Genomic DNA, 72,089 nt, shown 5'->3' on the forward strand with positions numbered 1-72,089 from the left:
TCTCTCCATGTAGCAGTTAGCTGCCCTCCTCCTAGCTGCCCTCCTCCCAGCCTCTCTCCATGAAGCAGTTAGCTGCCCTCCTCCTAGCTGCCCTCCTCCCAGCCTCTCTCCATGCAGCAGTTAGCTGGTCTCCTCCTAGCTGCCCTCCTCCCAGCCTCTCTCCATGCAGCAGTTAGCTGCCATCCTCCTAGCTGCCCTCCTCCTAGCTGCCCTCCTCCCAGCCTCTCTCCATGCAGCAGTTAGCTGGTCTCCTCCTAGCTGCCCTCCTCCCAGCCTCTCTCCATGCAGCAGTTAGCTGCCCCCATCCTAGCTGCCCTCCTCCCAGCCTCTCTCCATGCAGCAGTTAGCTGCCCTCCTCCTAGCTGCCCCCCTCCCAGCCTCTCTCCATGCAGCAGTTAGCTGGCCCCCTCCCAGCCTCTCTCCATGCAGCAGTTAGCTGCCCTCCTCCTAGCTGCCCTCCTCCCAGCCTCTCTCCATGCAGCAGTTAGCTGCCCCCCTCCTAGCTGCCCTCCTCCCAGCCTCTCTCCATGTAGCAGTTAGCTGGTCTCCTCCTAGCTGCCCTCCTCCCAGCCTCTCTCCATGAAGCAGTTAGCTGGTCTCCTCCTAGCTGCCCTCCTCCCAGCCTCTCTCCATGTAGCAGTTAGCTGGTCTCCTCCTAGCTGCCCTCCTCCCAGCCTCTCTCCATGCAGCAGTTAGCTGGTCTCCTCCTAGCTGCCCTCCTCCCAGCCTCTCTCCATGCAGCAGTTAGCTGGTCTCCTCCTAGCTGCCCTCCTCCCAGCCTCTCTCCATGCAGCAGTTAGCTGGTCTCCTCCTAGCTGCCCTCCTCCCAGCCTCTCTCCATGAAGCAGTTAGCTGCCCTCCTCCTAGCTGCCCTCCTCCCAGCCTCTCTCCATGAAGCAGTTAGCTGCCCTCCTCCTAGCTGCCCTCCTCCCAGCCTCTCTCCATGCAGCAGTTAGCTGCCCTCCTCCTAGCTGCCCTCCTCCCAGCCTCTCTCCATGCAGCAGTTAGCTGCCCTCCTCCTAGCTGCCCTCCTCCCAGCCTCTCTCCATGAAGCAGTTAGCTGGTCTCCTCCAAGCTGCCCCCCTCCCAGCCTCTCTCCATGAAGCAGTTAGCTGCCCTCCTCCTAGCTGCCCTCCTCCCAGCCTCTCTCCATGCAGCAGTTAGCTGCCCTCCTCCTAGCTGCCCTCCTCCCAGCCTCTCTCCATGCAGCAGTTAGCTGGTCTCCTCCTAGATGCCCTCCTCCAAGCCTCTCTCCATGCAGCAGTTAGCTGCCATCCTCCTAGCTGAGTGGCTTCAAGTGTTATTCAGGTCCAAAGAGGGAGAGATGGATGTGAAATGGTGTGGTGGACGTAATAAACAGAAATAGGTGGACTATTTTGTTTTACTCACACCAGGGGCTCTCTCACCAGGGGCTCTGTGTACTGGGGGAAATACCTTCTCTCACCAGGGGCTCTGTGTACTGGGGGAAAGACCTTCTCTCACCAGGGGCTCTGTGTACTGGGGGAAAGACCTTCTCTCACCAGGGGCTCTGTGTACTGGGGGAAAGACCTTCTCTCACCAGGGGCTCTGTGTACTGGGGGAAATACCTTCTCTCACCAGGGGCTCTGTGTACTGGGGGAAAGACCTTCTCTCACCAGGGGCTCTGTGTACTGGGGGAAAGACCTTCTCTCACCAGGGGCTCTGTGTACTGGGGGAAGACCTTCTCTCACCAGGGGCTCTGTGTACTGGGGGAAAGACCTTCTCTCACCAGGGGCTCTGTGTACTGGGGGAAGACCTTCTCTCACCAGGGGCTCTGTGTACTGGGGGAAAGACCTTCTCTCACCAGGGGCTCTGTGTACTGGGGGAAAGACCTTCTCTCACCAGGGGCTCTGTGTACTGGGGGAAGATCTTCTCTCACCAGGGGCTCTGTGTACTGGGGGAAAGACCTGCTCTCACCAGGGGCTCTGTGTACTGGGGGAAGACCTTCTCTCACCACTGTATGCTGGGGGAAAGCAAACGCTGACACTGTCCTGCCAGCACCGTCTTCACACTCCACTGTAAGCAAATTCCCTTAAAAGCAGATCAGAGTCTGATAAAAACCACCAGGCAGCCCACCCTGAACAGTGCACACACACACACTGAACTCAGCCATGTTTCACAAAGCTCCACACTTATCGAGATAAGAGAGTGTGCTGGTCATTTAAGGCTGAGGGTGGGTTGCATTAGGCTGGGGGTGGACTTGAAGAAGAGAATGTCTTGTACTGTCTCAGAATTCTTTCCAGCCCCAGTGACAGCCTTGCTCCTCGTCTACAGGGCCAACTGTCCACTTAAACCTTCCGTTTCGTCGCAGCCTCCACTGCCACAGCCCAGGCTCCCTGCACTAAAAGGGGCTTTAGCTGAGTTTTGGCTGGTCCCAGGCAACCTTTAGTCAACTCCTGGACGTATAAATAAGAACAATATCAGATAAGTCTCGCAGGAAGTCTATAAACATTTACATTTTCTTTCAAGTGCTGTTTATGGATATTTTATCTCCTATCTGGGAAGTTAAGAACATGGTGAAAAGAGGCGCAGGCAGGAAGATCTGGGGCGGACAGTGAATCAAAAGGCGGCGGGCCTGACAGCGACCCCGGCCCGTTGACCATAATAGGTGCTGAGTGGGCCTGGTGGAGTGGCTGCAGACCCACTCTCTGTCTGGTCCACAGGAATGCCTGAAGAGTTATGGGACGGTACCACGGCTGAGGAGAGGGGGGTGGAGTGTGGGATAGATAAAGAGTTGAGCTACCAAACGTATGTCTCTTATGACAGGAAACCGACAGCAACCAGAGCAGGGTTCAGGCTGGGAGAAAGGAGAGAGGGAGGAGGGGCTTAGAGGTTTCTCTATGGGTTCTGTCGAGGCAAGGGGACCGTCTCCTCTCCAGACAGAAAGTCAATAGTAAACTACTAAAAGGGTCTGCTCTATATTAGGAGAACAAAGCTGCCTCGATACATAAAGTGCAGTCGTCGTATTCATAATCCAAATATAAAAGTTGGTAACTTTTTTGTTTCCGTATGAAGTTCGATCAAGCTTTGTACTGTAACTCCTTATCAGGATGATAAGCCAACAACCATCACCAACACAAATATAACACATATACTACACGGCCAAAAGTATGTGGATACCTGCTCGTCTAAAATCTCATTTCAAAATCATGGGTATTAATATGGAGTTGGTCCCCCCTTTGCTGCTATAACAGCCTCCACTCTTCTGGGAAGGCTTTCCACTACATGTTGGAACATTGCTGCAGGGACTTGCTTCCATTCAGCCACAAGAGCATTAGTGAGGTTGGGCACTGATGTTGGGCGACTAGGCCTGGCTTGCAGTCGATGTTCCAATTCATCCCAAAGGTGTTCGATAGGGTTGAGGTCAGGGCTCTGTGCAGGCCATTAAAGTTCTTCCACACTGATTTTGACAAACCATTTCGGTATGGACCTCACTTTGTGCATGGGGGCATTGTCATGCTGAAACAGGAAAGGGCCTTCCTCAAACTGTTGCCACAAAGTTGGAAGCACAGAATCGTCTAGAATGTCATTGTATGCTGTAGCGTTAAGATTTCCCTTCACTGGAACTAAGGGGCCTAGCCCGAACCATGAAAAACAGCCCCAGACCATTATTCCTCCTCCATCAAACTTTACAATTGGCACTATGCATTGGGGCGGGTAGCGTTCTTCTGGACCTTTTTTTCATTTTCCCAAAAAAAATATTGGGTCAGTGAAACTGAAACAGTTCATCCCCTGAATGGCTGGAGGCAGCAAACAATGAACTAGCTATGATTTACAACCTGATAGCAAAATGTATTAGACTATTAATCATGCATTGACTGCATCCATTTAATTCTGCCAACAATGCCTTCCTCTACATAATGGATTTTTCAGTCAAATATAACCTATCTTTTAAACCTTTTATAAAGTTGGTTTTGAAGCATAAACTGCGAATTTGATATTTTACAGCGATTTTATGATTATCTGTTTGTTTCATTTCTGCAAAGTAGTTCAAATGGTGTCAGTTCTAGTTTAATGTGGTTCAGGTATATGTAAGTCTGTGAGACTTCCCTGTGGGTTCTATAATGCTCTTAAATACAGCTGAGGCCCATTGTCAAGGACAGTAACAGTGATACAACACACTGAGAAAACAGCAGCCGACAATGGAGAGTTCAGACTCCAGACTGATACACACTCTTCTGCTGGATAATAACCACTAATGTAAAGTGAGAGGACTCAGACTGCTTCTGGTTTAGCAGCCAGAGACATACAGTAGACTGCCATAGCAGACTCAGAATAGCTTATATCCTCTAAACCTTCAATTAGCAAAATAAATAAGGCTTTTCAACCAGGTAGGCTATAGTCAAACCTAATGCTCGTCTTACCCCATGTTGTGGCAACACCTACATTTGTAAATTGGCCTTTCTGTGGAGAGAAGGGGGTGAGGGTGGAGTGTTTGGGGAAGCAACCCCATCAGGAAAGAGAGTGTTTACGGTTCTTAATTGCTTTGGCGAGTGAAGAGACTAGCCTTGGGTTGGGACGCACGTAAATTCAACTGCCTCAGGTCAGTATTTAACAAGTAACATTTTCCCATCGGTCTACTACTGACCGCATGACACCCCAGTAGTGGGACACCTTGGCGGCCTGATCCTGGAGAATCATGGGTAGTGGGTAGTCATGGAATGTGAAAGAGGACCTTGTAACAAGGAAGGAATGCAATCTCTGTCACCTGGCAACCTGAAATGGAGCCCCACCAATAGCCTGGCAACGTAGAATTACTCAACAATGTACAGTCTGGAGTTCTGAACCAGCGGCTCAATACTGTTCCTGGGCTGATCCTGACCAGATGACTCATATGTGTGAACAATGTGGTCGGTACCATTTTGTCAAGGCAGGTTTTTTTGTATCTGCAATTAGATGCAAAAAAAAGGGGCAAATAAAAAACATTATTCAAGCTGCCAAAGATGATAATGAAGATGTTGATTAATGCAGCTTGGCTTTTAAAATAATCAACCTCTGAGTGTGTGGTGCATTTGACATTACCCTTTAATTTAAGGGGTTTTGACTCAAGACGCTTTGTTTTTGCAGCTTCATTGCAGAGCCCGTCCCCCTTTTTCTTTGCCCCTTTTGGGGCCTTTTTTTCCACCACCATATGGTGCAGGCCTTGTGGAAATAATCCACTAAAAACAACAGGCAGGCCTGCACTTAACCATTTCTTTTTTAACGCCACAAAATAATGAATCGCTCCCTTGTCTAGCATTCTGCAAATGATCCAGGATAATTTCTTGTTCTCAAACTAATTAGATTAGTTCAGTGGGGTTCAGGGTTATTGCAATAAGTTGCAGAGGAATGAGGGGTAGATGACGGCGTAATCAGCCACCAGCGTTCCACCTTTCCTTGCTTAATGAGAAGGTTCACACCACCCTTCTAGAACTCTAATGGCACTTTTCTTTCAGAAGACCTAATTTCAACCACAACCTCATGTGGGGTACAAGTCAGTGTTCTTGCTGCAGATCATAATTACCTCACTTGGTAATGTTAGACACCGCTGCGAAGTGACAGAGCGAAAAAGACGGCCGACCAGAGTTTCAATTCTACTCAGCAATCAAAGAGATCATTATCTTGCTCTGCGTAATGATAAGCATCTTTTTGATGCACTACATGTTCCAAGTTACACAGGTATGATTTCCATCCTGTTCTGTGACAGAGGCGGTCAAAAAGACAGTACGCCTTGAAACAAGAACAATGGACATTCAGAGCTCAGTTACCTTGCACTGTGTAGAAAAAAGACTATACCTAACATTATTTTTGTATTACTTGAAGGACAAATGGATTGAAATGGGGCACCATATACTTTAGGTTGAAGAGAAAGCTGTGGACATGAGAGAGCTACAGTAACTGGCTGACATGGCCTGAAAACACCCGGCCCGCTGTGCCATAGAGTAGCAAATATCTATACAGACACTGGAAAACCATGAAAAACGTTCTCGTCTTTAGACTTTTAAATAAGCACTTATAGAATTATTTCACACAGCGCGTCCTTCAACCACGTTGGCACACCATATATCACTGAGGCTTGTTCCTGTTGAAGCATTGCACTGACGACTCACTATTTTCTTTATATAATTCACAAGGATTACAAAAATCAAGGCTGCATTTAATGAGCCTAGTATTTCTGCTTAGCTCCAACAAAACTGTTATCAGAAAAGGGGCGAATAAGTTAAAACAACAGCTCATTTCTCAAGTTAAGGGCATATCTTCTTTATATGAAACTTTTGTCTGTGTGAGTCCAGAATAGCTCCAAATAAAATGAGTCTGGTTAAGGAGCGTGGTAGGGTATTCACACTATTGGTCATGTAAAACTTCAGTCAGTATTCGTGTAATTAATATAACATTAATATATAATATATGGGGGATTGGAAATGATGCAGACAATTACATTGATGGAAGCTACAATCTATCTGCAATATTAAAGCTGATCTACCCCCTAAAAATAAAATTACAAAAATGATTAGCCTACTAAAACATATCACTATCTGTACTTGTATATCTAAAAAGTAACAGGCCTCAGCTCAGACATTTATCTGGATGATGACTTCACACTCAGATACTCTGAATGGGCTTAGATGACCTGTCAAACAACATCCTCTATCCAACTCCCCCACACCTGATGTCTCACATTTAGGTCACGTATATTAGACATACATCTAGATGCAATATTATAATAATATAATTGAAGACATGTAGCAGATGCCTTTATCCTAAGCGACTTACAGTGCATTCATTTTGCGGATGGTCCCGGGAATCGAACCCACTATCCTGGCGTTGCAAGCGCAATGCCAGACTAAATGAGCTACAAACCAATCACTTTATACAAGCATTTACCAAGGTACGAGTAGGATGGGTTTGTATAGTTCGTGTCAATAAAATGTAAATAAGTATTCAAAATAGGCTAACTGTAATTTCTTTGGGCCTATGTTTCTATGGCTGAGTTTAGTATGAGAATGAAACTCGAAATACATGGATCAAATTAATGCATGTTTCATTGGTTGTTAACAATAGCTCAGCTGTCTCTATAAAACACACTCCCTACCTCCCAGCACCAAGTGAAAGCTTTGACCTAAGCGCATTATAACACTGGCTCCTGTAACAGAGGTAATGGTGTTTCTCAAGTACAGACAGATTTTCAGTTTTGAGTAGTCTGTATGGAACAGATAGCATATGTTAAACATTAAACAAATCTGCTGAAATAGCAAGACCGTCATGAGAAAACCTTTGTGCAGCGTTTCTGCAGAGTTAACAAAGAAAATGTATCGTAATAGCTACTCATTTTCACCTGTTTGATATGCGTATCCAGACAGAGAGAGAATTTTCTACTATGGCACACTTTTTGAGATACGCCATTTAAGTTCAGCCACTGTTCAGAAGGCCAAACCCTCAACTATGTGTTCACTTTCCAAACTTAATGAGATTATTGGATTTCTACGCTCATTGCTTTTGCATTATTACTCTTAAGACTAATGTCTGCGAGTACAATAGTGCAATGCACAGAAAATAACATAATACTTGATTTGGAAATAAACAGCCTAAATGGCTGAGTATTTCTTGCGACAAAAACCAAAGACTGTAATTATTGAACAATTACCGTAAATGTTGCCATACTGTAGTATACTTATCAAGAGTGATAAGGTGCCATTCGATGGCAATGCAAGCATTGGCTAATGACAGGCACAAGGACACACTGTTGAATGAAAGACAAATTGAGCTGTTAAGAAAAATGACAGGTGTTGGTTCACATCTAATTAGGCTCATCTCCATAATGAATTCTTCCTCTTCTGGTTCACGGCAAAGGCAAAGCAGCACTCATGTTTCATCAGTCAATACCATTAACTATTGTTATAGGCTATATACTGCCAGAAAATATATCCAACCTACACATCAAAATAACATGAAACTTTGTGTCTAAGTATGTGAAATTACCTTAAGGTATGAGTCCTGTTTCATCTGTCAATTCCATGAAATACTGTTATCTATATGTACTGCCAGTAACTTTCTCCAACCTACCCTGCAAAATAACCTGAACTTTGTTTCTTAGTATGAATACATGTTAGGTATGAGTAAGCTATAACAACACTGTAGAAATCTACTTTATACTGTAGCAACAACCTCCTGGAACATTTAGTAAAGGATGAGATCATGACGATACAAACAATCAGCTGAAAAACAATCAGCTGAACCATATAGACAAGAGCAGAGTGAACGGAGAACGTTAGACGACTAGGGAACCATGAGCATGTGTGTGGCCCATGGAGAAAAACAGTGATGGTCCAAATATTAAGTCAATATAGACAACATTAAGTCAATATATAGACAACATTATGTCAATATATAGACAACATTAAGTCAAAATAGACAACATTAAGTCCATATAGACAATATAAAGTCAAAATAGACAACATTAAGTCCATATAGACAACATTAAGTCCATATAGACAATATAAAGTCAAAATAGACAACATTCCACATAATAAGCTAAAATAATACAAATGGTAGTGACTTCAACACCAGATCAAAATGCTGGAATATACCACAGCTAAGAACATAAAACTGTTTAAAATGAAAGAGCCGAACAATACAACTCCACTACAATGAGGATCATGCTACAGTACTATAAAACATATTTTGAGAATCCTGCCTGGGACTCCGTTTCCGAAATGATTAAAATACAACATCACAATCCTAAACATTTTGGGCCCATTCACTTTGGGCCTCCTCTAACTTGCCACGATTTCAAGTTACGTGAAAATAAAACGCCATTCACAATATTTCTAAGCCTAATCGATGTATTATTCAAGCCACAGATAGCAGGACCTAGAACAATAGAGAGCATACATACCTCTGCCGAGCATTGGGTTAGCGCATTATCAGCACAGATTCCACAGGGAGCCAGATATCAGAGTAGGAACAACATCCAGAGTCCTTGCCCTGGTTTTTGACTGAGGTATCCTTTATTCCACGTCCATGCCGGATATGCATTTATTCCATTGTTTTTTCTTTGGTCTTGCTGTTGTTATTGTTGTTGCTGTTGTTGTTGGCAGGGTCTTTCTCAGATTACTAAAGGTTGCTCTCTTCTTCCACCTGTGTCTTCAGAGGAGATGACAGGTAATAGCAGTCCTGGGTTCCAGCGCAGCAGACGTCACAATGCTTCTCTCTCTGCAATCACACACCGTTCAAAAAAAAGGAAAACACATGTAAAAATCAAGGAAGCACAAACAAGCTAAATCAACACCATATATTATTTAAAGCCTGCATGTATCTAAAAATGTATCCCACAAATACACATCAAACATGCAAGTAGACCTCAAAAGTATTTATATTTTTTTTTAAAGCTTGGAAGTTTAAACAAGTTAAAAAGTTATAAAAGTTAGGAAGATCGTACTGACCGACATCTTGCATTACATGTGATTTCGAGAGAAAGAACAATGATCAGTAAAAACACAATTAACAACGTGGTCATTACAAATCAGAGTCAGTCCTGTGCCGTGTAAGCAGCAAGCAGCAGGCATCATCAAACTGCCAGTCTGTCGGCCTCATGAATGAATAGGAGCTCTAACGGGACGACAGGCCCTCTGGCAATCCAAATTGGAAACAGGAAAACAAACATTCTCGAGGAACACTATTTTCCCCCCTCTTCTCGACGAGTCATCCTGTCCAACCTGTCTGAGACAATGTAATGGCCTATGCCCATTACAGCCGCCCTAGACCACACAGACGCAGAGAGGAACACTAAACCACAATGAGAGAAGAAGGAAAAACACTGAATAATAATGGAGGAAAGACAGAACACACACTGATAGACAGACACTTAGAAACGTGCTAACACATCATGAACTGAGAGGCAAAACTGACTTGTCAGTGTTCCAGAGAGGAGAGGGAGCGGACCACGTTTTTAGCAGACTCTGCTCCTAATCAATGGGTATATCTGTCTCTGGGTGATGAGTAGGGGATTTCTACGCTGGCTAGCCCCAATGTGTGCTATGGAAATCCTAAGACACACTAAATAGACACACACTCTCTTTCTAAGTATAGTTTAGAAAAGAGGTGAGGGTCCTTGTGTGGCTCGGGCAAATAAAGGGAAATTCCTGACCTAAACCTATAAGAAATGTCTACCCAACACAGATAGCAGGACTCTTGATTTATCCCTAATATAAAACAGAAAGTGTCTAGGCCTACATCATTACACCTTCGTAAACCACACCTCAAGCCACTGCTGCATACAGAGCCCAGTGCAAGCCTTGCCTGACAACTCACCCTGAATTTAATTCTGCTGCTCTATCGATCACTACATAAATTCAGTCTGAAACTGCCATCCTAGAAGTCGTTTGTGTGACTTCAAAATTGGTTAATTGCTATCTGGGATCCTTGGGACGTCCCTACCCTAAACCCTAACCTTAGCTCCTACCCTTACTCTAACCTTAACCATAACCCTTATCTAACCCTCACCCTAACCTTAACCCTGCATTTCCCAAACTGGGTCCTCGGGACCCCAAGGGGTGCACGTTTTGGTTTTTGCCCTAACACTACACAGCTGATTCAAATCATCAAAACTTGATAATTAGTTGATTGGCAAATCCAGACTCATGGTGGAGAAGAAATGTAAGTTGGCCAGAGCCATGTGGATGGGTAGCCAGGTAAGTACAAGCCACCCCCATCCATATGGCTGGAGAGGGCACATTGAAGAGCTTTTCCATTGGGGAAACCTTTATCTGTAGCTAAAATACTGACTTGCGTTAACATGTGAACACATCGAAGAGCCCTATTAGCCTATAGAACAAACCCTACTTTCTAGTCTTTTAAGAGGTTGTTGTTCAGAATATATGGAATTTGGAGAAAATAAATCTGTTAAATACAACGGTTGTGTGAAAAACATGAACTGTCACGTCTTGGATCAGCAACTGACAGTGGGAAGGACTTTTTAAAACAAATAAAATGAGAAAAGGTAGCTGTATCAACAACTATTTGCTTACACATACTCCTACCCTGGTTCAATTTTCCCACAAATCTGGAAAACAAACTATTTGCTTGCCAGGGTGAATCTAAGGCGTTATTAAACGTTTTTAAGGCTACCAATTACTGCTGTCTGTCCTCTCTAAGTAAACTTTAGAATTACATCAGATGGTTTAAGAAAATGGAAAGTTTCCTGCTTCTCCTGGTTGCATGTATCAAACCACCAGGGAAGGTGTCTAGCCACATGCAAAAGCATTAAAACGTTTTTAACCCTAAAAGCAGCAACATATTTTTAGCTTAAAAGCACCAAATTAGTAATGATTCCAAAGAGCCACTGTCTGTCAAGCAGTAACACTTTTTTATCTTATTAACCTTTTCTAACACAAGTAAATGGTTTAAATTCTCCAAAATAAGATTTTTTTTTAAGGGTTTCGAAATTATAACAAAATTGACCTTTGTTAGCACTTTTAGGGTTAAAGAGACAGAAGGCCGTTGTGTTCCATAGGCATATATGTGAGTAGGCCTTTATTCATCGACAATCTATGTTTCCTTTATTTAAGTGCATGGACATAAGGGGAGTAACCTACACAACCTATTCAAAGGTCAAAAATGACTATACAGATGTTATACAGTATGTCTGATTTTTAGTTTCAATATGTTTTCATTGAGATACAACCGCCTCCAGAAAAAGCAGAAACCTTGCTGAATGGCAATGAAGGATTCCTGGGTCGACAAAACAAATCTAAATCTTCATCAATAAATGTATCACAATTGTACCTAATTTCTGTAATAGCCTACGTGTCATATTACATTGTCATCTTCAATGTCTACAATTTTACAGGGAGCCATGCACAGTTTGTATCTGCTCTTGGTTTCTCATGTCCTTTAGGATTCAAGACATAACCAGTTTTTATATTATACATAACTTTTTTTTCTTTCGTGAGGCCTCAAAAGATGTACTTTTTCATTAATAATTCATTATTAAGCAGCACCTACATGGGGAATCTGGTACAAAGACACACCGCAAAGTGAGAGGCTGGCCTCACAGTGATTTGAAAAAATCGCCCTAAAAGTAGTTGTGCAAACTCTAAAGCCATGTATAACAAATGCAAACCCCCCACTGTTGCTTTCTCATACCAACGAAACCCAAATTCATCTGTCAGCCGTAAAGTTCCTAACTATACAAGAGTTGATCTATTGCATACCCCCCTCCAAAGAACTCACAGATGGGAAGCCATTTACATTTCAAATATACCTAGCACAATTCAGCAGTCACTTCAAACAGCTCTTATCAAACTAACAATGTGGATCTTTCTCTCACTTTTGAAAGAAGCCCTCCCTGTATAGAGTACAACAGGATAATCATGATAAGTCATTTTATTTTCCATAATCCTCTAATAAAAGCTAAATAAAAATCTTCTTAGAAAATTAGGCTAGAGTGGCTGCTTACATCAAATTGATTTTTGTGACAAAACATTGTACAGTGTAAACCTAATTAATTAACGGTTTACCAAGTGCTTCACGTGTCAGATTTAATACATACTAGGCTACAGTGAGGACAAAGTTTACTTTGAGAAATGGATTTTTGCGACCAGACGTTTTGATGCATATTATTTGTAATAAATACTATTTATGCATGTGTGTGTTAACACTATTAAGGCAGAAATAATTGGTCTATAAGACAGGTGGACAAATAACTAAACTATTGTTAAACAGTGAGACTGTTGTTGAGACTATGTTTTAGCTTAACCTCTCTCCCCTCTGAATGATGAAAAGCATTTATTTGCTTTGGCCACATCATTAACAAACTTTCACTGACAAGAAAGAGGGCTTTCATAGACAGAAGGTGTATCATTTCCAGACCCATGTTGGCGTGTAGGAAGGTTTGTTTCACAGTTTACAGGAAAGAGTATGAGTCCTCTACTGGAACCAACAGGGGAATTTTGTGTCATAACAATGTAACTACAAACAAGAGCCTAAGTGAAGTTGAAAATCTGGTGATTTAGAGTTGTGCTCATAGATTATCTTACCAACTGAAAAATAGTAAGTTTAGATAGACAGAAACATAGTCTAAATGTTAAACGTTATGCTTTTGAAAAAGTCTAGAGGGGGTTATTTGCAACAATGTACATGGTTATAATGTAACTATCAAGCTCATACACACTGAGAGTATGAAACTTTTTTTACACAACCAGTAACACAGCTGTACATGCCTCTGAAAGTAGCCCTTTACGCCATGAGTAGAGGAGTAGCTGACCAAAATATCTCACCTCCTCATAAAAGCAATGGAGCAGGTATAAGTAATAAGGCAGAATTATATTATCTTTATAACACTTGTAGCAAAACATAATGAAAAGCTATGTTGAGTTTCTGCAAAGTGAACTGCTTCATCAGGATGCCCAGTCATACTGCTCTAAACTTTCTGAATCTCCACAGACACACACACATTGCACCTCTTTGCCATCTCCTTTGAGATATAGCCTAATCCCCTCCACATGGAAAATAATATTTAAGACTTTTGAGAAATTACTCACTTTTTTTTTTACATTTTAGGAGGAATGAACAAGTGATTGGTCATTGATAAAGTTACCAGCACTTTGTTACATTTCTTGTTTTGTAACAAAGTTACAACATGACTTGAACATTCTAAAAACCAAAACTTAGAACTTCGAACGGTTACGAATAAAATGTGGAAAGTTGAGAAAATAGGCTACTGGTGAAATCTTTTGGATGTGCATTTTAACAAACTGTGCTTCATTGTACTTAGTTGAAATATTCTCCAGACCCAAGTCTGTTGCCATGCCTACGCATTCTCTTATCTTTGAGGAACATCACAGTTTACGGAAAGTTTTATAAGTTGAGTGGAAAACTTAATTCAGTTATCGACATGAATGAATCATTAAACTTCACAATACACTTCAAAATAGATACAAGGTTTCAGAAGCCGAATAAATTACATTGTAACTTAACATAATCTGTACCATGCGCTCTAATACGAACAATGAAAACAGAAACACGCGATGCGCCAAATAAAATCCTCATCTTATCAGTGTGTTTGTGTGACTTAGATCACAGATATTCTGAAGACGATAACTCTATTCTGTCTCCAACACCTATCTAGAATGCGTCGCGCCTTTACAATAATTAAACGAATGCTAAAACATCTGAAATCTAATTAATCAATGAAATTGGAAGGAAAAAGTAAGCCACAAACCTACTGATCGGAACTCATGTTATTCTCCCTTGTCTCAATATTTACACCCTCTATTACGGCTACTGCTTCTACCAAGTAGCCCAATTCAATTTCTCACGCGTTTGACCCAACAAAACCTAAATGCCATGTGAAATCCGAGAAGCCCTGCTGTTTTTTTTTTTTTTTACAGCAAAGTAGCTCACAACTGATTCACGAAATCCCTTAGTTCTTACATAACATTCTCTAAAAGCGATCCGCATTCTGGAACTACTGTAATTTCACATTGTTCGCCTCCGTACTCGTAACGTGCATTGATTCGCTTTGTCCTTACCTGTTGATTAAATTGCAATAGTCTTTGCAGTCTGAAAGATGGTGGAGCTTTGGCGTAAGCCATGAACCGTCTTTGTGCTGTTTGTTTGTTGATCTCGGGGTAGCCTACTATTTCTTTTTTTGTTAGAGGGGATATAAGATTTCGAATCTCGCCTGTGCAAGTGGAATCAGGGTGACTGTGTATAATATTTAAAACGCCCGAGTCTGGATGGAAAAGGAGGGTTAGTTTGCAGTGATCTCAGTTCTTTATCAGAAATGTTATCGCTTGACAGGACCTCAGACTCCAAGCATTACGTCAGTTTCAAGACACCAACACTATTAATATCAAGAAGCCCTTGCGGAGGAAAGCGCCACCCTAGACCAGTCGTTCTTAAAGGGACAGATGCATCCCCTGATTCTCACTACCAAGCTATAACGCAATAATAACAAGTGAACAGTTTATCCACTTAATCTTAATATTTGAAATTACCTCATATTACTCTTATATGATCCCTATATTGATATGTGGTTGGCTTAGTGTCGATTTAGTGTGAATATACGTATATTTTTTAAAAAATCTTTTTAAGGTCTGATGCAAAATATTATTTTCATTAGACTTAGGTTTTTCTGAGTTATGTTATGGGTATATTTTATTGCTATGAAAGTTGGAAATCATGACATAAAGTTGCAAAACTTTACTCTTCTGTGTATGATAGACATTATTTTCCTTAGTCCAAAAATCATCACAATTACAACAAACCACAATATTGCGGTTATTCAGATGTCCAAGGCTAAGCGTAGATTATATAAATATTTCCAGACTGAAATTAAGACTTATACACTATGATAACCCAATTGATTTGATCCTTTAATCTCGCAATGGCCTTACTCATGTCAGGGATAATATTAGGTTGTGCTGAGTTAATCTATTCTATGAAGTTTTATTCACCATTTCGTTTAAATGTAGGGTATCAAAAATATCCTACTGGCTGCTCTATATTGGACCCTCCATTCTCATAATGTTAGCACTATTATAAGTGAAGAGTTTATATTCTACCAAGGTTTAAGGCGCTACAAATGGGACTTTTTCTTCAAAGAATAAGTAGCTCTAGCATGTTGTGTAAGCTTCTACATGCACACAAAAAGCCACACTTCATTAAAAACTCATGATCAATCAATCTAATTTGTTCCAGTGGACAGGGTTTTCATATCACCATAAATGCCATACTAACCTGAGGACTCCAGCATCTCTAGCAGCTTAATAGATCATAAGTAATGCTTTATTACAAAGGAGATACGAAACAGTGTAAGGATGGGAGATCTGTCTAAATGTTTACTACAAATGTAAAATGCACTTTATTACACTGGAATTCACTTTTTTACATTGAAATTCACTTTTTTACATTGAAATTCACCTTTTTACACTTTTCCTCTCAGTGAAAAGCATAATAGAGCACATTTGATAACAAAGAAGTAATATCATTTAGACATCCATAAAGTTCATTTTGTTTATAGATTGAGAATACAAAACTGGAATGTGTACTAAGTTGCTGACGAAAGATACAAGGGACATTTTGAGATAAATTATATGTGAATAACAACAATAATAATAATAATAATAATAACATGTTTTAAATATATTTACAAACACACTCTATAAAAGTTTAAAAAGTGCATTTTACTCTTTGAGAAATGCAACAAGCTTGTTTAAAAACAAGACATGTATGAGTTTGGTTAGTAGCTCAAATGGCAAAAGAGAATGCAAACACCATATTCATATTTTATAAGATAGTCTCTAGCAAACGATTGACCATCCACATTATCAGAACTAAAGCATAATGCATCAGAACACCCAAATTGACTTAAAAAGTTACACTCTTAATTCCTTCAAACAAGTTGAAATATTACATCTGTTATTAAGGACTCACTCTGAACCAATATACCTGTAAGCCTGCGGAAAGAAATAAAGAATAGATTTACACTGAATTTTAAAGCACAACAGTCCTCCCTCACAAGCTGTTGCTTTGTTTCACCACAGAGTGAGCAGTGCCTGGCAAAAGCACTCCCAGGCATCGTTCAGGTTTTATTTAACACAAGCAGTTTTGAGGGAAAATCAGTTTTTAAACCGCAATTTGAAACGTTGAGCTTTTACCAAAGTAAGTAAAGTGTACTGTTTGTGTGTGTGTGTGTGTGTGTTTGTGTGTGTATGTAAGAATGTGTGGGTGAGAATGTGTGGGGTATTTGTGTGTAGAATCTTTGCCTGTGTATGTACTTACGTGCAAACTCTTTTCAAAGTTTGTTCAATGTGTTTACAAAAGGGGATTAAAATTCAATCTTCTCATTGTGTGGTTTCGATTGTTCACATTGAAGCTGAAATATGGGTTTTCTAGGTTAGGAAACAATGGATGAGTTATGCTGAAGAAATCACACAGCAGACTTTGCCTGACTCTTTCTACAGGCTTTCCATATTCCACTCTTTTTTCCCTCCTCGGTTAAGACAGGGAATATGAGATGTGAGGACCCTTTCATATCAAGCAGTATTTATCGTCAGTTCACACTGTACGCTCATATTTTTGTTGTTTTTTGGGGTGGAAATTCATGAAGAAGGAACTTTTTAAAAACAGGCATCTAGTTGTGTTAATTTTTTTATACAAAAGTAAGATGGTCTAGTGTCAAAGGACAATGAAAAGTATGTTACTGTCGCCTCATGCTTCCACAATACCATGCTACTTATTATTTCATCCCATATACTGCACTCACACTCTTAACATTTAACAGTTTAATTCTATACATGTACTTTGCAACAGCCCTAAAGAGACCAAGACATAAGAAAAACAAGACATTTCTGATTTGTTATTATCGTCAACCAAATAGATGTCAAAGTATGTACATATACTGTATTTTGTACAGTTGCCTAATTATAATTTGGGTTATTATGTTATGTGAGTCAAACAGATTCTGCGATGCAATACTTAGCTAGTCCACTGTCACCTATTCCTGCCTGATAGTGTTGCGGTCATAGAAATATAATCCATCCATTATGCCATCGTTGACTTGAATGAGGAGGCCCGTTCTATGGATTCTATTTCTATGGTTGCAGTATTATCTTTCATCTGGTTATGCTGACTGACTCTTGACATCATGGTGCAGTAATATTTAGAACTGGTAATGGGTGAGTGACCTTGTACCAAACAGCTTTTCATGGCCTCATACTGTGATTCTATAACCTCATATATAAAAGCACAACATAGCCTATATATATTATTATTATATTATTTATATTATTATTATTATTATTATTAATATTATTATTATTATTATTATTATTATTATTATTATTATTATTATTATTATTATTATTATTATTATTATTATTATATCTACTGACTTCTATTTCCATACTGTTTTAAGCCTTCACTATACCAGTCTGGATCCATATATCTGCTACTGTCATTACATTTCATTTTATACAACTTTGGCCAAACTGTGTCTTATTACCAGTATTCCATTTTCAAGCTGTTTTACTTCTTTGCACTATTACACAGTAAGCAGCTGATATTTTGCTGGTACAGTATGGACCTCTACCATTTCCTTATTCTGTCACTCTCACTTCCTGTTTGCAAAGCATTGTTTCATGATGGTTACACGTGCTCATGGGTATGATTTTGTTTGCCCTCAATATCAGAGCAGTGTGATTGGTGTTCTCCCTCTTTTGTTTTGCTTCCTTATTCGATTGAAACTACAACCCAGCAGTGCTGGAAAAAGTACCCAATTGTCATACTTGAGTAAAAGTAAAGATACCTTCATGGAAAATGACTCAAGTAAAAGTGAAGTGACCCAGTAAAATACTACTTGAGTACAAGTCTAAAAGTATTTGGCTTTAAATATACTTAAGTATCATAAGTAAATGTAATTGCTAAAATATACTTAAGTATGAAAAGTAAAAGCATAAATCATTTCAAATTCATTATATTAAGCAAACCATACAGCACCATTTTTATTTTTTATTTATTTTATTTAAGGCTAGCCAGGGGCACACTCCAACACTCAGACATCATTTACAAACAAAACGTGTGTTTAGTGAGTCCGCCAGATCAGAGGCAGTAGGGATGACCAGGGATGTTCTCTTGATAAGTACGTTAATTGGACCATTTTCCTGTCCTGCTAAACATTCAAAATGTAAGGAGTACTTTTGGGTGTCATGGAAAATGTATGGAGTAAAACGTACATTATTTTCTTTAGGAATGTAGTAGAGTAATAATAAAAGTTGTAAAAAATAGAAATAGTAAAGTAAAGTACCGATACCCCCAAAAACGACTTAAGTAGTACTTCAAAGTACTTTTACTTAAGTACTTTACACCACTGCAACCCAGCCAGCCGAACTTGAGCCATATTTTCACTCAAATGCATAAAACGTTTTCTGAAAACCCCAGGCCTTCTGTTACCATTTAGTTGGATAATTAGATGAGTAAAGAAATGGAACCATCATGCTGTTCAGTTGGGACAAAGTTGTCCTTTGTGGGGATTTTTACAAAAGAAGCGCTAATCGTAGCTCAGCCCTGAATCCAGAACAGAACAGCAGGAGAACAAAAGGTAATATGTAATTATACTAGAGCTAAGCCCTGTAATCTCAGCCAGGGGAGAGGACATGGCAGAGAAGGATACCAGCAGCAGACCTCCTGAGCTGGGCTGACACCTGGATAGCTAAACACTGCCTGAACGTATTGATCACTGTTCTCTCACCGAGTGTGTGTGTCTGTGTATTTGTATGTGTGTGTGTGAGTGTGTGTGTGTGCGTGTCACAGAGGGACCATTCTCACGTAGTTATGAAATATAATGTAAAATATAAGCAATGAGGGGGCCTTCCTTGTGTTGTTAATCATTGCCTGTTAAAATTTTGGGGCTTAAAACGGATGCGCCGATAGATTACATGGAAATTAGTCGTCTTTCTTTGTTTAAACACTTTCGTTCTGTTTTGGGAGGTAGGGTCAACATCCGTTATGTGTTGGGACAGTATGGCTACACTGAAGGATTAGGGACAATTATGGCTTCTCAACGAGGAGAAATGTGGAGGACAGTGAAACGTAATGAGAGCTTGGGGCTGACTGTCTTTTACACACCTATTAGCCTGTGAGACAGGGCATTAGCACTAAGAGTTTCTGAGACAAGCTGTTAGGCATCACAGTCGCCGTAGAGGCCAACCCATGGAGGAAGAAGTAGAAAGTTACTAAGAGTGAAACTTGAGTGAGAGACAGAAAATTGGCTCCATGGCAAAACCTGAAGTCTGGACTGGCAAGGACTGGGTGGATGTAGCCTATACAATGCACAAATACTTACAATTCATTCACATACAGTACATGGGGCTTTCAGTGTATTTTCCTGTAGTGTAACTGTAATGATACTGTAAACATAGTGATTGTAGGAATGGAACTGATAAAAAAATCAAGCCTTTCCTCGAAAACTGCAGTCGCAATGACAAATAAAGAAAAATGGACGAAGTATTTGGAATGCCATTAGAACGGTTGGGCAGGATTTTCAGTGAATCCACTATCTAAACATTTTAAGTGCATTTCCTGCAAGCGGTGGAAATGTATACACAGAACAAATTTGATCCATAAATGGACAGTTTTCAAATTTAATGTTTGCTTCATCCATGCAGTTCCATAAATGGAATTCGCTGAGTGGAACTACAGAACAAAGTGAAAACTTTTGTCTGGAAGAACTCCTCAAAGTGTTATTCCTACATTACTTTTCACTCGGAAGCATGAGGGAAACCATTTGAAAATGAGGGCCGAAGGCAATTTTATACCTGAGTACGTTTTGTCCTCAACATTTTAAAACGTAAAATGACTATACCGTTTATTTTTCTCCAAAACCAAAACAGTGTGATTTGAGTTATTCACCTTCATGGCATCACAGAGACAAACAGAGCCACCGTGTGTTTAAGAGGAAGACTCAGCAGTCATGTTTTTTCCAAATCTGAGAAGAACTGCTCTCATGAAAGAGAAGATCAAATGAGCGCAAGGCTAAAGTCAGCCATGTGGAGTCACTGCCCAGACAGACAGGAACACAGCCAGCATCTCATCAGCAGGGCGGACACAGGACACTGAGTCCTCGCTTGCTCACTAACTCCATCCACACCCTACAGAGAGAGAGAGAGGGGGGGGGGGGGAGAGAGAGAGAGAGAGAGAGAGAGATGGGCACACATGACTGTAGGTCGCTTTGGATAAAAGCGTCTGCTAAATGGCATATTATTATTATTATTATTATAGATGGAGAGAGAGAGAGAGAGAGAGATGGAGAGAGAGGGCACATGCAGATGCCCTTGTGGCACGCTTCATTCCTGCTACCGTCCTCTTCAACTCAGAAGGGTAAAAAGGGAAAACACGTGATCTTAGATCCAAAAGGCCTTTCACAGATTGGCGCAACAGTGCCACTGCTGAGGCTGGGTCAGAGACAGACACAGACAGGAAGTTCTAGTGGTTAGGATTTCGTGGAGAACTGACATCCTCCCAAAATACTCTGGTTTTAACCGAGTCTGAGGCCCTTTTAAAGGTTGTGGAACAGTCTACATAGAGGCCTCATAAGAATCAGGCTGTGTACCAAATGGCACCCTATTCCTTACATAGTGCATTATTTTTGACCAGGGTGAAAAGTAGTACACTATATAGGGAATAGGTTGCCATTTGAGACACCATCTCAGAGTTACAGTGAAATGTCAAATAATTCCCTATAATGGATTACATTTATCCCAATGAAAAACAAAAACAAATGACTAGGTTATTATTACAGTGTAAATAAAATTTCACCATGTCATTTATTACTAAATACTTAATACCTACAGTCATTTGTGTACCGTGAAATAAGTGCTACTGGAATTAAATATAGGATAGTATTAGTATCACATTCTGAGATGAGACACACAGCTGTTTTAACCTGTGGTGCTGAGGACATAGATCAGGGTAGTATGTCTGCTCAAATAAAATCCACTGTTCATTAGTTTATAGCAGTTAAAAAACAATAGTACACATCATTAAGCTGCATTCTCTGTCTCTTCACATTATTAACTGCGCTGCCTGAAGTGATTCTCATTCTCTTAATGATGAGAGAGAGAGAGAGAGAGAGAGATGGAGAGAGAGGGAGAAAGAGAGAGGGGGGAGAGAGGGAAGAGTAAGAGAGAGAGGGAGGGAGGGAGAGAAGGGGGGGAGAGAGAGGGAGGGATAAAGAGATAGAGGGAGAGAGAGAGAGAGAGAGAGAGAGAGAGAGAGAGAGAGAGAGAGAGAGAGAGAGAGAGAGAGAGAGGGAGAGAGAGAGAGAGAGAGAGAGAGAGAGGGGGAGAGAGAGGGAAGAAGAGAGAGGGAGGGAGGGAGGGAGGGAGGGAGGGAGGGAGGGAGGGAGGGAGAAAGAAAGTGGGAGAGAGGGGGAGAGAGAGAGAGAGAGAGAGAGAGAGAGAGAGAGAGAGAGAGAGAGAGAGAGAGAGAGAGAGAGAGAGAGAGAGAGAGAGAGTGAAAGAGAGAGGGAGAGGGAGATCAGCTAGGTGTTACAAAGTAATCCTCATGGCAGGCCTCGTCTGTGACTTCTCCCATGAGTCTCTCTGCTCCGAGAGAGCTGTCCTCGCATAAACCCAGGTGACATCAGCCAAGCATAGGTCTCTCTCTCTCTCTCTCTCTCTCTCTCTCTCTCTCTCTCTCTCTCTCTCTCTCTCTCTCTCTATGTCTATCTCTATTTCTCCACCCCCTCTCCCTTTCTCTCTCTGCTGCTCACCTCAGTCAGTTTCACCAGACGGGTCCAGGAGACCATGACCTTTCCAGAGTGGTGCCATCAATCCATCAGACACACACACGCGCACACGCACACACACTCAGCAGGAAAAAGAGACACTAAAACGTTTCCAGTACACCTTGATAGAGTGTGCCGCAGTGAGGAGATAGCTGGAGATAGGGAGTTAGTTTGCTCAATTTTAAACAACAGACGCTTGCAAAATGAGATTTCTGTGAATCTCACTGAGCTAAAAGAGGGGTCCAATAGAGATTTATATTATTTACCAATATCATATATTTGATGTTGAGATTATAGATGTTGACTCACAAAAAATGCAATCTGTTACTTGCAATATATTTTCCATGTGTTTCCATTCCAACACCCCATCCCTTCAACATACCATCCTTTCAACACACCATGAAAAAGAAGTACATGAAGTGCAACATGTCTTCCAATTCTATGTGGTCAGCACTGATTCTGATCAAAAAGCCCAATAACACAGATCATATTTTTTTCCACAGTGTATAACTATATGAAACTCATAACTATGAAACTAATAACTACCTGGGCGGCAGGTAGCCTGGCGGTTAAGAGCGTTGTGCCAGTAACCGAAAGCCGACTAGGTGAAAAATCTGTCGATGTGCCCTTGAGCAAGGCACTTAACCCTAATTGCTCCTGTAAGTCGCTTTGGATAAGAGCGTCTGCTAAATAAGAAATAAAAATATATACTGTATATATGAAGTGAGATAGTGTCCTTGGTGTGTCCCCCAAATGGCACCCTATTCTCTGTGTAGACCCTATTCTCTGTGTAGTGCCCATAGGACTCTGGCCAAAAGTAGTGCACTATATAGGGAATAGGGTGCCATTTGGGATGCAGACCTTGTTAACAAGCCATATTGTGCATTGACCAGCTGGACTGTACCAGGGAGTAGGTAGAAGCTGGTGCTCACTGCTTACACCCCGCCGCTTTAACAGTGCTAAAAGGTATCACGTATCCCCATTTCTCCACAGACTGCTGCTCTTTATCCCCTTCCTGTTAACCATAAACCTCCCCTGAGGTTTAATAATTCCTCACCTTGTTGGCTGGTATAGGTAGCAGGTGAAAACCCAGCTTGAGTATGTATGTGTCTGTGCAATGTTACACTCACTTAGGATACACACAATTACACACACACGCGTGCACACGCAACACACACACACACACGCATTCAGGAACTAAAAGTGCATGGCTTTAGGACAGATATGAGCAGGTGACACCTCATATATCAAAATGTTAATGATGTAGGTGTGTTAATGTGAAATATGACCAGGAGTAATTGTACATCTCCCCGCTTGTCTCCCCTGTTAATCATGTTTATGCAAACAGGTTCTCATAATTCAACTGATAATACACCAGAGTAAGATTAGAAAACAGATTAGCAGAATTTTACTGAGATAAATGAATTGACCCACAGTCCTTTTCTTACCCTCATGACTGTGTATGTGTGTGTGTGTACTTCATGTGTGTGTGTATGTTGTGTGTGAGTGTGCTCTATGTGTGTGTGCTTTGTGTGTGTACTTAATGTGTGTATACGTTGCGTGTGTGTGTGCGTGTGTGTGTGTATGTGCGCATGCATGTGTGTACTCCTAAGTCAATGTGAGGTTCATGGAATCAGCAGTGGTGATAAAATAAATGCTAATGATGAAACACTGACAGTCCAGGACAGGGAAAGCTCCTCAGTTCATTCTGGCTCCATACCAAGCACGATAAAAAAAAAACACTCCAGTATGTTTGTTGAAATGGTGTGTCCTCACGGCCCCACTGAAGCAACAACACACGTCAAATTACATAAAGGACAGATCACAGAATTGAATATCAAAACATCACAAATAACTACTAGTCGTGCTTTCATTTGATTCTGCTTTCTTACAGGATAGTCTGGAGGAGCATTGAGAGGTAAAAGAGTTTGGACATGTTCTATTCCACTTCTATGGATTCTGGCAACTGTTTAAGATGGTGATTAGCTGACTGCCAAAACAGGAGGCCAAACAGTCAAGTGTTAATAAAGGATTTACATTTTGGCTCTTCTTGAAATCTGTTTTCCGTATTTTATCACCTCTCAGTTCATTTAGGACTGTGCCACAATCAAATGGGGAGGCACAGACCCTGAGGACATGAGAACTATGGTTCCGTCTGAAATGGCACCCTATCCCCATGTAGTACACTACTACCCTATGGGCCCTGGTCAAAAGTAGCACATTATATGGGGATATATATGTTGCCATTTGGGAGGCATCCTATGTATTTTTTTCAGGAGCACTTAATGGGACCTTTAAACCTCTACAACTGAGATTTGCATCAGTGAATAGTTGTCTTAATTAATCTAACAAGGATTGGTTCAATGGTTCAACGCATTTGGAATAAACCTTAAAGCAGGCCGGAGACTTCATGAATTTCAGAATTTCTCATCACCATCGTAGTCTATATTGAGAGCCTTCATTTTGTAAACGTCCTGCTGCTACAGATACTGGTGGAGCTCCCCAACCCTATAATGAGGTACATGCCTGATCTGATGTTGTTTGTGTTACTCCACATCAGATACAGACGGAGGGTGAGAAAGTGGGAGGAGGAGCGAGAGGGGGGGGTGAGACAGAGGTGAGAGAGACAGAGAGAGAGACAGAGAGAGAGAGAGAGAGAGGGAAGATGAGCGGAGGCCCCAATGGGCCGGCTAAGAGAACGGGTAGCATCATTAACAGTCCACTGTCTGTCCTCGCTGAATATTTCCTCTGCTATGTCATGACTGCTGCTCGGCCCGGTGTCTTCGGCACACGCCGGAGCTAATGGAGAAAATATGCTGCTAGCTGACTGCAGGATGGAGGGGGGCTCTTAAGTAGCTGCCAGTCCTTCTCTCCGGGCCCCTCTGGACAGTAACACAGTTATAGAGACGGTGGAGGATAACCGATATGCCCCCTGGTAATACTCACACATTACATTCTCTTCTTCTCCAAGAATTCTCCATCACCATCAAATGGAAATTATAGCATAAACCATGAAATGTAAATCAAAATTCATTAGAATACATACAGTATGTGCTTTGAGGATTTATATTTGCCAAATGAGGACACATACATTACATTAAACATATTACATTGTAACAGAGCATTTATCCACAAATTATATGAATGTCAAAAAGTTCCTATCACCAATAGTGTAATTTATCTCATTTCTTTTTTAAATGTACAATAGATTTGAAAGGCTGACTCTGTGAAGGATGACTGAGACAGACAGAGCTCTGAGGGGTCTGAGTGTGATGTGACTGCAGAGAACATCTCTCACAGACAACAGGAAGAACATTGACAGCTTCCTGTCACCTGCAGGAAGTCACCATCATTCTACCGCCAACATCCCTGTAATGGCAGATTGGTTACAGCACTAGTTCCGCTCTGAAATTACATTTTTATAGTTTGATTCCCTGTATTTATTTTCCTCCAGAGTTCCTATTTCCAGCACTAAACTTGTAAGATGGCTACTTCCCATCTTCTGTTTCATTTCCGGACAACCCACTTGTCTTTGTAAGCCCTTTATTTGATAATTTCATTAAGGTGACTCGCTGGCAACAAAGCCACTGGGAGCCCCAGTATGATGCACTCTAAGCACACAAAGTATGTCACACTCTCATCCCGCTCCCGCTTGCTCCTGTCAGCTGTGATTGATCAGTATTATAGCCTATCACATCTGTGCAGTGAATGGTGATACCTCCTCTTCTTTGTGGCCTGCGATTCCCTTCATGGCCATTTTCCGATGACTATGGCTCGGCCTCAGCCCGGCTCCTTAGTATCCCTCATTGCAGTAATTGAAACAGGTGTTCTTGGCCTCCTTCCATTCAATCATGTCTGAGTGAATTCCTTTGTTCTTTGATCCACACAATTAGCTTTAGGACTCACATCCTGTTGGAGGTAGGAGGAATTATTTGATATTTCTCTTCTCTCTCCCACCATCTTTCACTCTCTCCACCTCTTTTATGCCTTGTTCTCTTTTCTTTCTTTCCCTCCTTCTTCTCGTTCTCTGCACACCCCTCCTCTCCTCTCAGGGCAGTGTCTAGATTGGACAGTAATTGGAAAGAAAATAAACCCAGATCATTTTCCAGTGGGGGCAACAGAGAGAAATATCTTCACTCTGAGTCTGGTGCAAGAGCCAGTGATGGAGCATGAAATGGTTCCTTTCCAGTATCAATCACAGGCCGCGTCCAAAAGGTGAAGAGATTGCCATCATTGATATTATATAATGCTCCAGTAGAAAACACTGGTAGAGAGGGGAGTGATTTGTTGTCTGGACACCGTGTACCACTATGGTCATGTCCCATTTGGCACCCTATTAACTATAAAGTTCACCCTGATAAAAAGTAGTGCACTACATAGGGAATATGGTGCCATTTGGGATGCAGTCTATCCCAGTCAGCCAGCCCCATAGTAGGGGGGAGAGAGAGAGAGAGATGGAGCCATATATCTACTGGCGAACATCAAAAAGACAGTGTAATCTCACTAGGAAAAAAGGCTTTAGTAAATGTCTCCTCCACAGCTGTGATGCCACGGCCAAGGGAAATACGGCAGGACCTGCCAAACAAAATTATACCACAGAAATGGTCCGATTGTCTTGGTTACTCCAGTTTAGTTATTTTGTAATAATTACTTTGAAAAACTTTGATGAAACAAAGAAAACAGCTAGGATACTGTTTAAAGAGATTCTCCAATACTTTCGTATACTTTTTAACCAGTAGTTCTGAAAGTAGAGCTCACAAGCCAAAAGCTGTCCCCGAAAATTGCGTACAAAGTCACATTTGTGCAGATATGTGCACCACATCATTGCTCTGTCTCTCTCTCTTGCTCTGCCGTGTGTACATCTTACTAGCTGTCACTCAAATGGTGAAGGGCAGAAGTTCATTGGCTAGAACTCTAATTGATAGGGGGCTGGCCGACGTGGGGGAAAATGTAGGGAAAATGGCACAGCAGAAAAACTGTCGCTTTCAAACTAGGGATTTCATGGCTAATTGAGGTAAGACAGTAATTCTGCTCATAGATTATGCATGCATGAACTACACATTGACACATCCATCCCAAAGCGAGAGGTTGAAAAAAGACTTACTAATAGCCAAAATTCCGGAGCATGTCTTTAAGTTGTTCAATACAAAGTTCAATTTTTGTTGTTGCTATTTCCTTTCCAGTACTCGTTCTTGTGAATAGCTTGTACTTTAATGTTACAAGATAAGACGCATTTAAAGACAGATACAAAACTGACAGGATGAAAAAAGACAAGTTCCTTAATTTCCAGTTATCTTGACAAATTGTTGTGTGGAATACAAAATGGCTTAACACATTTTTAACATCTGTTTTGATGTATGGCTGTTTTGGGGAGCATATATGGGCCTGCCACTCACCCTGCTCCCTGAGCTGCTCATTCCACTCCCAGACGACCCAATCTCTCTTCGGAGCAGAGCGTTGAGCATTGTCAGACAAGCCTGCTGACTAATCTACTGTGTAGCTGCAGACACCAGCCCTTAAAAATGCCTGAGATGGGCTTTTTGTTCAAGAGCTGTGCTAACAGTAACGGTAAGAGTAACACTATCCTCTCTGATACAGATGTAACACTACCCTCTCTGACACACATGTAACACTACCCTCTCTGACACACATATAACACTACCCTCTCTGACACACATTTACATTTACATTTTAGTCATTTAGCAGACGCTCTTATCCAGAGCGACTTACAGTTAGTGAATACATATATATATATTTTTTTATACTGGCCCCCCGTGGGAATCGAACCCACAACCCTGGCGTTGCAAACGCCATGCTCTATCAACTGAGCTACATCCCTGCCGGCCATTCCCTCCCCTACCCTGGATGACGCTGGGCCAATTGTGCGCCGCCCATGAGTCTCCCGGTCGCGGCCGGCTGCGACAGAGCCTGGATTCAAACCAGGATCTCTAGTGGCACAGTTAGCACTGCGATGCACATGTAACACTACCCTCTCTGACACACATGTAACACATTTTATATTTACATTTTAGTCATTTAGCAGACGCTCTTATCCAGAGCGACTTACAGTTAGTGAGTGCATACATTACTTTTAGATTTTTCATACTGGCCCCCCATGGGAATCGAACCCACAACCTTGGCATTGCAAACGCCATGCTCTACATCCCTGCCGGCCATTCCCTCCCCTACCCTGGACGACGCTGGGCCAATTGTGTGCCACCCCATGGGTCTCCCGGTCGCGGCCCGGCTACGACAGAGCCTGGATTTGAACCAGGATCTCTAGTGGCACAGCTAGCACTGCGATGCAGTGCCTTAGACCACTGCGCCTCTCTGACACACATGTAACACTATCCTCTCTGGAGATAATATAAGACAAGTACTGGAATCAACAGAACACTATGACAAATCTGGGAAACCAGCCCTGGTATTCATAGCTGACTTTGAAAAGGCCTTTGATAAAAGTACGACTGGAGTTTATTCCTGGAAAATTTCAATTTTGGAGAATCTCTAAAATTATATGAGCAAAAAAAAATATCCATTTTATTTGGAATGGCAAAATTGAAAGGGCCCATTTATATAATGAATATGAATTCGAAGTGCAGAAATTATTTAATATTAAAGCATTAGACCTCTCGCTAAAGGCGTCAGTCATACAAAGGTTATACTGAAATCCGAATTGGTTCTCTAGCAAATTAGTAACAATGTCTCACCCCATGTTCAAGAATGGTATTTTTCCCTTTATTGAGATTACAATCTCTCACTTTCGATTATTTGAAAACGAAATAAACTCCAAAATATTGTTATTTTTAAAACAAGCCATAGAAAGTTGGTTGCAATTTCAGTTTAATCCACCAGAAAAGACAGAACAGATAATACAACAAATATTGTTGTGAGAATGTGATTTGAAGGAGTCAGGCGCAGGAGGGTAAATCACAGAATACAGAGTTTATTCCGTAGTACACAGTTACGCTGGATAGCGTCAACAGTCCAGTGCGCAAAACAGGTGCACTGGAACAAATACAGGCACACAGGGAAAATATACCCGGCAATACAAAGTACAGGTAGCTCCACCGAGCTCCACTCATCTCACATGAAACAATCACCCACAAGAACAAGGGGGCAGAGGGAACACTTAAACACATACTAATGAGGGGAATACGAACCAGGTGTGTATAAATGACAAGACAAGACAAATGGAATGATGAGATATGGAGCGGTCGTGGCTAGAAGGCCGGTGACGACGAACGCCGAAACCTGCCCGAACAAGGAGGGGAGGAAGCTTCGGAGGAAGTCGTGACAATTGTGGCTAAACTCAAATATACTAATTGATAAAAAAACATTATTTTTCGATAAAAATGTTTTACAAATGTATAATCTTTGCAAATGATATCATAAATAGGACTGGTGGAGTTATGTCCCACCCCCCATACACGCGGAGACCGACTCAATCGGTGCCTCCAGTGATGCTATCTCTTTCATCGTTACCCAACGCTTAGGTTTACCTCCACTGTACTCATATCCTTCCATATCCTTGTCTGTACATAATGCCCTGAATCTATTCTACAACGCCTGGAAATCTGCCCCTTTTTTTCTCTGTACCCAACGCACTAGAAGACCAGTACTTAAAGCCTTTAGCTGTATCCTTATTCTAGTCCTCCTCTGTTCCTCCGGTGATGTAGAGGCTAACCCTGCAGCCCTCAGTATCACTCCTACTCCCCAGGCGCTATCATTTGCTGACTTCTGTAATCGCAAAAGCCTTGGTTTCTTGCATGTAAATATCAGAAGTCTACTTCCTAAGTTTGAGTTATTCACTGCGTTAGCACACTCCGCCAACCCTGATGTTCTAGCAGTGTCTGAATCCTGGCTTAGGAAGGCCACCAAAAACCCCAACTATAACATTTTCCGTCTAGATAGAACTGCCAAAGGGGGTGGAGTTGCAATCTACTGTAGAAATAGCCTGCAGAGCTCTATCATACCATCCAGGTCTGTGCCCAAACAGTTTGAGCTTCTACTTCTAAAAATCCACCTTTCCAGAAATAAGTCTCTCACTGTTGCCGCTTGCTACAGACCCCCCTCAGCCCCGAGCTGTGCCCTGGACACCATATGTTAACTGATTGCCCCCCATCTATCCTCAGAGTTCGTACTGCTTGGTGACCTAAACTGGGATATGCTTAACACCCCGGCCAACCTACAATCTAAACTAGATGCCCTCAATCTCACACATATTATCAACAAACCTACCAGGTACAACTCTAAATCTGTAAACATGTGCACCCCCATAGATATCATCCTGACACATTTACCCTCTAAATACACCTCTGCTGTCTTCAACCAGGATCTCAGCAATCACTGCCTTATTGCCTGCGTCCGTAATGGGTCCGCGGTCAAACGACCACCCCTCATCACTGTCAAACGCTCCCTAAAACACTTTAGCAAGCAGGCTTTTCTAATTGACCTGGCCCGGGTATCCCGGATGGATATTGACCTCATTCCGTCAGTAGAGGATGCCTGGTTGTTCTTTAAAAGTGCTTTCCTCTCAATCTTAAATAAGCATGCCCCATTCAAAAAATTCAGAACTAAGAACAGATATAGCCCCTGGTTCTCCTCAGACTTGACTGCCCTTGACCAGCACAAAAACATCCTGTGGCGTACTGCATTAGCATCGAACAGCCCCGCGATATGCAACTTTTCAGGGAAGTCAGGAACCAATATACACAATCATTTAGGAAAGCAAAGGCTAGCTTTTTCAAACAAAAATGTGCATCCTGTAGCACTAACTCCTAAAAGTTTTGGGACACTGTAAAGTCCATGGAAAATAAGAGCACTTCCTCCCAACTGCCCACTGCACTGAGGCTAGGAAACATTGTCACCACCGATAAATCTACAATAATCGAGAATTTCAACAAGCATTTTGCTACGGCTGGCCATGCTTTCCACCTGGCTACCACTACCCCGGCCACCAGCTCTGCACCCTCCGCTGCAACTTGCCCATGCCCCCCCTCCCCTTCTCCTTCACACAAATTCAGACAGCTGATGTTCTGAAAGAGCTGAAAAATCTGGACCCCTACAAATCAGCTGGGCTAGACAATCTAGACCCTTTCTTTCTAAAATTAGCTGCCGAAATTGTCGCAACCCCTATTACTAGCCTGTTCAACCTCTCTTTCGTAATGTCTGAGATCCCCAGAGATTGGAAAGGTGCCGCGGTCATCCCCCTCTTCAAAGGGGGTGACACTAGACCTATATCCATCCTGCCCTGCCTTTCGAAAGTATTTGAAAGCCAAGTTAACAAACAGATCACCGACCATTTCGAATCCCACCGTACCTTCTCCGCTATGCAATCCAGTTTCCGAGCTGGTCATGGGTGCACCTCAGCCACACTCAAGGTCCTAAACGATATTATAACCGCGATCGATAAAAGACAGTACTGCGCAGCCGTCTTCATCGACCTGGCCAAGGCTTTCGACTCTGTCAACCACCACATTCTTATTGGCAGACTAAATAGCCTTGGTTTCTCTAATGACTGCCTCGCCTGGTTCACCAACTACTTCTCAGATAGAGTTCAATGTGTCAAATCGGAGGGCCTGTTGTCTGGACCTCTGGCTGTCTCTATGGGGTTGCCACAGGGTTAAATTCTCAGGCCGACTCTATTCTCTGTGTATATCAATGATGTCGCTCTTGCTGCTAGTGACGCTCGGATCCACCTTTATGCAGACGACACCATTTTGTGTACATCTGGCCCTTTATTGGAACTGTGTTAACAAACCTCCAAACGAGCTTCAACGCCATAAAACACTCCTTCCGTAGCCTCCAACTGCTCTTAAACACTAGTAAAACGAAATGCATGCTCTTCAACCGAACGCTGCTAGCACCCGCCCACCCGACTAGAATCACTACTCTCGGCGGGTCTGACCTAGAGTATGTGGACAACTACAAATGCCTAGGTGTCTGGTTAGACTGTAAACTCTCCTTCCAGACTCAAATTAAGCATCTCCAATCAAAAGTTAGATCTAGAATCGGCTTCCTATTTTGCAACAAAGCCTCCTTTACTCATGCTGCCAAACATGCCCTCGTAAAACTGACTATCCTACCGATCTTTGACTTCGGCAATGTCATTTACAAAATAGCCTCCAACACTCTACTCAGCAAATTGGATGTAGTCTATCACAGTACCATCCGTTTTGTCACCAAAGCCCCATATACTACCCACCATTGTGACCTGTGCGCTCTTGTTGGCTGGCCCTCACTACATATTTGTCGCCAAACCCACTGGCTCCAGGTCATCTATAAATCACTGCTAGGCAAATCCCTGTCTTATCTTAGGTCACTGGTCACCATAGCAACACCCACCCGTAGTCTGCGCTCCAGCTGGTATATCTCACTGGTCATCCCCAAAGCCAACACCTCCTTTGGCCGCCATTCCTTCCAGTTCTCTGCTGCCAATGACTGGAACGAACTGCAAAAATCTCTGAAGCTGGAGACTCTTATCTCTCTCACTAACTTTAAGCGTCAGTTGTCAGAGCAGCTTACCGATCACTGCACCTGTACACAGCCATTCTGAAATTAGCCCACCCAACTACCTCATCCCCATATTGTTATTTATTTTGCTAATTTGCACCCCAGTATCTCTATTTCTATCTTTTGCACATCTATCATTCCAGTGTTAATTACGAAATTGTAATTATTTTGCACTATGGCCTATTTATTTATTGCCTTACCTTCATAACTTACTACATTCGCACACACTGTATATATATTTTCTGTTGTATTTTTGACTTTATGTTTTGTTTACCCCAAATGTAACTCTGTGTTGTTATTTTTAATCGCACTGCTTTGCTTTATCTTGGCCAGGTCGCAGTTGTAAATGAGAACTTGTTCACAACAGGCTTACCTGGTTAAATAAAGGTGAAATAAAAATAAAATATAAATGCAGCTAACAAAAATATATGGAAATGTCTGCTCTACCCAAAATTACAACCAACTAATTGCAGCATTATCGCAAAAATGAAGAGGCAAGTGGAAGGGGGAAAAAGTAAGGAACTTGTCTGTCGGCCCTGCATTAAAGACCAAACTTCCAGGGTTGTGGGTTCGATTCCCACGGGGGGCCAGTATGAAAAATAATGTATGTACTCACTAACTGTAAGTCGCTCTGGATAAGAGCGTCTGCTAAATGACTAAAATGTAAATGTAATACAGTTGAAGTCGGAAGTTTACATACACTTAGGTTGGAGTCATTAAAACTAGTTTTTCAACCACTCCACAAATTTCTTGTTAACAAACTATAGTTTTGGCAAGTGGGTTAGGACATCTACTTTGTGTATGACACAAGTAATTTTTCCAACAATTGTTTACAGACAGATTATTTCACTTATAATTCACTGTATCACAATTCCAGTGGGTCAGAAGTTTACATACACGAAGTTGACTGTGCCTTTAAACTGCTTGGAAAATTCCAGAAAATGATGTCATGGCTTTAGAAGCTTCTGATAGGCTAATTGACATCATTTGAGTCATTTGGAGGTGTACCTGTGGATGTATTTCAAGGCCTACCTTCAAACTCAGTGCCTCTTTGCTCGACATCATGGGAAAATCAAAAGAAATCAGCCAAGACCTCAGAAATAAATGTGTAGACCTACACAAGTCTGGTTCATCCTTGGGAGCAATTTCCAAATGCCTGAAGGTACCACGTTCGTCTGTACAAACAATAGTACGCAAGTATAAACACCATGGGACCACGCAGCCGTCATACCGCTCAAGAAGGAGACGCGTTCTGTCTCCTAGAAATGAACGTACTTTGGTGCGAAATGTGCAAATCAATCCCAGAACAACAGCAAAGGACCTTGTGAAGATGCTGAAGGAAACAGGTAAAAAAGTATCGATATCCACAGTAAAACAAGTCCTATATCGACGTTCTAGAAAGGCCGCTCAGCAAGGAAGACCCCACTGTTCCAAAACCGCCATAAAAAAGCCAGACTACGGTTTGCAACTGCACATGGGGACAAAGATCGTACTTTTTTGAGAAATGTCCTCTTGTCTGATGAAACAAAAATAGAACTGTTCGGCCATAATGATCATCGTTATGTTAGGAGGAAAAAGGGGGTCGCTTGCAAGCCGAAGAACACCATCCCAACCGTGATGCACGGGGGTGGCAGCATCATGCTGTGGGGGTGCTTTGCTGAAGGAGGGAATGGTGCACTACACAAAATATTTGGCATCATGAAGAAGGAAAATTATGTGGATATATTGAAGCAACATCTCAAGACATTAGTCATTAGTTAAAGCTTGGTCGCAAATGGTTCTTCCAAATGGACAATGACCCCAATTATACTTCCAAAGTTGTGGCAAAATGGCTTAAGTGGGTAAGAGCGTTGTGCCAGTAACCGAAAGGTCGCTGGTTCTAATCCCCGAGCCGACTAGGTGAAAAATCTGTCGATGTGCCCTTAAGCAAGGCACTTAACCCTAATTGCTGATGTAAGTCGCTCTGGATAAGAGCGTCTGCTAAATGACTAAAATGTAAATGTAAAATGTAATGTACTTTGTTGAAGCACCTTTGGCAGCGATTACAGCCTCGAGTCTTCTTGGGTATGACGCTACAAGCTTGGCACAGCTGTATTTGGGGTGTTTCTCCCATTCTTCTCTGCAGATCCTCTCAAGCTCTATCAGGTTGGATGGGGAGCATTGCTGCACAGCTATTTTCAGGTCTCTCCAGAGATGTTCGATCGGGTTCAAGTCCAGGCTCTGGCTGGGCCACTCAAGGACATTCAGAGACTTGTCCTGAAGCCACTCCTGCATTGTCTTGGCTGTGTGCTTAGGGTCGTTGTCCTGTTGGAAGGTGAACCTTCACCCCAGGTACTGAGCACTCTGGAGCAGGTTTTCATCAAGGATTGCTCTGTACTTTGCTCCGTTCATCTTTCCCTCGATCCGGACTAGTCTCCCAGTCCCTGCCGCTAAACAACATCCCCAAAGCATGATGCTGCCACCACCATGGTTCAACGTAGGGATGATGCCAGGTTTCCTCCAGACGTGACGCTTGGCATTCAGGCCAAATAGTTCAATCTTGATTTCATTAGACCAGAGAATATTGTTTCTCATGGTCTGAGAGTCTTTAGGTGCCTTTTGGCAAACACTAACGGGCTATCATGTCTCTTTTACTGAGGAGTGGCTTTCGTCTGGCCACTCTACCATAAAGGACTGATTGGTGGAGTGCTGCAGAGATGGTTGTCCTTCTGGAAGGTTCTCCCATCTCCACAGAGAAACTCTGGAGCGCTGTCAGAGTGACCATTGGGTTCTTGGTCACCTCTCTGACCAAGGCCAATAGGAAGAGTCTTGGTGGTTCCAAACTTCTTCCATTTAAGAATGATGGAGGCCACTGTTTTCTTGGGGACCTTCAATACTGCAGAAATGTTTTGGTACCCTTCTCCAGATCTGCGCCTCGACAAAATCTTGTCTAGGTGCTCTAAGGACAATTAATCCACCTAATTGCTTGGTTTTTGTTCTGACATGCACTGTCAACTGTCTTATATAGACAGGTGTGTGCCTTTCCAAATCATGTCCAATCAATTTAATTTACCACAGGTGGACTCCAATCAAGTTGTGGAATCATCTCAAGGATGATCAATGGAAAAGGATGCACCGGAGCTCAATATCGAGACTCATAGCAAAGGGTCTGAATACTTACGTAAATGATGTATTTCTGTTTTTCATTTGTAATAAATTAGCAAACATTTCGAAAAACCTGTTTTCGCTTTTACATTAGGGGGTATTGTGTGTAGATTGATGAGGAAATAAAATAAATGTATCCATTTTAGAATAAGGCTGTAACGTAACAAAATGTGGAAAAAGTCAAGGGGTCTGACTACTTTCCGAATGCACTGTACCAGTCAATAATTTGGACACATCTACTCATTGCAGGGTTTCTTTATTTTTACTATTTTTTACTTTGTATAATAATAGTGAAGACATCAAACTATGAAATAACACATATGGAATCATGTAGTAACCAAGCGTTAAACAAATGAAAATATATTTAATATTTGAGATTCTTCAAATAGCCACCCTTTGCCTTGATGACAGCTTTGCAAACTCTTGGCATTCTCTCAACCAGCTTCACCTGGAATGCTTTTCCAACAGTCTTGAGGGAGTTCCCACATATGCTGAGCACTTGTTGGCTGCTTTTCCTTCACTCTGCCATCCGACTCATCCCAAACCATTTCAATTGGGATGAGGTCGGGGGATTGTGGAGGCCAGGTCATCTGATGCAGCACTCAATCACTATCCTTCTTGGTAAAATAGCCCTTTCACAGCCTGGAGGTGTGTTGGGTCATTGTCCTTTTGAAAAACAAATGATAGTCCCACTAAGCCCAAACCAGATGGGATGGCATATGGCTGCAGAATGCTGTTGTAGCCATGCTGGTTAAGTGTGCCTTGAATTCAAAATAAATCACAGACAGTGTCACCAGCAAAGCACCCCCACACCATCTCACCTCCTCCTCCATGCTTCATGGGGGGAACCACACATGTGGAGATCATCCGTTCTCCTACTCTGCGTCTCACAAAGACACAGCGGTTGGAACCAAAAATCTCAAATTTGGACTCCAGACCAAAGGACAAATTTCCACCGGTTTAATGTCCATTGCGCGTGTTTCTTGGCCCAAGCAAGTCTCTTCTTCTTATTGGTGTCCTTTAGTAGTGGTTTCTTTGCAGCAATTCGACCATGAAGGCCTGATTCACGCAGTCTCCTCTGAACAGTAGGTGTGTCTAAACTTGTACTGTATATATTTACAAAAATATATATATGGGTGATTGAAAATGAGGAGGGAGGAGAGGGTAACCTCAACAAACAGGGACATTAAACGTTTTTTAAAAAATTTACAAAGAAAAGAAGGAGGGGGAGGTGGGGATGTCCACACACATGAAAAGGGAACAAAAGCAGCAACAACACAAAAAAATGAATATATTTGGCCACAAAAGCCGCCCTTTGCATGCTCCGCACAAAGCAGATGGTCACCACCACCGCCTGCTATTCTCAGCTAATGTCTTTTACAGTGTTCCTCAGGCTTTCTTTGAACCTGCATTGTGTTTGGGGAGTGAAGGCCGAGGCCGCAGGCTTCATGAGAAGGCAAGGGAAACCCTGGGCCGCCTGATGTCTCTGTGGTCTGTCTGTCTGACCGACGCGTCCCCTTTTTTTAGATTTAGGACTGGGCTGACTCAAACTTGGCCCTAGGCTCCAACCCACAACTTTCCATCCCCAGGCGACAGAGCTGACCACTACGTCGTTTGGTCAGTCACAACAGGGTTGATAGTAGCCCTTTTGTGACCGACTGGACTGCTGAACACAGTCCTCATTTCAGTTATTATAATCCTGCTGATTGGCTCAGATCAAGAAGATGATAATGTTACGAGTGCTACAATATAAAATGTACATGCTTTGTTGTGGTTGTTGTCGACGACAACAGGTTTTTCACGGCATCCATGAACTCCCTTAACTTCCCTCAGCACGTGTTTAGAGTGTGAATGAAGTGCAATAGAACAAACTAGAAATTTTGACAACAAATTGAAGAAACATTTCAATTTTTCTCAAGTCAATAATTATGTCACTTTGATTCCTGAAGACATCTCATCATGTGTATCAAACAGCATTATACTGACAGAAATCACAGACGAAGTGTAGATAAATAACTATTTTTTCTATAGATGATAGTGTATTGGCCCAACCCCCTCCAGGTAAAATGCACTGTGTTGAGTATCCAGTATAACTGCACTTGCCCACTAGAGTTGATGTCCGCGCCCCCGCGAAAATCTAATTATCTAAAAAAAATCCCATAAAAATCCATCTGTTTAAGCTAGAGATATCTGTTTTGCATGGGCTGTGTCTTAATCCACTGCAACCGCCAATGTCAGCCTTCCGCACCTGCGGTAGAAGGTGGCCGAGCTACAGCGGTGTTTGTCAGACCAGGAGACATCCCGAAAATCGTTCTTTTCACGAAAACGTCTGTAGTGTCCGAACGGTTTGACCTACAAACTAATATGACCACTCTATAGAAAGATTAACACGATGGTGTTCTCCGTTTTGCTCTACGACCCCCACAAGTGTCACAGGACTTGTTTGAAGTCGGTACCATCGATATGCCAACTTTTGTCTGTAGCGTCCAAACAGTTTGGGCTACACCCCTCTATGGAAAGGTGAGACTCTCGCGAACACATACATACTGTATAAGTCGGTTATTTTGCTCTAGGATGCCCACAAGACTCGTCTGAACATAGCCCGGTACCAGTTTAAAAAAATAATGGAAGTATATATGGAAGTAGTTTAGTGCCAAAAAAAGGGGGTAAAATTGGGTACATTTTTTTAAACATCATTTCCAGACACTTTAAAACAAACTTCCTTTTGATTTATGTTTTGACTATCTATTTTTCCATGTATGAATCTGTTATTCAATGCGTTTCTATGGGTTAATATTTTGTAACATATTCCATATCAAATAGCTAAATGATCCTTGGTATGATCCATCTTAAAACAATTCCATACATTAGCTTAGTAGAACCACACCCCAACCAAGACTGTGTTCTAAAGCATACTGTATATGAAAAGTTATTTTATTTTGCTGTTGAGATGAGGCTATGAAACATTATCCCTAACATACTGCAGAGCAGAAGATGAATTATAACAAATGACTGTAATCTACATTCATGTAGGTAAAGAATGAAAAAAATGGGCCTGGTCTCAGATGGAGAGTAATGAATTGTGCATACCAGATGATCGGAAGCGTGCAGAGCGGGATGTTTAAGTGAAGAGATGTGTCGCAGAAATAGCCGATGACAGCGTTTCACTGGAAAATAAGTTTGTTGATTGCAGACTAATCGAATGCAGATGAAGCAACACATTTTCGACTCCTTTAACATCTATCAAAGACACGGCAATCTGTCCTGAGCTCCTTCTCTTTCCCAACACACCCTCCTCCTTCCTGGCTGCCAGAAGTCACCTACTGAGAGAATATAGGCTACTTCCATAGTACCTAGACAATTGTTGGAGGCAAAGAACTGCCTGCTAGTTTTATGAAGTTATGTTCCATTGAAACACACACAAAAAATAGAATATGTATTAACATATTACCTGAGCTAAAGTTGTTAAGAACTGCCTACAAGTTGTGTGAAGTTAGAATACTGAGTTTCAACAAGTTTTATTGAAACGTAAACAAACTAAAACTGGGAAATGTAAAACAGTAAACGAGCCTTGACTAGGCCTTCCTTTCAAATCAATACTTAGTCCAGGGAGACAGCTCTCAAGCTGAATCATCAAAGTAAAATTATTGGTGAGCTTCATGTTTTATTTCCCTATGATGCTACTAACTCTATCACATCCAGGTAACACCTCACCATTTGCAATTCAAAGTGGTATAAAGCCATGGACTATTCCACTCATGTACTGAACCTTTGATACCACCAAGTTATCGGTCCGCCAAACAGATGCATAATACCAAAAGTCCTCCAAGGTGTATGATAAGTTACAGTGGGGAGAACAAGTATTTGATACACTGCCGATTTTGCAGGTTTTCCTACTTACAAAGCATGTAGAGGTCTGTAATTGTTATCATAGGTACACTTCAACTGTGAGAGACGGAATCTAAAACAAAAATCCAGAAAATCACATTGTATGATTTTTAAGTAATTAATTTGCATTTTATTGCATGACATAAGTATTTGATCTCCTACCAACCAGTAAGAATTCCGGCTCTCACAGACCTGTTAGTTTTTCTTTAAGAAGCCCTCCTGTTCTTCACTCATTACCTGTATTAACTGCACCTGTTTGAACTCGTTACCTGTATAAAAGACACCTGTCCACACACTCAATCAAACAGACTCCAACCTCTCCACAATGGCCAAGACCAGAGAGCTGTGTAAGGACATCAGGGATAAAATTGTAGATCTGCACAAGGCTGGGATGGGCTACAGGACAATAGGCAAGCAGCTTGGTGAGAAGGCAACAACTGTTGGCGCAATTATTAGAAAATGGAAGAAGTTCAAGATGACGGTCAATCACCCTCGGTCTGGGGCTCCATGCAAGATCTCACCTCGCGGGGCATCAATGATCATGAGGAAGGTGAGGGATCAGCCCAGAACTACACGGCAGGACCTGGTCAATGACCTGAAGAGAGCTGGGACCACAGTCTCAAAGAAAACCATTAGTAACACACTATGCCATCATGGATTAAAATCCTGCAGCGCACGCAAGGTCCCCCTGCTCAAGCCAGCGCATGTCCAGGCCAGTGGCGGCTCCTGAAAAAATTCTCAGGGGGGGCAATTTTTCTGATGATTTAGGTGACCTACACACATTTTAAAAAAGATATGTCCAGCAACAACATGAAGACAGGGGCAGCATATAAGTCAATACTGATATACACATTACTTGCTTCAAAAAGGCCTCATGGTTGAATTGGAAATATGTGCACCTGAGCATAATTCACAACAAGCAAGCAGGAGCTTTTGATAGAGGCTACTGAAAACATTGATGCAAGTTATTGGTAATAAGAAATTTTTATAGACTTCCATATTCTGCCCTCTTGTATAGATTTGTGAAAATGAACAGTGATAGACATTTTGCCTGAAAACAGAATTTGAAAATAATTTCTAGAAAAGGTAAACACAGCTATCTGTATGGCTTTGTAAAAATGAACAACCATATTCTGGCCAATTGTATAGATTTGTAAATATGAACAACCATATTCTGGCCAATTGTATAGATTTGTAAAAATGAACATGAACAGATATATATATTTGTTTTACTTTTTTTAAAATGAAAAATAACTATTTTAAACAACATCAACTGTGAACTGATTTGGGCGTGTGTGTGTTAAAGAGACAGACAGGGAGGGACAAAGAGAGAGAGAGGCTACATTACTTGTACTGAAACTGTTCTAGCTTGCTGCATGATCAAATTCAGCTGATGCGCATAGCAATGCACGTAATGGGCATTCTTGAAATGCTCACGCACCTTTTGCTGCACACCAGCCTTCTCTCCCCTCATCACACTGGCTCCATCGTAAGCTTGCGCAATGAGTTTGACTTTCTCGTCGTCGGCAAAAAGACCGTTCAGTCTCTCCAAAAGCACACTGGCGATTGAGACTGAGGTTGATTCCGAAATGGGAAGGAACTCAAAAAAGCGCTCCTGCACTTTGTGGTTGCTATCTATGTACCTCAGCACAAGCACCAGCTGTGTCTGTGTAGAAACGACTTCACCTCCTCCACAATATGTTCCCTCATGACCGCTAGCATACACTCCAGTAGCTCGTTTTGAATGGTCTTTGATGTGCCCTTGAAAACTTTAGCATTTTTAAGATGGTCATCAAACACCTCATCTAATTGTGCCACAAAGTTGACAAGTCCAAGAAAAATACCAGGGTTGGTGGAGCCCTCAGTTTCATCTTTGCCTCGCAAAGCTAGCCATCTTGACAGTAGTGCGTGAATTGATTGACGCTGCTACCCTCTCTTTTCTTAGTTATGTTCATGGTTACTTATGTTACGTATGACGAAAGCGTGTAAGTGCAAGCCCTCCCGGAACCCATAGAGATTGTATTGAAAGCTGTGATATTTGAAAAAAAAATGATTTTACATGAGAGTCTATGAGAGACTCCTGGGCGATTTTCAACCTGACTGAAATCGCCCCAAAAGGGGTGGGGCCATTTGAAGCACGACTTTAGCCTGATTGGACATTTAGTGGCAGATCAGACGTCTAGATTAGAACACTGATAACTACTGTTGCCGTGATATAATTGATTAGAAAAAAAATCCCTTCCTTTTCCCGTTTGGCAGTGCGTAGCCCATATCGCCCTAATGAACACACCGCCCCTGGTCCAGGCCCGTCTGAAGTTTGCCAATGACCATCTGGATGATCCAGAGGAGGAATGGGAGAAGGTCATGTGGTCTGATGAGACAAAAATAGAGCTTTTTGGTCTAAACTCCACTCGCCGTGTTTGGAGAAAGAAGAAGGATGAGTACAACCCCAAGAACACCATCCCAACCGTGAAGCATGGAGGTGGAAACATCATTCTTTGGGGATGCTTTTCTGCAAAGGGGACAGGACGACTGCACCGTATTGAGGGGAGGATGGATGGGGCCATGTATCGCAAGATCTTGGCCAACAACCTCCTTCCCTCAGTACGAGCATTGAAGATGGATCGTGGCTGGGTCTTCCAGCATGACAACGACCCGAAACACACAGCCAGGGCAACTAAGGAGTGTCTCCGTAAGAAGCATCTCAAGGTCCTGGAGTGGCCTAGCCAGTCTCCAGACCTGAACCCAATAGAAAATCTTTGGAGGGAGCTGAAAGTCCGTATTGCCTAGCGACAGCCCCGAAACCTGAAGGATCTGGAGAAGGTCTGTATGGAGGAGTGGGCCAAAATCCCTGCTGCAGTGTGTGCAAACCTGGTCAAGACCTACAGGAAACATATGATCTCTGTAATTGCAAACAATGGTTTCTGTTCCAAATATTAAGTTCTGCTTTTCTGATGTATCAAATACTTATGTCATGCAATAAAATGCAAATTAATTACTTAAAAATCATACAATGTGATTTTTTGGATTTTTGTTTTAGATTCCGTCTCTCACAGTTGAAGTGTACCTATGATAAAAATTACAGACCTCCACATGCTTTGTAAGTAGGAAAACCTGCAAAATCGGCAGTGTATCAAATACTTGTTCTCCCCACTGTATGTCATCCAATTGGTATGCTATTGTACGACCGGGTAAGACGTATGATACTATACGTCCTCTAATTCGTATGATATTGCATGACCGCTATTCCATTCATAATGTAACCTAATGTAAATGATCATACTAAATGGAGTCACAAGTTTAATTACAGAATCATACGAATTGCCCTGAGACCACGTTGCCCATAGAAGCCACTCTGAATTTCTTACTAAAACACAGTTTGAACTCATGTGACAGGAGTGAGTGACAGGACTGCATATTGCTTGCTTCAATTACATAATGTTCCTACTTGATTGGATGCTTCTTGGTTCACTGCATTTAGTCAAGAGGGACTATTACAGGGGCTGTGTCCCAAATAGCACACCTTTCCTTATTTAGTGCACTACTTTTGAGTATTGGCCATAGGGCTCTGGTCACAACTAGTACACAGTAAAGGGAATAGGGTGCAATTTGGGACGTAGCCACAATGTCCTCCAAATCAGACAACTTCAGACTAGTGAGCTGAAGTCTTACTAGGGCTGCATCCGCTCTATGACGCGCAGGCTCTACCCAAAAGGTTAGGGCTTTCTCGAATCCTTGGGACGCCCCTACCCGAAACCATCCTTGGGACGTCCTAAGGATCCCAGATAGCAAGGACCCTGGCCAAAAGTGGTGCATCATATAGGGAACAGGGAGACATTTTAGATTGACCCTAGCTCTCAGACTAACTCCACTTAGCTACAGGGAGCTCTCTCTATCTAGTCTGATATGGAAAATTGATTTATAATGTTCCTGTTGGGTCTGCTGTTAGAATTAGTACTGTACACACAGTTGAATCGCACGCTTTGGCCAAAAGTGGTGCCCCATATAGGGAACAGGGAGACATTTCGGATAGGCCCTTGCTCCATATCCACAGGAAGCTCTCCCCACTCAGTCTGATACGGAAGTTTGATGTAGAATTTTACTGTTAGTTCTGCCTTTGGAAATTGTTGTCTAGACTGCACTCCCAGTAGACACCCAGTGATTGAGACTAAGCTAGCCTTGTAGGGCATTGGTCAGCAGTGAAGCCTGGATTTCATGGGGTTTATGTAAATAATCTTAGCCTAACTTCAGGCGAGCAGAGGGCATATAGCCTATATGGTCACTCCAATGTCCTTCAAAGTTCTGCAATAACATCCCAAGACATAATGACTACATGATCTTTAAAGTACTCTTGCGACGTAATAAATGTGATCTAATGCTCCATTCTGACAAGACAGATGGATTGCAAGCTCCGTTTTGTCTTAAGACCAGTCATACATCTTGATTTTGCGTTCCCTGTTACTCAAGAGATCTAAACACCAGAGCTACTTTTTTGTCTTCTTGAGCCAAAATAGTTTTTCAGCTAGAAACTTTCCAACCACAAACACCATGATTGGATTTTTTCTGTGGGTAGTGTCTTTTCAGACCGACCATTCTGGGTCTCACAAAAACAACATCACAGGCCTATTGTAGTGAACCTTGCACAAATAAATAATTATGGTGGTTGAGAGTGATTTTGACAGAGCGGCAGGTAGGTCTCTAGGTGTAAGAATTGAGGGCAATTTGGACAGTAGTCCACATGCGGCACTACATGACAATCATATGGGGTGTGTGCCAGGGCTTGGTCCTTTTTTAACCCAAACAATTCAAAGCACTCAGGCGATATTCATCAGGGCTTAAAATACCAACTCCAACCAAATTTTACCCTGTGTTATTTAGTGATTTACCTGAAAAAGTTCAAGTTAGGTGTTGCTTTTTTCTCCAACTCCTAGTAAGGTGTCTGTTTATGAATAGCTATTGTCTCATGAGGGGATAATACCTGTAACATGATTTACTTTTCAATGTTTTAAACCAAGTCAAAAATTCTTATGCGACACACACCATCCAGCTATACACTGTCAAGAAACATGCAAGCATAGTTAAAGATGTACTCACCGAAACTTTGACCCATCAAGTAGCCCATCAGCAGACTCTGCGGATTAAGGGGAACATAAGTAGCAATTCCAAAGATTCTAGAGAACTGTCATTAAGTTCATTCATCTGTGTGTATTTACAGCGAGCCGCCATCACAGCCATCACAGCCATGACAACAATGCCAATGTGGCTTCCACATAAAAAAGACATAAAAAAGGGAGGGTAAAATATTTCGAAAGCCTTGAATTACAGTCTTGGGATAAAACTGATTGAGCTAGAATCAAAGGGAGCTGGAGGCGAAATTTCATCTTAAACTTATTATACATCCATGAAGTAAAACCACATTTCTGGATGTCAATGTATCGTTTTGACATTCCACTCTCTCTCTATTTACATTGTAGTCTCGCTGGGGGAAGAAACACTGCTAGAGGCAAGTTTGTCTACACGCACATACACTAGAATACAAGCAACATTTTGATAAAAACCAAATGAGATGTAAAAGAATGCCAGTACACAGCCCTGCTTTCATAAAACAATATTTCCAATCATGACATCCAGTGCACATATATGACTGTTCATTTTAAACGTTGGCTAAAATCTAACATTCTTAGCAGTGACATTCACGTTTCCGCACATATGACAAATCAGCGTTCAACACCATAGTGCCCTCGAAACTCATCACTAAGCTAAGGTCCCTGGGACTGAACACCTCCCTCTACAACTAGATCCTAGACTTCCTGACAGGCCGCCCCCAGGTGGTGAGGGTAGGCAATAACACATCCGCCACACTGATCATCAACACGGGGGCCCTTCATGGGTGTGTGCTTAGTCCCTTCCTGTGCTCCCTGTTCACCGTGCACGACTCCAACACCATCATTAAGTTTGCAGACAACAAGACGGTGGTAGGCCTGATCACCGAAGACGATGAGACAGCCTATAGGGAGGTCAGAGACCTGGCAGTGTGGTGCTAGGACAACAACCTCTCCCTCAACGTCACTAAGACAAAGGAGCTGATCGTGCACTACAGGGCCGAGCACGCACTCATTCACATCAATGGGGCTGTGGTGGAGCGGGTCAAGAGCATTAAGTTCCTCTTGTCCACATCACTAAGGATTCGTCATGGTCCAAACACACCAAAAAAGTTGTGAAGAGGGCACGACAATGCCTCTTCCCCCTCAGGAGGCTGAAAAGATTTGGCATGGGCCCTCAGATCCTCAAAAAGTTGTACAGCTGCACCGTCTGCAACATCGAGAGAATCTTGACTGGCTGCATCACCGCTTGGTATGGCAACTGCTTGGCATCCGACCGCAAGGCGCTACAGAGGGTAGTGCGTACGGCCCAGTTTCTCACTGGGGCCGAGCTCCCTGCCATCCAGGACCTGCTAACGCATGGTAAGCGAACCAACAGGACCCTGAACAGCTTTACCCCAAGCCATAAGACTTCTAAACAAGACTGCTAAATAGCTAAATGGCTACCCGGACTACCTGCATTGACAATTTTTTGCACTGACTCTCTTGCACTGACTCTATGCACACACACTGGCCTCTACCCACACGCTCACACATACTTACACTGACACCCCAACACACACATACACCTACACATACACACACACACACACACACACACACACACACACACACACACACACACACACACACACACACACACACACACTACATATGCCAACACACACATAACATGCACACACATGCATACTGACGCCACACACACACACACACACACACACACACACACACACACACACACTTTTACACTCACCACATACGCTGCTGCTACTGTCTATTATCTATCCTGTTGCCTAGTCACTTTATCCCTACTTATATGTACAGTACATAGCTAACTTAATTACCTCGTGCCCCTGCACATCAACTAGTACTCCCTGTATATAGCCATGTTATTTTTACTGGTTACTTTTATTCATTATTCACTTTGTATTTATTCCTTGTGTCACTATTTCTATTTTTTATTAGATTTTTTATATAATCTTTAACTCTGCATTGTTGGAAAAGGACCCATAAGTAAGCATTTCACTGTTAGTCTACAAAGCATGTGACAAATACATTTTTATTTTATTTGACATACGCCAGACTTAGCTTCTCAAGTCAGACGGGGTCTGCGATAGCACAGGATAATATTTATAAAAAGGCATATTTCAGAACCACTCAATATAGTCTATGCATTTAAGAAAATCCAATATTTCCACTTTTCCCCATTGAAAAGGTTAAAAGGGGCAGTGCAGGGATAATTGCAGAGGAAGAAATGTATTTGAAGTGCACCCTACTGTGATGGAGACAGAAAGATCAACTCAGATGGGGTGAAACGGCGTGCGAGAGGAAAAAACCTCTGTATTCCCCAGGGATTTAATTGCTGCTTTCTTATATGGACGATATGAATCATGTATATTTGAAAAAGCAAAGTATCGATAAGTCCTGGAAAAATTGAAAATGGAAGGCTTTTTATCCTTAAATTAACCTCTTGAGCTGACAGCACTTTTGCACTGTTTCTCTATGGCTGTATTCAGCAAATTAGCAAGGAAGGCAATATTTTCAATAATGTAGTAGTGTTTCCCCCCTCCCTAGAAAGGTAAGGCCTTTGCCTTTCACATGGAATTGTTTATTTATGATCTAGTACAAAATAAAAGTATAATAAATAATATACAAATATGATATCATAGTGAATTCATGGCATATGAATGAATAAGCCTTTTCATACTTTATAATTTGTCCATATATACAGTAGTCACAATCAGTTTTAGGAACATCTACCAAAACTATCATGAAATTAGTGATAGTCAAAATATGGGATGCGACAAGGGGAGATGCGCTGTGAAAAGGGCTCTTGTTCATTCTAAGCATATGCCAGGTGTCTGCCTCCTACGTAAAAAAAGTTTTGGACTTCTACGCAAAATGACTTCTTTACTAATTTTAGGTTTAAAGTGGCATTCCAGTCTCCTTTTCACCTCATTTAACACCTGATTTACTTAATAAAAGTCACATCTGGGGGGGGGGGGGGGGCTTTCCTTATTTGTTCTTTCTTGCTCCTCTATTGTTCCTTAAGCAAGTGGGGAGGCCGATGACATCTTGGATTCCCATCAGACCAATTCCTTGAATGCCCTACTACTTGAAGTTTGCAGTTGTGTCTAAAAAGAAAACATTTAGCTCAAAACGTGTTTTTTTTACACTTTAGTGTGTGTACTTTACTGTATTGATACTTGGGATATCGCTTTTCAACAGTAAAAGTACAAAAATTGCTGGAGGACATCTTTAAGGAAGTGTGTAGGTAGCATTCTTAATCATACAGCTATGGAAGTTATACTTTTAGATGCACCTGATCAAGAGGAATCTGGAGAGTCATCAGCCAAGCTTGTGTCGTGAGCAAGTTGATCTGTAGATCTGGCTTTCTAAGGACCGCCCCTTTGACGTGACGCAGCTGACCACCGGATGGTGACAAAGACACATTTATTCGACAGAGAAGCTTCCGAGTGTCCTAGAACTGTCTGGGGTTTTGTATTCTGACTTATAAAACAGTAGGAAATTAATAAAATAAGTCATGTAAACATATTATCAGTAATTACCAGTAAATGTAGTGCCCGATTTCGGGGTACAGTAGTGTTCACCGGTATTCAAAGCCTGACTTTGTCCAGTAGCGGTGCGTGGGTAAAATCACTGGGAAAGCCAAGCCAGTAAAAAAGCCATATTACAACCTATGTTGTAACTGCGTTGTTTGCTCTATAACCCACCATGATATACGGTTGAAGTCGGAAGTTTACATACAACATAGCCAAATTGTCACGATCGTTGAGTGACGGGTCAGACCAAGGTGCAGCGTGAAAAGTGTACATGTTTAACTCAATAAACATAAACAAAACAAGAAACAACATAACGTGAAGTCCTCAGGCTAAACACATACAAGCCTAACACGGAACAAGATCCCACAACTAAGGTAGGCAAACAGGCTACTTAAGTATGATCCCCAATCAGAGACGACGAGCGACAGCTGTCTCTGATTGGGAATCACACCCGGCCAAACATAGAAACAACACATCTAGATCCTAAACATAGAATTTCTAACATAGATCCTCACACCCTGACCAAACCAACTAAAGACAACCAGCCTCTCAAGGCCAGGGCGTGACAGTACCCGACCCCAAAGGTGCGTACTCCGGCCACACCAACCTGACTCATTAGGGTAGGGTCCGGGTGGGCATTCCGCCTCGGAGGCGGATCCGGCTCCGGGCGTGACGACCTCTCCCTCTCTGCCTCCCCGTTGCGCCCCTGGTCTGGTCTGGATCTCGGTGCGATGCTTCCCCTCTCCTTCCTCCCACGATGCACCAAGCCCTGTCTGGACCCTGGTGTAGGAGGCCCCGAACCTGGAGAGGGGCTTACGTCTGGGCAAGAATCATCAATCCTCCCGCGATGCACCAAGCCCTGTCTGGACCCTGGTGTGGGAGGCCCCGACCCTGGAGAGGGGCTGATGTCTGGGCTTGGAGTGGAGCCGCTGACCGGAGCTGGACTGGGCACCGGTGGAGCGGACTAGGCTGGCTCCGGAGTGGAGCTGCTGACCAGAGCTGAACTGGACCCCGGTGGAGCGGACTGCTCTGGCTCCGGAGTGGAGCCACTGACCGGAGCTGGACTGGGCACCGGTGGAGCGGACTGCTCTGGCTCCGGAGTGGAGCTGCTGACCGGAGCTGGACTGGGCACCGGTGGAGCAGACTGCTCTGACTCTGGAGTGGAGCAGCTGACCGGTGTTGGACCAGGCACCGGTGGAACGGGCACGGGCCGTGCCGGACTGGGAACACGCACCACTGGCTTGGTGCGAGAAGCAGGCACGGGCCGGGCCGGACTGGGAACACGCAGTACTGGTCTGGTGCGAGGAGCAGGAACGGGCCGGGCCGGACTGGAGACACACACCACAGGTCTGGTGCGAGGAGCAGGAACGGGCCGGGCCGGACTGGAGACACACACCACAGGTCTGGTGCGAGGAGCAGACACGGGCTGTACCGGACTGGGAACACGCACCACTGGTCTGGTGCGAGGAGCAGACACGGGCTGTACCGGACTGGGAACACGCACCACTGGTTTGGTGTGAGGTGCAGGTACGGGGCGTACCGGGCTGGCGACACGCACCACTGGTTTGGTGCGAGGAGCAGGGATGGGCCGTACAGGACTGGGAACACGCACCACTGGCTTGGTGCGAGGAGCAGGCACGAGGCGTACCGGACTAGGAACCGGCGCTGGAGGTCTACGACTGTACCAGTCCTTTACTCTCCGCGCCCAGTCCTCCTCCAGTGAGGACTCCTCCTTGAGCCCCCACCAGTGCAGTGGTCGGGGCTCTTCTCTATCAATCCCCGACCACCCTTTTAGCCCCCCCAATTTTTTTATTGGGGCTGTCTCTCGGGCTTCCTCCTCGGCCGGCGCCTTCTGTGTTCCTCTCCTGCCTGGGCCTCCTCCTTCGCCCAGGGTCCTTTACCTGCCAAAATCTCCTCCCATGTCCAAAAACTCTTCCCCACCTGTGTCCAGGGTGTCTGCTGCTCCTGGGCACGCTGCTTGGTCAGTTTTTGGTGGGATCTTCTGTCACGATCGTTGAGAGACGGGTCAGACCAAGGTGCAGCGTGAAAAGCGTACATGTTTATTTAACTCAATAAACATAAACAAAACAAGAAACAACGTAACGTGAAGTTCTCAGGCTAAACACATACAAGCCTAACACGGAACAAGATCCCACAACTAAGGTAGGCAAACAGGCTACTTAAGTATGATCCCCAATCAGAGACAACGAGCGACAGCTGTCTCTGATTGGGAATCACACCCGGCCAGACATAGAAACAATTTTTTTATTTTGGTCATTTAGCAGACGCTCTTATCCAGAACGACTTACAGGAGCAATTAGGGTTAAGTGCCTTGCTCAAGGGCACATCGACAGATTTTTCACCTAGTCGGCTCGGGGATTAGAACCAGCAACCTTTCGATTACTGGCACAACGCTCTTAACCACTAAGCTACCTGCCGCCAACACATCTAGATCCTAAACATAGAATTTCTAACATAGATCCTCACGCCCTGACCAAACCAACTAAAGACAACCAGCCTCTCAAGGCCAGGGCGTGACACAAATACATTTAAAATCAGTTTTTCACAATTCCTGACATTTAATCCTAGTAAAAATTCCCTGTTTTAGGTCAGTTAGGATCACCACTTTATTTTAAGAATGTGAAATGTCAGAATAATAGTAGAGAGAATGATTTATTTCAGCTTTTATTTCTTTCATCACATTCCCAGAGGGTCAGAAATTTACATACACTCAATTAGTATTTGGTAGCATTGCCTTTAAGTTGTTTAACTTGGGTCAAACGTTTCGGGTAGCCTTCCACAAGCTTCCCACAATAAATTGGGTGAATTTTGGCCCATTCCTCCTGACAGAGCTGGTGTAACTGAGTCAGGTTTGTAGGCCTCCTTGCTTGCACACACTTTTTCAGTTCTGCCCACAAATGTTCTATAGGATTGAGGTCAGGGCTTTGTGATGGCCACTCCAATACCTTGACTTTGTTGTCCTTAAGCCATTTTGCCACAACTTTGGAAGTATGCTTGGGGTCATTGTCCATTTGGAAGACCCATTTGCGACCAAGCTTTAACTTCCTGACTGATGTCTTGAGATGTTGCTTCAATATATCCAAATAATTTTCCTTCCTCATGATGCCATCTATTTTGGGAAGTGCACGAGTACCTCCTGCAGCAAAGCACCCCCACAGCATGATGCTGCCACCCCCGTGCTTCACGGTTGAGATGGTGTTCTTCGGCTTGCAAGCTACCTCCTTTTTCCTCCAAACAAAACGATGGTCATTATGGCCGAACAGTTCTATTTTTGTTTCATCTAACCAGAGGACATTTCTCAAAAAAGTACAATCTTTGTCCCCATGTGCAGTTGCAAACCGTAGTCTGGCTTTTTTATTGCAGTTTTGGAGCAGTGGCTTCTTCCTTGCTTAGCAGCCTTTCAGGTTATGTCGATATAGGACTTGTTTTACTGTGGATATAGATACTTTTGTACCTGTTTCCTGCAGGATCTTCACAAGGTCCTTTGCTGTTGTTCTGGGATTGATTTGCACTTTTCGCACCAAAGTACGTTCATCTCTAGGAGACAGAACGCGTCTCCTTCCTGAGCGGTATGACGGCTGTGTGGTCCCATGGTGTTTTTACTGGCGTACTATTGTTTGTACAGATGAACGTGGTACCTTCAGGCATTTGGAAATTGCTCCCAAGGATGAACCAGACTTGTAGAGGTCTACAATTTTTGTCTGATTTCGCATGGGCAACGATGAACCAGCTAAGTTAGTTAACTTGTTAACGTGAGTCTACTAGGTTACATCTAGAATTTCAATTGTCTCAGGCCAGTGGCACAATATATTAATTTATGGTTAAATCAGAATCGCCATCATAATCATTGGCCTGTACAGAGAATTAAGTCAAAACCACAAGTCCAAATCTCCATCTCCATCCATGGCTTAGGAAAGCGACTATTTAGCAAGCTAGCTACTGCAGGACATCGACACACGTAGACCAGAAACAGACATGTTTTTCTGACAATTACGTTTTGCTTAGGATGTGATTTGATTGGTGTAAAGCCAAATCCAAACTGGCCTCCATTGGGGGCCGTTTTGCTACGCCAGGACAACCTACTGTTGATAGCTCAACGCTGATTGGCAAATTATTTTACAATGTTTTTATCAAGAGAGGCCAAATGCTTGCTGGCATCAATCAATAAAATGCTACGGCGGCAACATGTCATACTCTTTTGGTCCAGACAGCATCAGATACATGCGCTACTCATACTGAGACAGAGGGGTGCTGTTTCCCTCGCTAAGATGATTTCTCTGGTGAGACTCAGCTTGAAGGAAATGTATGAAAACGCAGAGAGGAAAAATACATTATTTTATCATTGTATTTTCTTTTATAGTCAAATATTTGGGGAAGCCTGCCTTCCCTTGGCATCCATGAATACACGCCACTGACTTTGTCCTTTGCTACCCGTTAGCTACTACACCTACTGATGCAGATCTATTTGCATCTATTAATTTAATACCACTACAATGACTTCCCCTCTACAACCACTACTAGTTTTACCACTGTATGACTCCTGTTATTACCATCACTGCATATCGCACCACTGGTTCCAATATTAGCTGTATTTTAGGTCATATCACTCAAGCCTCGAAGATCAATTTTGTGCTAATCTCCCATTGATATCAATCAGGGTTGCGGTCAATTACATTCAAATTCCAGTAAATTCATAAAGTTAACCAAATTCCAATTCAAAATGTTCCTCATTGAAAAGCGTTGAAGAGAATTGGAATTGGAATTTCAGCATACTTCCTGAATTGACTGGAATTGAAATTGAATTGACCCCAACCCTTATATCTAAGCATGGTTTTGCGCACAAAAATTCAAAATGAAGAGTGCAGATCTCAAGTTAGGTTGTTCATCCTCTCCCCACATACTGGCCTAGGCCCGGCCGGGCTCCGAGAGTTGAGAAGAGGAGAGGAACTGAGGAGAGACGGATCAGACTATGAGACGGAAAGTGTGAAGTCATTAGGAAATGCCAAGTTTGCTCTGCTAAACGACAGGAGTAGAAAGCCAGTGGTTTTGGACTACACAAGGGCTCACTTTCTCTCCATCCCACGCTCCCTTTGCCAAGCAAAACAACTCTCTCTCTCTCCCCGAACCATGGAACGTACACCACACAGCCAGCTTATTTTCACAGGACACATTTTCTGTTGGAGAATTCTAATTGTGTCAGAATTGCTGCCTCCCAATTCTGCAAAATATAGCCCTATGAAGTCATATTATGTCAATGAAATCTTCCATTTTGACCAATGGTGTGTGCAGCTGTTGGCCCATGGTCACTGCAGGCTACAGTTACCTCAGTTTAAATTCTTCATCTCTTTCGCCAAAGGTTGTCATTTTGTAACCGTAACCGACCTTGCAGGTCTTTGTGGGTCAAGGTATAGTAAAGTAATCTATACCTTGAATTAAAATAAAACAGATTTTATTTCAGATCATAGCCCTAGCTTTATTCAGTTCAACTCACATTCAAAATAATTCTGATGAGAGAGAGAGAGAGAGAGAGAGAGAGAGAGAGAGCGAGAGAGAGAGAGAGAGAGAGAGAGAGAGAGAGAGAGAGAGAGAGAGAGAGAGAGAGAGAGAGAGAGAGAGAGAGAGAGAGAGAGAGAGAAAGAGAAAGAGAAAGAGAAAGAGAAAGAGAAAGAGAAAGAGAGAGAGAGAGAAAGGGAGACATTATGTAGTTGTACTGCCTGCCTATGGTATGTGCACACACAGGGCAATAACCAGTGAGGGAGAACCCATGGTTAAGTACAGTACGTATGACACAATGCAGCTGAATGCTACTCATGCCAAGATTGGCTGTTAACTGGCTCCCACTCCCCTCTGGGAGCTGGTGTGTGGGAATGTGTGAAAGAGCCATAGCACAGCCATTCCTCCCTTCAGTAATGACTGTTATCATCATGAGCTAATGTTACTACTCAGAGAGCTAGCTAGCTGCCCCACATCCGGCTGGGTCCTGCCTCACCGGGCCCCACTTTATCACATCATCACAAAACTTTACATAATTCATTCACTCAGCCAACACCATTACCAGACCGGACTTTTACACTCTAGTCACTTTCTGCCTGACACATTATCCAATCATACTGTACAGCTAAATGAGAATCTCAGTATGGGATAAAGCAGAGGAGGGTATGCCGTCAGAGACATTTCAATAGACAGGATGCTGTGTAAAAGCTCTTACCCAGAGCAACTAGGGTTAAGAGCCTTGCTCAACGGCATTTCGACAGATTTTTCACCTAGTAAGCTTGGGGGTTCAAACTAGCAACCTTTCGGTTACTGGCACAACACTCTTAAAAACTAGGCTATCTCCCATGCACATATGGAATCTAATAGCTTGAAAGCATTATTTGTCCTTAAAGGCCATTTTGCAAGTAAAATTTGACAATATATATAGAATATAGATGGCAATAAAAAATATAAAAAACGTACAGTGCATTCGGGAAGTATACAGCCTTATTCTAAAATGGATAAAATTAAAATCCTCATCAATCTACACACAATAACCCATAATGACAAAGAGAAAACAGGTTTTTAGAAATGTTTGCAAATGTATTAAAAATAAAAAACAGAAAGACCTTATTTACATAAGTATTCAAACCCTTTGCTATGAGACATGAAATTGAGCTCAGGTGCATCCTGTTTCCATTGATCATCCTTGAGATGTTTCTACAACTTGATTGGAGTCCACCTGTGGTAAATTCAATTGATTGGACATGATTTGGAATGGCACACACCTGTCTATATAAGGTCCCACAGTTGACAGTGTATGTCAGAGCAAAAACCAAGCCATGAGGTCGAAGGAATTGTCCGTAGAGCTCAGAGACAGGATTGTGTCGAGGCACAGATCTGGGGAAGGGTACCAAAAAATGTCTGCAGCATTGAGGTACCCTAAGAACACAGTGGCCTCCACCATTCTTAAATGGAAGAAGTTTGGAATCACCAAGACTCTTCCTAGAGCTGGCCGCCCGGCCAACTTGCACAATCGGGGGAGAATGGCCTTGGTCAGGGAGGTGACCAAGAACCCGATGGTCACTCTGACAGAGCTCCAGAGTTCTTCTGTGGAGATGGGAGAATCTTCCAGAAGGACAACCATCTCTGCAGCACTCCACCAATCAGTCCTTTATGGTAGAGTGGCCAGACGGAAGCCACTCCTCATTAAAAAGCGCATGACAGCTCGCTTGGAGTTTTACAAAAGGCACATAAAGGATTCTCAGACCATGAGAAACAAGATTCTCTGGTCTGATGAAACCAAGATTGAACTCTTTGGCCTGAATGCCAAGCGTCACGTCTGGAGGAAACCTGGCACCATCCCTACGGTGAAGCATGGTGGTGGTGGCAGCATCCTGCTGTGGGGGATGTTTTTCAGCAGCAGGGACTGGGAGACTAGTCAGAATCGAGGGAAATATGAATGGAGCAAACTACAGAGATCCTTGATGAAAACCTGCTCCAGAGCGCTCAGGACCTCCGACTGGGGCAAAGGCTCACCTTCCAACAGGACAACAACCCTAAGCACACAGCCAAGACAACGCAGGAGTGGTTTCGGGATAAGTCTCTGAATGTCCTTGAGTGGCAAAGCCAGAGCCCGGACTTGAACCTGATCAAACATCTCGGGAGCGACCTGAAAATAGCATTGCAGCGACGCTCCCCATCCAACCTGACAGAGCTTGAGAGGATCTGCAGAGAAGAATGGGAGAAACTCCCCAAATACAGGTGTGCCAAGCTTATAGCGTCATACCCAAGAAGACTCGAGGCTGTAATCGCTGCCAAAGGTGCTTCAACAAAGTACTGAGTAAAGGATCTGAATACCTATGTCATTGTAAAATGTCAGTTTTTTATTTTTAACAAATTTGCAAACATTTCTAAAAACCTGTTTTTGCTTTGTCATTATGGGGTATTGTGTGTAGATTGATGAGGGGAAAAAACTATTTAATCAATTTTAGAATAAGGTTGTAACATAACAAAATGTGGAAAAAGTCAAGGGGTCTGAATACTTTCCGAATGCACTGTACATTGTTCTATATTGTGGAGCTCCGCCCCTTAGGGGAGCTCTGCTCCTATTGGTTTACCCCGTTGCCTAGGCAGCGAACAGCCTGAGACAAAATTATGCACACACATTTACATTTTAGTCATTTAGCAGACACTCTTATCGAGAGCGACTTACAGTTTGTGAGTGCATACATTATTTATTTTTCATACTGGCCCCCCGTGGGAAACGAACCCACAACCTTGGCGTTGCAAACGCCATGCTCTACCAACTGAGCTACATCCCTGCCGGCCATTCCCTCCCCTACCCTGGACGACGCTGGGCCAATTGTGCGCCGCCCCATGGGTCTCCCGGTCGCAGCCAATAGGAGTACAGGTGTCCCTATAAGAGGGGACGCTTTCCCTCAATCAGCCTCCAATTATCTTCAGCGACTGGACTGGATTGAAGAAGCTGATGAGAAGACAAGACTCAGGACAAAGAAAAGGCTGTCGATTTTCCAGGTCATCGACGTCGTCCTAATGAGCACACCAGGAGATTTTCCACCCCCAAAAGCTATTTTCAGAGCTCAATGTCGCTGTTCCGCCATGGCGACTGCTGACCCCCACGACTTATGTTTCGTGTGTTAGGGTCACAGCACGCTAGGGACGGCCTCATTGATCCCCCACTATGCGCCAGCTGCACCAGCAGCGTTGGGCATTTTTCAGGGAGGAAATCCCTCTTGAGGATGTGCTATCGGTGTTAGCCTCAGCTTCTGAGGCGTCATCCGAGGGCGCTGATTCAAGAGATGACAGGGATATTGGGGACGAGATGGATATTCCTTTGGAACAATCCGTCTCAATGACCCAAATATTCAAGACCCCCTTTCCTTTGGGAAGCGAGAGGTCATGTTCATCCCTGGGCGATGACGACACGGGCTCTGAGAACTCAGCAGCCCTGTCTTACGCCGCAGCCTCTCTGCGCTCAGATTTTCCGGGGCTCATCGAGAGGGCTGCCAAACGTCTAGAGATCAAGCTGCCTCCCATTCCCTCCAGATTGGAAGTGGATATGATGGAGGGCGGCCCTTATTCTCGGCCGAGGAGGGCGGCGGAGCCTCTGGCTCCAGCCATGCCCTCACTTGGCAAGTACGTTGAGGGCTCATGGGAGGCACCTTTAGCGGCTTGTTCGCCGGCCAAGGCGTACCTCCCATTCACCAGAGTGGAAGGAAGACAGCAGGGCTTCTCAAAGGGAATCCCCAGGCTCGAGAGCGCAATGGCTGCGTATCTCGTGCCGGGTTTGAGTCCCTGGCCCTCGTCCAAGAAAGCCACCTTGCCTACACAGAAGGACCGATTCACAGCGCAGCTTGTTGAGAAGTCCTTCGTGTTGGGTGCCCAAGCCGTAGCAGCAGCAAATAATATTGCCCTCCTCGCGGCCTCTCTGTCCCGTTTAACCATGGGTAAGACTGAGCTCACGAGAGAGGAAGTGGAGGTCTGCACCTGAACATCGTTCTCCAAATTTGGGAACGGTTCGGGAGAGCCGAGTGGATCTATTTGCATCACGCGTGAACGCCATTGCCCTCTTTGGGTCTCTCTTCGAGCTCAGGATGAACAGCCACTGGGGAGGGATGCATTTGCGCACCGACCGTGGCCGAGAGTTCTCCTGTATGCTTTCCCACCGCTGTCCTGCATTCTCCCACTGTTAGCCAGGGTGAGATCAGGCGGGCTGTCAATCATATTAGTGGCTCCCGATCGCCCAGGGGCTCCATGGTTCGCGAAGATGATTCAGATGTTAATTGCGCCACCTTGGCCAATTCCACATCAACGGGACGCGTTGTCTCAGGCGGGAGGCGCGATAGGGCAGTTGCCCATAATCGGCCAACCACTGAAGGCTTGGCTCCTGAGAGGGACAGGCTAGAGCGCCGTGGGTTATATGATTCTGTAATCAGAACCATACAAGGTTCACGTGCCAGTTCCACTTCCAGGGTTTATGCCAGCAAATGGAACGTGTTTTCACAGTGGTGTGCCACAGAAAATGTGGACCCCGTGTGCTGTCAGGTTGAGGGTGTTCTCTTGTTCCTACAGTTTTTATTTGATAAGGAACGATCGCCCGCCACCATTAAGGCGTTTGGAGCGGCGATTTCGGCTTTTCATGAGGGGTTTGGCAGAGACACTGTCTTCAGCCACCCTCTGGTGAAACGTTTCCTTTTAGGAACACGGCGGCTTAGGCCAACGCCTAGGGCCACGGTTCCTCAGTGGGATTTGGCTCTGGTACTCGAAGCGCTCTGTGAGCCGCCGTTCGAGCCATTGAACCAAATTCCCCTCAAGATGCTGTCTTTGAAGACGACACTGTTGCTCGCTTTGACTACTGCTAAGCGTGGCAGTGATTTGTGTGCTCTTTCGACGAGACCCGACTGCCTTGCCATTAATGGCGATTTGAGCAGAGCGGTGTTACGTCCTAACCCGGCATTTACTTAATGTGCTTCTTCTTGATCCACTCCTTTGTTGCCTTGGCCGTGTGTTTTGGGTCAATGTCATGCTGGAATACCCATCCACGACCCATTTTCAATGCCCTGGCTGAGGGAAGGAGGTTCTCACCCAAGATTTGACCGTACATGGCGCCATCCATCGTCCCTTTGATGCGGTGAAGTTGTCCTGTCCCCTTAGCAGAAAAACACCCCCAAAGCATTATGTTTCCACCTCCATGTTTGACGGTGGGGATGGTGTTCTTGGGGTCATAGGCAGCATTCCTCCTCCTCCAAACACAGCGAGTTGAGTTGATGCCAAAGAGCTCGATTTTGGTCTCATCTGACCACAACACTTTCACCCAGTTCTCCTCTGAATCATTCAGATGTTCATTGGCAAACTTCAGATGGGCCTGTATATGTGCTTTCTTGAGCAGGGGGACCTTGCGGGCGCTGCAGGACTTCAGTCCTTCACGGCGTAGTGTGTTACCAATTGTTTTCTTGGTGACTATGGTCCCAGCTGCCTTGAGATCATTGACAAGATCCTCCCGTGTAGTTCTGGGCTGATTCCTCACCGTTCTCATGATCATTGCAACTCCACGAGGTGAGATCTTGCTTGGAGCCCCAGGCCGTGGGAGATTGACAGTTATTTTGTGTTTCTTCCATTTGCGAATAATCGCACCAACTGTTGTCACCTTCTCACCAAGCTGCGTGGCGATGTTCTTGTAGCCCATTCCAGCCTTGTGTAGGTCTACAATCTTGTCCCTGACATCCTTGGAGAGCTCTTTGGTCTTGGCCATGGTGGAGAGTTTGGAATCTGATTGATTGATTGCTTCTGTGGACAGGTGTCTTTTATACAGGTAACAAGCTGAGAGTAGGAGCACTCCCTTTAAGAGTGTGCTCCTAATCTCAGCTCGTTACCTGTATAAAAGACACCTGAGAGCCAGATATCTTTCTGATTGAGAGGGGGTCAAATACTTATTTCCCTAATTAAAATGCAAATAAATTTATAACATTTTTGACATGCGTGTTTTTGGATTTTTTTGTTGTTATTCTGTCTCTCACTGTTCAAATAAACCTACCATTAAAATTATAGACTGATCATTTCTTTGTCAGTGGGCAAACGTACAAAGTCTGCAGGGGATCAAATACTTTTTTCCCTCACTTTATATAAGTGTAGTATTAGCTCTTGAAATGGTATATTGCAATGTAAAGAAAAAATGTATATCATGACTTACTGGCACAGAGTGCTCCATGTTCCTGCCGATAGCAAGCCTCAACCTGGATGCATGATTCATGCAGTAAATGACAACAGAGCGGACATCACTAGTTACCACAGCCACAACGTCATACATTTCCACAATTTATCTTCTTAAAATCTGATTTTAAACCTAAGCCTAACCTAACCACACTGATAACCTTAAACCTAACCTCAAATTAAGACCAAAAGCAAAAGTTTGTTTTCATGAATTTTTACAATTTGGCAACTAGTGGAAACCCAACAGCTGATCAAAAATATGCATGCCATTTTGTGATAATGGCTACAACACAGTACATGGCATCCATGTGAATTGATAGCTAAGCTATTATTTATATTATGGCAATATGTATCACTTCACTAACAATTACAACCTCGACTTATTCCATCATGAAATCAACGACAATTTGACTATAGTTAGCTGCTAGTTTAGCCAGATGCAGCCTGTGAGGCCAGGCTAATGTTTCAGCCAAACTGCTTCAAATAGGGTGATAAGCCTTGGTAGCTAGCTAGCTAAATAACTGTCAGGAGTGCTGTATGTGGAAGGTGCGGGAATCAGGCGCAGGACACAGAAGCTTCGTTCAACAGTCTTTAGTAGATCAATACGAGCAAAAGTGCCCGGAGACGAGCAATACGCACACAGGCGTAAACGAACAGGAAAAATACTAATGCGCACAACAAGTGCGAAAACCTCTCCTAAAACACAAGGAGGGAAAACCAATACAGACACGAAGACAGGACGCTCAATAACACACAACACATGACTAACAAAACGAGAACTTATAGGACACATAATCAACGCTAACTAACCACAGGTGTACAACAATCAGACAAAAGCAAACGAAGATAGAAACATACAACGGTGGTAGCTAGTACTCCGGGGACGACGACTGCCGAAACCTGCCAGAGCAAGGAGGAGGAGCAGCCTCGGCAGATTCCGTGACAATAACAACCTTATGGAAATGATGCAGACAATTACATTGATAGAAGTCACACGCAATCAGCAATATTAAGCTGATCTACCCCTAAAAAAAAAAAAAGTATAGATCACACTAGCTAGTTAGTGAGCTAATGCCTATATATGTAACTCAGATGTGAAGCCTACTTTCTGAATTAAGCAATAGTCGATACTATAATTATTAGGGTTGTTATTTATTTTATTTTATATAAAATAAAATAAATAACAACCCTAATAATTATAGTATCGACTATTGCTTAATTCAGAAAGTAGGCTTCACATCTGAGTTACATATATAGGCATTAGCTCACTAACTAGCTAGTGTGATCTATACTGAACAAAAATATAGATGTAATAATATAAATGTAAAGTGTTGGTCCCATGTTTCATGAGCTGAAATAAAAGATCTCAGAAATGTTCCATATGCACAACAAGCTTATTTCTCTCAAATTTGGTGCACACATTTGTTTACATCCCTGTTAGTGAGCATTTCTTCTTTGCCAAAATAATCCATCCACCTGACAGGTGTGGCATATCAAGAAGCTGATTAAACAGCATGATCATTACACAGTGCTGGGGACAATAAAAGGCCACTCTAAAATGTTCACGTTGTTTTAGAGAATTGGACTTCAACATCCAGCTTCTTTACCTGCGGGATCAACTGAGACCAGCCACCCGGACAGCTGATGAAACTGTGGGTTTGCACAAACGAAGAATTTCTGCACAAACTGTCAGAAACCGTCTCAGGGAAGCTCATCTGCGTGCTTGTCGTCCTCACCAGGGTCTTGACCTGACTGCAGTTCGGCATCGTAAACCGACTTCAGTGGGCAAATGCTCACCTTCGATGGCCACTGGCACGCTTGAGAAGTGTGCTCTTCACAGATGAATCCCGGTTTCAACTGTAGTGGACAGATGGAAGACAGCATGGCGTCGTGTGGGCGAGCAGTTTGCTGATGTCAACGTTATGTGAACAGAGCCCCCCATGGTGGCGGTAGGGTTATGGAATGGGCAGGCATAAGCTACGGACAACAAACACAATTGCATTTTATTGATGGCAATTTGAATGCACAGAGATACTGTGACAAAGTCCTGAGGCCCATTGTTGTGCCATTCATCTGCCGCCATGACCTCATGTTTCAGCATGATAATGCACGGCCCCATGTCGCAAGGATCTGTACACAATTCCTGGAAGCTGAAAATGTCCCAGTTCTTCCATGGCCTGCATACTCACCAGACATGTCATCCATTGAGCATGTTTGAGATGCTCTGGGTCGACGTGTATGACAGCATGTTCCAGTTCCTGCCAATATCCAGCAACTTCTCACAGCCATTGAAGAGCAGTGGGACAACATTCCACAATCAACAGCTTGATCAACTCTATGCAAAGGCGATGTATCAAATGGGGCAAATGGTGGTCACACCAGATACTGACTGGTTTTCTGATCCACGCACCTACCTTTTTCTAAAGGTATCTGTGACCAACAGATGCATATCTGTATTCCCAGTCATGTAAAATCCATAGATTAGGGCCTAATGAATTTATTTCAATTGACAGATTTCATTAAATGAACTCCAACTCAGTAAAATCTTTGAAATTGTTGCATGTTGCATTTATATTTTTGTTCAGTGTAGCTAACATGAGCTAGCTAACCAACATGCATTGTTTCTGACATGCCACGATCCTGCTTACTTTACATCTGACAGATGTTTAGCTACTGTAGCTAGCTAGATAATAATGGTTTATGACAATTGCAGTTAGTTCATTATCTAGCAGTTAATTCATTATTTGCGATTTTATACTTAGCTAGCTAGCTAAGCAACTAGGCAGTTATTAAAGACACTCACTCGGTAACTTACCATACTTTTCTGACCAACAAGACATTACTTTAGCCAACCTCAGCCACTCCTTACCTACTCCCGTCTATAGGTCTCCTTCTATGTTCAAAACGATATGGCTGTAGTCCAGTGCTTCATTGTCAAAAGAAGCCCACTCGCACACTGCCATCTGGTGCAGCCAGGCAGTCAATGGCTCAGCGTTCCAAAAGTATTCACCTGAATCTACGTCAAGCCTGGACAACGTTCTATTTCATTTTTCTATGGTGCGCGTGCAGCCCAGAAGTATATAATCGATTATATCTCTAATTTACAATGTCAGATAAAAAAAAGTGGCAAATCAGATTCATACATATATGCACTACTCATTATTGTTTGGGGGATTTTAATGTGATTGGCAGTAATCCTTTGCAATACTTAAACCATGACTAAAAGTAATGACTCAGAATTAATATTCTGTGTTTATAATCCAAAAGGATGATGAATATTTGGTGAGTCACGTGTGTCTTGTGATTAAACTACTACTAAAATGTATTATTCATAAAACGTAGCCTTATCACTGTACTTTTCAGAATGTTGGTGGAATAAAACTGTACTTCATATAAATCCTTGACTGTTGAGATTTAGGAGAGGTGTCTGGGTGTCAACTGGGAGTACAGACTTGACTACCAGATAGTCTTGTAAAATACATTCACTTTACTCACCTATACACGTAATATGTTGTGAAATCTGTTATGAATGTATTGTAATGTTTTTAAAATGTATAACTGCCTTAATTTTGCTGGACCCCAGGAAGAGTAGCCACTGCCTTGGCAGCAGCTAATGGGGATCCATAATAAATACAAATACAAATACTCACAGACTATATCGACTACAGTATATCCATTGAGCAAATAACTGACTACAATCTTGAAAATGTTTGCTAAAGAAAATGTATTGGGGTAGTTGCTTACATTGAAGATATATTTTCAGTAAGTAAACTTAAGCATGGCCATGCTGAACATCTACAGTTAAATCGACAGTACAGTAGGTGTCTGATGCAAAGACTCAAGGGTCTCTTGGGCCTAAATTGTTGTAAAATACACAATTTACCAACAGATTATAAAAGCCCACGAAGCAGGGCCTGTAATGGTCTTGTGACGATGTCAGATATTTCCCTCCATTCTCAACACAAACGGTAGGCTACTAATTGTTTGCTACAACTATTTATATCCTATCTTAACTCTGCTATCACTAGTCCCTTCAAACGTTGTGTTTTGTTTAATAAAAGTGCAAACACCAGAGTCTGGATATCAGTGGTAACTTCACATCATTTATTTAGAAATGTTTGTATTTATTTTGTTCTACGGCCAACCTGTTCTTCTCACCACTGCTGTTGGTGAACTGGCTTCTAGCTCACGCCGGTGAAACCACAGGTTGCGAGATTCTCATTAGCCTACTTTGTTTTTTATCTTTTAGGGGGTGTAGGCCTAATCGTTGTTTATTGGAAACGCTAATGTGTATGCAAATTAATTCTTTGTTTTCATTGACGTGTTAAGTATTGGTTATTGTGACATTACATTTGTCAAGTGTGCAATAGTAGGCTATCACTGTGTATTGAGAATGTAGCCTACCTGTTTAAAAGTGTGGATAGTTTATGACACGTTTAGGGCAGATCCTTTTAGGATGGATGCCCGTTCTCCTCATTAAATGAGAGCTGTTCTTGAGGTAACATGTTGTTACTAAAATCTGAGCTATGAACTCTGAATACAGGATCCAGCAGCCTATTTAGCTGGGCTTCGAATAGGTTCAGGTGCAAAAATAGCTAATACATTTATTTAACTGTGTAAGTGATAAGACTGGATCTACAGTTTATTGTCACGATCGTCGTAATGAGTGGACCAAGGCGCAGCGTGATATGCGTACATCTTTTATTAAATTCACCACACGAACAAAACAACAAAATGAAACGTGAAGTCCTCGGTTAACAAACACAAACCTACACGGAACAAGATCCCACAAAACACAAGTGCACAACAGGCTGCCTAAGTATGGTTCCCAATCAGAGACAACAAGCAACAGCTGATTCTCGTTGCCTCTGATTGAGAACCACCCCGGCCAACATAGAAAACACATGAACTAGAAACTGAACATAGAACACAAAACATAGACCCTACACACCCTGGCTCAACATATAAGAGTCCCCAGAGCCAGGGCGTGACAGTACCCCCCCCCCCCCCCCCCCCCCCCCACCCCCAAAGGCGCGGACTGCGGCCGCGCCAACATAAACCCAACAGGGGAGGGGCCGGGTGGGCATTCCGCCTCGGAGGCGGATCCGGCTCTGGGCGTGACCACCACCCTCTAACAACCCCCCCGTAGCGCCCCTGGTCTGGTCCCGCTGGCTGGAGCTGGACTGGACATCGGTGGAGCGGATTGCTTAGGCTCCGGTGTGGAGCAGCTGACCGGTACCTGACCAGGCACCGGTGAAACAGGCATGGGCTGTGCCGGACTGACGACGCGCACCACAGGCTTGGTGCGGGGAGCAGGGACGGGCCGGACCGGGCTGGCGACGCGCACCACAGGATTGGTGCGGGGAGCAGGAACGGGCCGGACCGGGCTGACGTCGCGCACCACTGTCTTGGTGCGGGGAGCAGGAACAGGCCGGGCCGGGCTGGCGACGCGCACCATAGGCTTGGTGCGGGGAGCAAAAACAGGCCGGGCCGGGCTGGCGACGCGCACCATAGGCTTGGTGCGGGGAGCAGGAACAGGCCGGGCCGGGCTGGCGACGCGCACCATAGGCTTGGTGCAGCGAACAGGAACAGGCCGGACCGGGCTGTGGAGACGGACTGGAGGTCTGGAGCGAAGAGCAGACACAACCCGTCCTGGCTGAATGCCTATTTTTACACACTCTGTGTGAGGCATCAGTACAGGACGTACAGGGCTGTGTACTCGTACTGGCACTACAGCACGTGACACTGGCGCAGGATATCCGGGACCGAGGAGGGGTACTGGAGGCCACGAGTGTTGAGCCGGCACACTCCGTCCTGGCTGCATGCCCACCTTAGCATGACACGTGCGTGGTGCTCGCACAGGACGTACCGGACTGTGCCGGACCACTCGCGGCACAGTACGCAGCTCCGCATACCTCGGAACCTGCCCAGTCTCACGCTGCCTAGCCTGAGTACGGGGAGTTGGCTCTGCTCTACCTCTAGGCTCCGCCAACCTCCCTTCCAGCCCCCCAAACCCGGTGGCCTCCTCTCCTAATCCACAAACTCGCCCTGTAGCTGCCTCCAGCCGCCCCGTCGTCTATGCTGTGTGCCCCCCAACATTTTTTTATTGGGGGTGCCTCTCGCCTGTCCGACGACGGCCCGGTTGGCGCCGCTTCTCCTCTCCTGCCTGGGTCTCCCCCTTCATCGCCCTCCGGTAACGGACGGCCTCCTCCTCCGTTATCTGCCCCCAACCGAGGAGGACATCCACTAACGTTACCTCCGGCGTTTGCTCCTGGACACGCTGCTTGGTCCTGTATTGGTGGGATCTTCTGTCACGATCGTCGTAATGAGTGGACCAAGGCGCAGCGTGATATGCGTACATCTTTTATTAAATTCACCACACGAACAAAACAACAAAACGAAACGTGAAGTCCTCGGTTAACAAACACAAACCTACACGGAACAAGATCTCACAAAACACAAGTGCGCAACAGGCTGCCTAAGTATGGTTCCCAATCAGAGACAACAAGCAACAGCTGATTCTCGTTGCCTCTGATTGAGAACCACCCCGGCCAACATAGAAAACACATGAACTAGAAACTGAACATAGAACACAAAACATAGACCCTACACACCCTGGCTCAACATAATAATAATAATATGCCATTTAGCAGACGCTTTTATCCAAAGCGACTTACAGTCAGGCGTGCATGCATTTTTTTGTGTATGGGTGGTCCCGGGGATCAAACCCACTACCTTGGCGTTACAAGCGCCGTGCTCTACCAGCTGAGCTACAGAGGACCACGAGCCAGGGCGTGACATTTATTTACAATATACTGTAGATGATGACAAATGATGGAAACAGTTGACAGAAAATACATAACTTGGTTGCAAAATTATAAACTTACTTGGTTAATACTACAATAATTTGACTTGATCCTGTATTCAGAGTTCAGATTTTAGTATCCTCTATTCCCCACATACACACACTCTCTCCCTCTCTGTCTGCCTCTCTCTCTCCTATCTGTCTGTCTGCCTCTCTCTCTCCTATATGTCTGTCTGCCTCTCTCTCTCCTATCTGTCTGTCTGTCTGCCTCTCTCTCTCCTATCTTTCTGTCTGTCCCTCTCTCTCCCCCCTCCCTCGCTCCCCCACCTCTCTCTCCCTGTGCCTCCCTCCCTTCCCAGTCTGCATGCCAGAGTTGTCCTCCTCTGCGGGTTACATTAAATAGTAAAACGGGGCCCTGCCAGACATAAGGTATTGATGGGGTTCCAGAGTGGTCACAGGTAGAGGTGCTGTGGGGTCAGAGCCTGGGACTCATTACTTATACTCTCTGTCATCTATCTCCTCTGGTCCCGGACTGATTGCTATTATTCCCCGCGCTCTGATCCTTCCTGGTGATGAGAGTGATATAGAAGTCTGCTGTGGCCTGTGTCTGTCTGATGGAGTGGCTCTGAGCGGATCCTGATCCTTCCATTCATACCAGAGACTCACTGTACGGTAAGCCCATATCCCTTCATGTCCTCTCCCTGGCTCCACATTAACCGTGTATACAGACCTGTCCAAGGACTCTGACTCTGCTTCAATTCTCTCTCTTTCTCTCTTTCTCTCTCTCTCTCGCTCTCGCTCCTTAATCAAGTGAAGGATTGAAGCAGACACCTAAAATAAACTGTTAGAAAGATGTAACAAACACAGATTGACTGACAGGTAGGTAGTAGAGATAGGGGTGGTTTCATTAAGTACTAGTACATGTAGTAGGGGATGATTCATGCTGTTTTTCTGTGGTTCGGAGGTAATTACTTGTGTTTCTTGTTTCCTCTACTACCTGATGTTTCATATGTGTTTTCATATCGTCTATTCCCTTCACAGACTGGAGCTGTGGGGCTATGAGGTTACCTATAAGCACTGGTTGTCATACCCTGGAGCTCATTGGTGTGGAGTCTCAAACCTGTTATGACGCACATGGGAGTCTAACACACACACGTACGCATGCACACACACACACGCACACCGACATACACACATACCATGTCAGACACAAACATGCACGCACACACATGCTCTCGGACACACAGATATACGCACAGACACACACACAAGACACACACACAGACACAGACATACACACAGACATACACACAGGCACACACACCCTTAATCTGAGCTGAGGTCTCCAGGTATCTCAGTATTCTAAGTCCTCTCTCTCAGTTGATATATTATCTCAGATCTGTTCTTATCACCTGAAGTCACATCTCAGGCCTCGCTGTGGGTTGCTGGTCCATGGCCTCATCGTCCGCCCTCATCCCCCCGCTGCAGTCAATCGGTATTCAGATACGAACACAACCGGAGTCTTGACGGATAGTCACCTCAACGCCACAGCCACTGTGTCCGTGAGTTTTTTTCATCCTTCCATTTTGCTTGTGGAGGAGAGAAGAGGAGAGGAGAGGAGAGGAGAGGAGAGGAGAGGAGAGGAGAGGAGAGGAGAGGAGAGGAGAGGAGAGGAGAGGAGAGGAGAGGAGAGGAGAGGAGAGGAGAGGAGAGGAGAGGAGAGGAGAGGAGAGGAGAGGAGAGGAGAGGAGAGAGGCTCTATAATCTACCTGTCTGTGTGAGACCACAGGGTTACTCTCTGGTCAGGTTGATGTGTCATTAGAAAAATTCCTACAGGGGCCTCCACAGTGGCGCAGCGGTCTAAGGCACTGCTTCGCAGAACTTGAGGCGCCACTACAGACCCGGGTTCAATCCCAGGCAGTGTCACAACTGATCATGACCGGGAGTCCCATAGGGCGGTACACAATTGACCTAGCGTCGTCCGGGTTAGGGAAGGGTTTGGCCAGGGGGGGTGGCTTTACTTTGTTCATCGCGCTCTAGTGACTCCTTGTGGTGGGCCGGGCTCCTGCAGGCTGACCTCGGGCATCAGTTGAACAGTGTTTCCTCCGACACATTGGTTAAGCGGGCGGGTGTTAAGAAGCGTGGTTTCGGAGGACGCATGAAACGACCTTTGCCGTCGCAGTGCTGAGACAAGATCGAAATTGGGGAGAAAAATATATATTTTTAAAATCCTACAGAGAAACAGTCATTTTTCAAATGCAGCAATTCTCTTCTAATGCACATTAGTCAAAGAAAATGCAGTAATTCATCCATAATTCAGTAGTGGAGATCTGGATGTACATTTGCACAGCTTTTAGAAATACTTTAATGTAACAGACAGACCTGTCCTTGATCTTAGGTTGTTCATAGATTATTTGTTTATGTCCTGTCTTTGGAGCAAGGCATCCATTAACCAAAATACTACACCCTAGGGCGACATTTTTGTAATGGACTTTTTTTTTGCCAAGTGCCAAAATTACCATAAACCTATTTATAATCTTTCAGGGATTTAATTTGACACTTTTATTCAACAATGTGCATTTTAAAGAGGTGACTATTAACCACCCTGCAAAATTACAATAAGGTTTATGGTAATTTTTGCAAAATTAGTTTGCACTACAAAAATGCCCATAACATGCCCCAGTCACTACATACCATACATGTTAAGTGTGATATTTTACATCCAAAGAAACATTGAGATACCATGACGAATGCCAAAGTGTTTTCCAATAATCTTCTGCCTTACATTTCTATCACTTCCGTAGCCATAAACACACTCATTAATCATGATATACACATCAGGGGACCCTAGTACAGAGAGCAATTCAGACTTACTATCTCCTCACAGCCATACCTGCGTCCCAAATGGCACCCTATTCCCTACATAGTGCACTACTTTCGACCAGGGCCCATAGTGGGACAAAGCATTTAAAGTAGTGCACTATGTAGGGAATAGGGTGCCATTTGGGACACAGTCAATATTTCACTCCTCTAACAACTGATTAGGCCCACATGCCTGTAGAGAGCAGACAGAATAGAACATTCATATCATACCGCCTTTCAATATCAGACCGGTACGATTGTATCGCCAGTATAGTGGAGAAGTAGAGAAATATGAACAGATATATGTCAGAAAAATGTGAGGTGAATAGTAAATAGTTAACAGCTTTTGTATGGCAAGATCTGTATTTTCAAAAAGGACTGGGGTTATATGGAAGAAGAATGCTTTCCTGCGCTTACATTTCAATGGTTAGATTGTCTAGCCCTTTCCTGCAGTCAAATGACCTAGTGGCCTCATGGGTGGAATGTTATTCATATTTTTCATAATTTCATAATTAATGAACATTGTAAAAAAAGAAAATAATAATAATCTGAAAATCCGGTGTTTCTATGTTAAACAGTTTTGTTATATTTCAGTCTTCTGTGATGTACTGTATATAAAGAGTAATATTGGGATGCAAACTCAAAATGGAATACATTTCAACTCTATATCTGACATGGTACAGGTGTCTTATTTTTTAAAGACCATAACCATGTGTGTGAGGTGTATACTTTGTTTGAAAGTAGATTTATTTAAGTCTACCAAGAAACCCTCTGTGTGACCCTGATTTAGCCCACTGCAATAATTAAACCGTTTTTAATAGAGAAACACAATGCTACAGGACAGAACAAAACTTCTGTTTGATTATCTTGTACCTACTTTGGCTTGACCTGATAAAAACAAATGTTCATATAACTCCTAACTACCGTTGTTCAGTCTTACCCTCTTCCCAACTCTCTTCATCACATTCAATCAGAATTGTTCTGATGATAGTCTTTTGTTTTGCTCCAAAAGCCGATGGAATGCTAACCTGATAAATGTGTGGTGTTTCGTGGTATTTTGTTTTACAACGCTTGGGACAGACTTACATATACAGAGTAATGAAGTGCCCAGGATATCTCACTGAGAACTGTGTTTAATATAATCATTTTCAATCTCAGTCACAGCAGAACTTAATGTCAGCCACATTTAACGAAAAAGAATAGTCCATCACAATAGTCCAACTTGCAGGTGTCTGATCGTTCTGTAACAGTTTGAAAGGTTGATATTATGAATGACTCGAACAAATCTCTTTTGGTATCACTTAACCGGTGCATAACATTGAGTTCTGTAAAAACATTGCACTGCCTTACTGCCAAACGTTGCCTTTCTGCCAAAATAGACTTGGCAATATTACTGCTATTTGATGAGGGAAGGATAGCTTTGAATAATATCACAGTTCTGGCATGCATATTAATTCATTAATAGTTAGATATCAATAATGAATACAGTGCTTTTCATATTCATATTCATCTGTACGAAACAGGTACAACAGACTGTTCTTTTTTTCATCACAAACAGCTTTGAAATGGCCCTAAAATCACCAGGTATATTTTCCCTGTGTCATCATGGCTGCGTTTAGAAAGGCAGCCCAAATCCTCATATTTTTGGTCTTTTGACCAATCAGATCAGCTCTGAAAAAGAGCTGATGTGAAAAGATCTGATGTGATTGGTCAAAAGACCAATTAGTGGAAAAAACATCAGAATTGGCCTGTCTGTGTGAAAGCAGCCCATGTCTGTTACATCTGTCATGGGATGTCAATTAGAAAGCAGATTTAACATCCATTAGGCAGGAAATGTGCCATGACAAAACGTTTTTAAAGTATAATCTCATAGTACTGTTGTCACTCCCGCTGTACAGCTGATGAGAGTGTCTTGTTAAAGGGGTAATCTGTAGTTCAAACAATAACAAAGCTGTCACTCGCAACTAGAATTGGTAAAAAGATGAGAGATGGGTCTGGATTCATGTAACCACTCTCAAATTCAGAGACCGTTCATGATATCAAAATTATAGTTGTGACCATCTTCTGAGGCTATACAGTGTTGGTGTTAGTTTACAAGTACATTGTTTACAAACAATGGAGTAAAACAAGCTTATATTTCGGGTTCTGATGGGGTATGGCAGTTGAACTAAGCTCATGAAGCATTTACAAGGTATATT

This window comes from Coregonus lavaretus (genome assembly GCF_964263955.1).
Source record: "Coregonus lavaretus genome assembly, chromosome: 7".
NCBI lineage: Eukaryota > Metazoa > Chordata > Actinopteri > Salmoniformes > Salmonidae > Coregonus > Coregonus lavaretus.